This window comes from Vulpes lagopus, chromosome 11 (assembly GCF_018345385.1).
Source record: "Vulpes lagopus strain Blue_001 chromosome 11, ASM1834538v1, whole genome shotgun sequence".
Taxonomy (NCBI): domain Eukaryota; kingdom Metazoa; phylum Chordata; class Mammalia; order Carnivora; family Canidae; genus Vulpes; species Vulpes lagopus.
In genome coordinates this window covers 63,307,917-63,380,005 of record NC_054834.1, presented here as the reverse complement: position 1 = coordinate 63,380,005, position 72,089 = coordinate 63,307,917, and the positions used below count along the sequence as shown (strand labels likewise).

Genomic DNA, 72,089 nt, shown 5'->3' with positions numbered 1-72,089 from the left:
GTGATACCTACTTATTTTTGTCGAAAGAAACAGAAAAAACTAAATATCAAATATTAAAGTAATAGTTGGAACAACTTCAGAGCTAAATATGTAGAGAGGCATCTCTGTTGCCACTTGTAACTTGGTGGAAAAGTAAGAATATAAGTTTTGTGTTGTCAATATTGTTCACTTTTTACTTGTCTATATTTACTTTTTTCTGCAGTGATTGTGACGTGGTATTCTTAAAGACAAGAATAAAGAAAATAGGCATAAAAGATATTTAAAGGAAATGATACGAGGAGTTTCTTTAGTTAAAAGAATCATCCATAGCTAAGTGACCTGCTCTGTTTCCTATTTTCAATTCTGTGTTTAGGGATGGTGACCATATGTGTCATTCCAATAAATTGCACCTGGTCTGGACATATTGGTCCAGCCAGTGCCGTAGTATTAATAGCTAGATGATCCAACACTTATTAGATTTTTATCCTATTTCCAATAATAAAATTGTTTGAGGAAGCATAATTACTCTGACTCAGGACTGGGAATTTTTATCATCACACACGTGATTGAAATAGAGCTTTAAAGAAAAAATTGGCAAGGATACCATATTCCAAATTCTGCCCATTGCTTAGCATCTTCAGATGAGGAGCAGGTAGACCTTTCACATCTAGAAGGTATATATATATATATATATAGTGTATATATATTTTTTATTCCTGACAGGAATTTAACTTCTGATGCAAAACTTCCTCCTGACGATCATTCTGTGCATGGCAGCTTTCACTTCTTTATTTCTCAAGCTGTAGATGAGAGGATTCAACATGGGGATCACCGCTGTGTAGAACACTGAGACCACTTTATTGACATCCAGGGAAAAAATTGCACCTGGCCTCACGTAGATAAAGAAGAGTGTCCCGTATAAGATGGACACCGCGGTGAGATGGGAGGAACAGGTGGAAAAGGCTTTGCGCCTCCCATCGGCAGAACGGATCCTCAGGATGGCAGTAAGGATGTAAAAATAGGAGATTATAATGGTCAGGCTACTGACAACCAGTACGGCTCCAGCCACAATGAAAACTAACAATTTATTGATCCGGGTGTCAGCACATACCAAAGAAAGAAGGGGGGACATGTCACAGAAGAAATGATTGATAATGTTGGAGCCACAAAAGGGAAGTCGGAAAGCAGCCGTCGTGTGAGTCATGGTGCTCAGAAACCCAACAGTGTAGGGTCCAACCACCAGCTGTATGCAGAGTCTCTGTGACATGGCAACAGAATATAATAATGGGTTACAGATGGCAACATAGCGATCATAGGCCATGGATGCCAGCAGAAGACACTCAATGGCCACAAAGAATCCAAAGAACCATTGCTGCAAAGCACAGCCCAGGAAGGAGATGGCCTTCTTTTCAGCGAAGAAGTCGGTGAGCATCTTGGGACCCACAACTGAAGAAAAGCAGATGTCCACGAAAGACAGGTGACTGAGAAAAAAGTACATGGGTGTGTGAAGGCGGGAATCCATCTGGATGAGAATAATCATACCCAAGTTTCCTGTCATGGTAACAAAGTAAAAAAGTAGAAAGAGCAAGAAAAGGAAGACTTGCATCCGAGGATGATACTTCAAGCCTATGAAAATAAATTCTGTGATTCTTGTATGGTTTCCATCAGCCATCGATTGTGTTGGTCTTCTAGAGTGAGAAAAACAGAAAATAGATATGCATACGACTTTAAGTTCTTTAAAAGCATAACATAATACACAAGAAAAGAAACTGTAGGCCCAATTTTGGAAAAATCGATATAAGAGACTAAATTAAATGCTAGCAAATCAAACATAGTAAAGCTCTTAAAAGCAATATGGCTTAAACGTTTTAAAGAGAAAATTAGAACTAAGAATTGGGTCACCATTAGAAAACCTGTAAAATTACTCACCACATTTACATATTAAAAGAAAATGCATTATAATTATTTCAGTAAAATTCTTTAATTTGCTAAATATGGCTCTCAAAACCACAACAACAAAGAAAAAAATCCCAAACTGCAAATGAAAAGGAATTACTTAACTCAGTAAAAAGAATCTTTCTGAAACTTCCAGAGAATATATGTGTGCAGCATAATAGAAACACTCACACTATAACCAGAAACTATATATTCTCACAATTTGTACTATTTAACATTATACTGGAGAACACATTCAAAGTACTAAACCATAAAAAAAGAAAGAAGATGTAAGAATTCTAGAAAACAGAATTAAGAAAATACTGACACTGCAGGCAAAATAGTCATCCACATAGAAAAATGTACAATAGTCAACCAATAAGATAACTTTCTTAGAAAAAATGAAACAGTTCAACAAAATAGTGAAGATCAGTGTAAGAAAGTCAATAATAATTACCTATGAGTTATAATGGAAAAACTTACATTCATTCACTCAAATTGATAAAATAGCTATAAATAAGCCTAACAAGGAATATTCTAGATTCATATAAAGAAAAATATAAATTATAGAACTTTACTGTGCAAGAGAAGAAATGCCTAAATCAGTGAAAAATACATTCCGTGTATTTTTATGTGTTTATTAAGATTCATTTCTTCCTGAGAAAGCAAAAATTAGCTAAGGCTAATTTAACAGGGAGTGAGAATCAAGAACAATTCTGATGAGCTCAAAGCAAAGCCAGGCTATGTATAAAGGGGCCAGCAACATCAGAACAGGTCTAGACTGAACAGGTAGCATGGGGTCCTGTTTCCTTGAAAACCACAAAGGTAAGATAGATGTAGAAGGTTGTATCCAGACATCCTTCATGTGGAGTTTTGTACCTGGGTAGGGAATTGAGATTGTTTTGCTCTATCAGACTGATTTAGATATTCCAGACCAGAGTAGGAGGTTTTATCTTGATGATATAATGTCAAACAAAAATTTTAGAGAGCTTGTAATTTTAGAAAATAAAGTTTCTCATCGAATAACAAATAATAAATAAAAAATAATAAAGCATTTGTCATGAGCCTCCCCCCAGAATATTGTTAGGATGCATTATAGGGAGAAATATTTTTTCCTGTTCACTTCACAATTGATTTGTGTCTATTTTTCCGACCTGAAGAATGGCCATGGAGATTCTCACTCCCAAAATCCAATACTAACTCTAGATTTTCTTTGTTTAACAAAACAGCCATGGTTTTCCCAAGGTGTGTGGTCTCCTTCATTGCAACAGGTCAAAAGCTGATTGGGTCAGGCTACAAACTTAAGGCTTTTAGGCTAACCACCACATTATATGGCAAACTTAATACAATTCCAGCCAATTGGAAAAATTAAAATGAAAATAAAATTTTTAATGAAGCAATCTGATTTTTAAGGCCGTGGAAGAGAAAAATGTTCAAAGGTAGCAAAACAGTGAAATAAGTGAATCGGAGAAGGGCAAACATTATATGGTCTCATTCATTTGGGGAATATAAGAACTAGTGAAAGGGAATAAAGGGAAAGGAGAGAAAATGAATGAGACTATCAGTGAGGGTGACAAAACATGAGAGACTCCTAACTCTGGGAAATGAACAAGGGGTAGTGGAAAGGGAGGTGGGTGGGGTTGGGGTGACTGGGTGATGGGCACTGAGGGAGGCACTTGGCGGGATGAGCAATGGGTGTTATGCTATATGTTGGCTAATTGAATTCCAATAAAGAAAATAAAAAAATTAAAAAGTAGCAAAACAATTTCAAAAAAGAAAAACAAAGAAAGGGGATGTACTATTCCAGATATGAATACTTAAAGCCATTGTACTTAAACCAATAAGATGTTGTTACTAGAACAGATGGGAGATGAATAGGAGACAGAAAAACCATAGGTAGACCTAGGCATAGATGTCAGTTCTGTATGAATAAAGGTTTCCTTTCAATGAGGAAAGATTACCCCTAAAAGAGTGTTACAATATTTGGATGACCATTCAAAAAAGTAGATAATATTGAAATTCTACTTACATCACTAAACTAAAAAGAAAAATTCTAACTATAAATATATAACATAAAACCATAAAGACTAGCATTATGATGTGTTATAGGGTTGGTCTTCCATAATAGAACATAAAAATTACCTGAAGAAAATGGTGAAAAATTTTACTGCCTCATAATTTTAAGTAGATGGATGCCAAATACGCTCCAGGTAAAAACAAGACACACAGATTGAAAAAAATACAGAGGAATATGTCACAAAGAATTAAGATCAGATCACACAAAGAACTGTCACAGATTATCCACTTAAATAGCGGTACTAGTTGTGATGCTAGGCCAACCGACATGTCACAGAGGGGACACTCAAAATCCAACAAATAGGAAAAAATTTTAATATCCCAAATAATCACAGAAACCCAACTGAGACAACAATTATATACTATTTTCACCCATCAAATTGACAAGATAGTCAGAAATGAGAAAATATAAAATGCTGACAAAGCCAGGAGACAATATAGTGGTCACAGAAGATCGGTGGCTGCAGCAGGAGCATGGCCTCTGGATGGCAGTTTTTCACTGTATCTTAAAAAAAAAATTTTTTTTTTAAGTGCATATCTGGGGACACCTTGGTGGCTCAATGGCTGAGCATCTGCCTTTGGCTCAGAGCGTGATCCCGAGGTCCTGGGATCGAGTCCTGCATCAGGCTCTCCAGTGGAGAGCCTGCTTCTCCCTCTGCCTATGTCTCTGCCTCTCTCTGTGTGTCTCTCATAAGTAAATAAATAAAATCACTTTTAAACAGTGCATATCCAATGATCCAGAAATTCCATTACTTAGTATATACCCTGAGGAAACAGAATGGAAAAACAATGATGTCCGCTTCACTGTTGCTTCAAGCAATGAAAAACTGAAGTCCACATTAATATTCTCCAAAAGACATAATAGCAAACAAACCTTGGTATAGTCATTCTGTGGAATCTTGTATGGACATTTAAAAATTAAGTAGTAGATTACCAGAGGGGAGGTGAGGAAGGAGCATGAGTAAAATAGGTAAAGGGGATGAAGAAAACATGTATTGTGACAAGCACTGAGTAATGTACAGAATTGTTGAATTATTATATTGTACACCTGAAACTAGTATAACACTATATGCTAATTATACTGGTAGAAAATTAAGTAGTAGAAACATGGCTATTTTTCCAAAATATGTGAAGGAGAAGTAAGTCACAGAATGATGGGTACACTATGGTAGTAGGAGCATTGTTAATGTTTTCTTTAATTTTAATTATTTAAGTGTGTTTCCATGTGTGTATGTATAAATAAAATAAACGTCTGGAAAGATAAGTAATAAGGAGGACTCATTAACTCTGAAAACAGGGGGACAGTGAACCAGTATGTAGGTAGGGAATCAAAGGAGACTCTAGGTTTATCTGAGATTTTAAAATTCAATGCAAGGAGAAAATGCACATGCATTACCTTTGTAATTAAAAATAATCTAGGAGTGCATGCGTGGCTCAATTGATTAAGCTTCAGACTCTTGGTTTCAGCTCAGGTCATGCAATAAATCAAGCCCTGCTTTAGACGCCCCACTCAGCGGGGAGCCTGCTAGTCCCTCTGCACCACCATCCCCCGACCACTGCACATGTGGGCTCTCTCTCTCTCTCTCTCTCTCTGTCTAAAATAATAGAATAGAATAGAATAGAATAGAATAGAATAGAATAGAATAGAATAGAATAGAATAGAATCTTTGAAAAAAAATGTAAAACAAAACCAAATAAAAGCAATCTAAAGCAATTCCTTAATTGCTTTTATTTATTATTTAATTTTATCTATTTTTATATGAAATTTATTTCAGCGTTTAAAAAGAAAAAGAGAGAAGAAAAAATAGCTATGATCAAGTGGGGGAAGAGCAACAACAGGCAAGAAAGAAATGAAGCCTCGGAGCTAGAAAGTGAGAAACAACTGCAAGCTGTGCATTTGAAGTTCAAAACTTCTGAAGTTCTAATAGGTAGAGAGAACTCTAACCCCTCCCTCACACTTTATAAATAAGAAAACTGAGTTCTTCAAGATGTCTGAGCCAGGACCACAGAGCTGGTGGCAAATACATAATCACATCCTACCTGCAGTTCTAAGTGATGCTTAGCTGCATGATACAAACCTTTAGGGTTATAATAAATATGGGACAAGGAACAAGCATTTGCAGAGTATTCCAGACTTAGGCTGTGCCCCAGGTGCTTTGCAAATGTCAGCCCGATTTCCACCCAAGCCTGGATCAGAAACATTTTGTCATCCCCACTTTACAGAGCAGGCAATTAGGGCTGTTGTCAAGTGTGGTCGGTGGTGCCTAAAGTGCACCACCAGAGTTAATATCTCATAAGAGTTATCTGAAATGAAGACACAGCCCCCTCTGAATACAGAGTCTCCATCCTTTTAAAGATGTCACTCTCCCAAGAAGGAACCTTAGGTCCCTCAGAGTGTCGACCCATTCTGCGTGCTGTTTGAGCGATGCAGAATCAGGCAATATGCATATGTGAATTTATCAGTGGAAGAGCTTTGGCTACAAAGAGAGCAATGAGGCCCCAGAGAGATTGTGTGTAGAGTCCAAGTTTACTCAAGTACAAGGGCTCTCGAACAGCTGCCGTTGTGCTCTCACAGTTCCCTCATTTTACCCCATGCTATGAGTGTCATCCTCATAAATGCAGGGCAACATTCCATATGGATGGCACCACACCTGGATAGGGTGGCCAGACCGCTCTCCTGCTGGCAGCAGTCATTGGGCTTGAAGAGGGGTTTCACTTGTCTTATAACGTCTTTGTACATCTTACAGAATTTCACATTACTTCATAATAGATTTGCTGCATTTTTTACATTCTAACCAATTATGATCTGACAGTGAAGATTTCTCTGTGTACCAAAAAAGACCACATTTTAGATGTCAGTCATTTTCATTTTCCCATAAACCCACTTATTTTGAACTTCTTGAAGAGTTAACGCAAGGGACCAAAATGGATTTTTTTTAAATGTTTTAAACTTACATTCCAATGAGTTCTTCTCCTCTTCCAAGAATTAAAATTAAAATGGAGTACAAATTGTACTCTTTTTCAGCATATATTCCCTCTTCCCACCATCATCTATGCCTCCACACAGTGAAGAGGTCAGACTTTCTTGAAATCACTTGGTTTTATTCTTAGATTTCTTCCCAAGGAACTGGTAAGATTCCACTCCAAAACACATTGTCTTTTCACTTGGATCAAAGTTTCCAGAAGTAGTTACATCATTTTTTTTGTTCTGGGAGAACTTATGTCCCAAAGCATGCCATACCTTGGGATTTGGTAAGGGGGAATTAAATTAAAATGTTACAGCTATCTTTAAACTCTAAAAAAAAAAAAATCCACTGGGATGTCAAATTACTTGTTTCCTATGACTGACTGAGTAAACTCTTTATTTCTTACCTCCTTCTTACATAAGAAAATATTTAGAATAAACTTTAGTGCCATGTTGTAACAACTGCTGAGTTTTCCCCACGAGAAGTACCACAAAATTTCTGCAACTGTTCATCTAGGGATCATTACAGTAGAGGATCAGCTCCCAGGATAGCTTAATTGGCATTGTTGATAATTAATCTTTGTTTCTAATACTCAAAGAAAACTCACTGTGAATCAGAACATATGAAGAATCTCTATCATATTCACACAGGTTTTTTTATGGGATCATGAGAGAGGTTTCACTTGCAAATGCAAGCCTGATACTATATGTTTTTCAGCTTTTGTTGATGAATAACATACGAAAAAGTGCAAAAATCTTAATGTACTGCTCATTGAATTATTGCATTGTGAGTACATCTATGTAAACCACCACCCAAGTCAGGAAATAGAACATCTCCACCATCCATAATATGTTTGTGAAATCTATCTTTTGTTGAATAAATCTCTAGTTCATGTATTTTGTTGATGCTAGCATTCCATTATATTAATATTCCACAAATAATTTATCAATTACTTTGTTGTTGGGCATTTGCCAGGTTTTAACTTTTGTGATTTTTTTCTTCAATGAGCATCTAATGAATACCATGTGTTTTGGTGTTCATGAGCAAGCATTTCTCTTGGGAATATTCCTGGAGGTGAAATTTCTTTGTTATGGGGTACATATATGTTCGTATTGACTAAGAATTTAGGAAGTCTTCCCAAATTCATTGCTTATACTTCCATAAGTACTATATGAGAGTCAGTGTTTGTCATTTTAGTCATTTTGGTGAGTGTATAGTGAGTTGGTATCTCATTGTGCCTTTAGCTTCCATTTGAGGGAGATTGAGCCATTTTGCAATATTTGTAGGTCATTTCCATAACCACTTTTATGGATCGTCTATTGAAGTGTCTTGCCCACATTTCATCACTGGATTGCCTGTCTTTCTTTAAAAGTTACAATAGTTATTCATATACTTCAGATATGTCACTTATATGCCTTGTAAATATCCTTTCCCTTCCTGTGGCTCCCATGTTTATACTCCTATGGGTAAACCTAAGTCTTTAGTGTAGTTCAGAGAATCAATATTTTTTTTGATGTTTAGCATTTTTGTAGTGTACTTTCAAAAACTGCCTACCATAAAGGTTTTCCCCAGTATTATCTTCTAAATGTCTTAATTCCTTGCCTTTCACATTTCAATCTCCAAACAATTGGAATTAATTTTAATGTGTAATGTGAGATGGGAGTAAAATTCTACTTTTTTTCCCATTCAGACATCCAATGGCTCCAACACCATTTTTTTCCAATCCTTTCTTTCCCCCCACTTCCCTGCTGTGTCACCCCTGTCATAAATGAAGTGTCCTTGTATTGGGTCTGTATGTTCTTTAATAATAAAGGTATTAGTGTGTATTTATTACCTGGATACTCTGTCCCACTGGATGGACTATTAATCTATTCTTGATCTTGTCTTTTTATTTTTTTAAGAGAGAGACAATGCAAAGGGGTAAAGGGGGAAGCCAAGGGAGAAAGAGAAAGAAAATCTTAAGCAGGATCCATTCTCAGCATGGAGCCCAATGTGGGGCTAGATCTCATGACCCAAGATCATTATCTGAGCCAAAATCAAGAGTTGGACACTTAACTGACTGAGCCACCCAGACACCCCAATCCTGTCTTAATTACTATAGTTTTGTAATTTTCCTTTGCATTTACATATAAACTTCAGAATCACAGCAACATCTTGGGAAGATTTAAGTCTGGATTCACTATAACATTGCTTCTTCAGTCCTGCAAGACCTACATTGACAGCTTCCTTTCGCACTATGGGAGCATTGTAAGATTCAAATAGACTTACTCATTTGCCATTCCCACACAGACCCATATGTCCCTCCTTCCTTATAACCCTCCTGACTTTCCCTTCTCACTTACTGAAATATTGGAAGTCAAAATTCCATCTGTTCTGCAAGGTATGGCTGCATTATAACTTCATCTAAGAAGCCTTCCCTGATCCTTATAGAAATAATCACTTTCTTTGAACTTTAACAGTACCTTTTGCTTCTCTTCTGTCTCTTAGAAATGCCACCACATATCATTCTTTTAAGGCATTATGTCCTTCTCTAATAAACACTCTAGTATGTCAAGGGTCATATCCAACTGGATTGAACTGGCATTTTCAAAAGTCCTACTAACCATGTGTCTCTATTTTCTGAGTTATTGACAAAATGAGGATGCTGATTACACAGGAAGAACCTTATAGTGAAACCAATTTACTCAAAGAGTAATTTGAAATACTGGTTTCAAAATGAAAATACACTAAAATGAATAGAAAGTGTTCATCAGAATCAATGCAAATATTGCTTTTCCAAAGTGCACTGCATGATAAAAGAGAAATGATTACCTTTTGCAGCTTTACATCAAGTTCTTTTTAGTTACATCATTTTACGAAATCTATCAGAATTATCATCTTAAACAATAACTGTCTACATCAAATTGTCCTCATTTTTGTCTGGAATAAGCAAATGTGAACCTAGAAAAAAAGTAGTATGAAAAAAGAGAATAAGTCCTGTTCCACTAATGACCTTACCCTAATTGCATGAAAAGACTAGAGCTGGCAGGGCTCAGAGCAGAGTCACAGGCACCTCCTTTATTTGGAAGATGCCTGATTTGATGCATGTGGCTCAGGCTCTCTGAAGCCTCAGACTCCCAAGCTGTAAAGTAGATCAAATAACTCATATCACAAGGGGAACTGAAATATTCAATAAAATGTTTGCAAACAGTTAGTACAGTGTGATATAGCAGATCCTCCACAAATGTATGAAATAGCATTACTATTATAGAATACAAGTCAATCGGAGAAGGACAAACATTATATGGTCTCATTCATTTGGGGAATATAAGAATTAGTGAAAAAAAAGAATTAGTGAAAAGGAATAAAGGAAAAGGAGAGAAAATGAGTGAGAGTATCAGTGAGGGTGACAAAACATGAGAGACACCTAACTCTGGAAAACGAACAAGGGGTAGTGGAAAGGGAGGTGGGCGGGGGTTGGGGTGACTGGGTGATGGGCACTGAGGGGGGCACTTGGTGGGATGAGCACTGGGTGTTATGCTATATGTTGGCAATTTGAACTCCAATAAAAATTTTTTTTTAAAAATAGTCTATACTAATCAGTGCTTTAAAATTATGTTAGTATAGAAACTACCAGAAAAAAAAAAAAAAAAACATCAGAACGGCAGATCCAGGAAAAAAATACAGACACACACATATGCAAATTAACAAAGACAAACTCGAATGTCAGTTCTTCCCTTTTACATTTAGGATAGATGTTTATTCTGTGAGCATAAGTGTAGGTGGCAAAACTCCTAAAATGGTCCTGTAAAGATCCCTAATCTTTGTCCTAATCCCAGAAATCTCTGAATACGGTGAAGTGCCACTCATATCATTATGTTATATTATATGATACAGTTAGCCTTCTAAGAGACATGACTCTGGATGAGCTCGTGGGTCCCAAGCTTTGTCCAACTGAGAGCAGAAGAGTCAGAGAGGTTGATTAAAAATGTGAGGAGAGCTAGACAAGTCACTGCTCATCTGAATCTGGAGGGGCCATGACAGAAGGCAAATGAGAAACCCTAAGGAGCTGAGAGAGGCTCCAGCTGACCACCCCTGGGGAACAGGCACCAGCCATGCAACCACAACCAACTGAATTTTCTCAAACACACAAGTGAGCTCAGAAACGAGTCTTCCCAAGAGCCTTTAGAAGGGAGCTGAGCCCTGGCAACAGTTTTGTGTCAGCCTGTGAGACCCTAAGAGAATCAGGCCATGATGGATCCAGATCCAAGACCCAGGGAAACTGCAAGGCAGTAAATTTGTGTGGTTATAACTTACTGGCTTGGAGGCAATTGGTTATGCAGCCCTAGAAAGTGACTATGGGAACATGTTCGAAAAATAATACTATTAATACTATTGAGATACAGCCGGAACAGAGAACTATTTTAGGTAAAGAGGTCCAGAGGGTCTCTTGGATGACATCACATTTGAACAGAGACTCAGGTGAGGTAAACACAGACCAGCAACACTGCCCCAGGAAGAAGAAACAGAAAGTGGAAAGGCCGCATGAGACCCCAAGAATGACTGAAGAAATCCCACAGAAGAGGCCTCTGGATGGCACACACCACTGAAGGAGAATGTGGCCTAAGCAGTGTGCTGCTACTCCCCCCAAAACACATTCAGATTGCACTAAGGCTACCAAGTCAGCTCAGCTCTTTCCATGGTTCTGTTTTGATGGCACATAGAGGCCTAGAGTGAGTAGGAAATAGACCATAATTAATCCAGCATGAGGTGCCCGGAAGATCTTACAAATTCATGCAGCAAAGAGTCACCCAATGAAAGATAACAAAGATCTTAATCAATTCTTGAAAGTGATTGCTTCTATCAGCACTTACATATTATATAATAAATCCCTTCTCCTAATAAAACAATTCATTTGTCCTCCTACTATAAACCTTGCCCATTCTCCAAACATATCATATAAAGGAATGAATAAAAGTATCCTGAGGATTAGAATCAATTAGCTTGCAAACTCTAGTGCCTGCTCCCCAACCTAGAATACCCAGAAGCATCTGTTACTATTTGGGGGAGGCACATTCTCCTTTTATGCTCCAAATAATGACCTCTAGATTCCATGGAAAGATATTCTATGAAAAGAATTTTTTCATCTTTGCCAATCCCTCCTTTTTTAAAAAGGCCTTTTTTAAAAACTACCCTTCCTAGAATATACTCTTTACACTGCCCATTCATTCTTTGATTATCTTAACATTTGTCACGGAAATCACCATATATAAGTAAATATTTTTCAATCTTTTTGTCTGTCTTTCCTTTATACTAGCCTGTAACTTCCAGAAGCGTTTTCCTCTCAGTATGAATAATACCCAGTAAAAGTGTCAGGCACATAAGAGGCATACATAAAAATTTGTTTAATTATTGAGCCTAGCATTCTTTCACTCCTATTTCCTCTTAATTAAATAACATCTTGACCCACATCAGTACCCAACATAGACACAAAAACTGGCAGAAAGCATGGTGAAAAACAAGCAAGACAAGCAAACATATGCTAGGGCCTTAGAGATGGCTTATATCCTTTAAAGAAATCCTTCAAAAGAAGACAGAGTGTGGCCCTCATTGAGTTTTAGAGTTGCACAAAAACATAATTGATCCCCTCATTCCTTAGATTTGTTGCTACATTCTAGAAAATAAAACACAGAAGTATGGTTGAAAAATATTGTACCTGGAGAAAATAAAAGTGTGACCCAAGTTATGAGGCCATGGGCAATACACTAATTCTTCATGTATGCCAGATTAAACATCTTGTAAAAATAGAATTCGCATCCTGCCTATGACACAAAATTCAATAAATCACAATACCAATACACACTTTATTTAAAAATTGAAATGCATTTTGCCTTTTACATGCATGACTCATATAACTACAGTGGCAAAATCCCAACAGTTATTACTATGAGCAGAGAGTCTTGGGGATATAAAAGGCCTCTGTAAAATGTCTGCTTCCAACGTGAAGGTAGTATTAGAGAGTACTATTGTTACATACTTCCTGAAAAACCCACTTTTTTCCATTGTCTTGATATATAATTGACCTATCACATTCTGTTAGTCCAAGGTATCAACATAATGGTTTGATATAAGTATATTTCGCAAAACGATTAGACAATACATTTAGTTAAAACAAATCACCTTATATAGTTATGTATTTTTTCCAGTGAAGAGAACTTTTAAAAGCTGCTCTCTTAAAACTTATAAATGTACAGACAGTATTGTTAACTAGAGTAACCATGTTTACATTACATTCCCAAGATGTATTTAACTTTTTTTTAAAGATTTTATTTATTTATTCATGACAGACACAGAGAGAGAGAGAGAGGCAGAGACACAGGCAGAGGGAGAAGCAGGCTCCATGCAGGGAGCCTGCCGCGGGACCCGATCCCAGGTCTCCAGGATGATATCCTGGGCCAAAGGCAGCGCCAAACTGCTGGGCCATTGGGGCTGCCCAATGTATTTAACTTTTTAATTTTTTTAATTTATTTATTCATAGAGGTGGAGGGAGAGAGATACAGAGACATAGGCAGAGGGAGAAACAGGCTCCCTGTGGAGAGCCTGATGTGGGACCCAGGATCATGCCCTGAGCTGAAGACAGACGCTCAGTCACTAAGCCACCCAGGCCTCCCATATTTATCTTATAAGTAGAAGTTTTTACCCTTTGATAATAATACACTTGTTAACAGTTTATGTTTAAAGAGTCGAGTCCCAGCTTGCAGATAATTGAGGGATCTCAATACGTTGGAAACTAAACTGTCAAGTCACTAATTAAGATTCTAGCATTTAGACAGGATTTAACAGATACCTCTCCTATCCTATTCACAGGCGATGGAAATATTTTCAAAGCATTGGGGCTCAATAATCCCCTTATCTCATTTTAAAGATTTAAAACTCCTTCCTGATCAATGACAAGAAACTTGTAATCTGAAGACTTCATGTGATATTTCAATGACACAGAGTAATAAAGGGTACATCTCAACCTAAAGTAGGACTCCCATTGCTCAGCCCATGTTCTTTCTTCTTGCATATATATCAGCTCTCAATCTGTAGTATAAATGAGATCTAGTTTATCTACTCATGAGAAACTGCTTCTTCTCAAACGTCCTTCTGAATGAATCCTTGACCTCTCTGTTTCTCAGGCTGTAGATAAGGGGGTTCAACATAGGAGTCACAGATGTATAGAACACTGAAACCACTTTATTGATGTCCAGGGAGAAACTAGAACTGGGGCGTACGTAGATAAAGAAGAGTGTCCCATACAAGATGGAGACAGCTGTCAGGTGTGAAGAGCAAGTGGAAAAGGCTTTGTGCCTCCCCGCAGCAGAGCGGATCCTCAGGATAGTGATGACAATGTAAGTGTAGGAAACTAGGATGATCACACCACTGAGCACACCTAGAGCTCCAGCCAAGATGAAAAGTAGAAACTGATTGACCTGGGTGTCTGCACATGCCAAGGACAGAACAGGAAGAAGGTCACAGAAGAAGTGATTGATGATTTGGGGGCCACAATAAGGTAGGTTAAAGGCTAAAGTTGTGTGGGTCATGGTGCTCATCAGACCCATGGCATAAGGTCCTACCACTAGCTGCACACAGACACGCTGGGACATAATGAGTGTATACAACAAGGGCTTACAGATGGCCATATACCGGTCATATGCCATGGAGGCCAGGAGAAAACACTCAGTCACTACAAACTGACCAAAAAAACAGATCTGAGCAGCACAACCAAAAAAGGAGATTACTTTTTTCTCCACAAAGATATCAGTCAACATCTTAGGACCAATGGCAGAAGAAGAGCAGACATCCACAAAGGACAAGTGGCTAAGAAAAAAGTACATAGGCGTGTGGAGTCGGGGATCCAACCAAATGAGGGTGATCATTCCCACATTTCCCAGAAGAGTGACAAGATAAACCAAGAGAAATATCACAAAGAGAACAACCTGGTGCTGGAATTGATTTGTTAAGCCCACAAAAAAAAATTCAGTCACCAAAGTCTGATTTCCATAATCCATCCTCTGATTCAATCTGTAATGAGAAAGAGAAAGATTCTTCTTTGCTATCAATTTGTAATTAAATTTAAGATGAATTTAACTTCTATTTTTTTCAGTTAAAAAGGATAACCTGACACCAACTCTCTTGAATTCTATATTGGATGATCATGCAATCCATTTGCAAACTATTTGCGTAATACAGGTAAGTCACTAAACTTCACAGAGCTCTTTAGTTTCTTCCACACAAGCAGATTTTTTTAATAGAATCATAGAATTTTAACCTTAGAAGTGAAAATTGAGGATTATCTAAGGCAAGTCCTCTAACTGCACCAGATTACATTTCTAAAAATCCCTACATTGTAAGAAGTATACTTTAAGAAACATTTTATAGAAAAGAAAAATACTGTGTGAATTTGATGAATTCAGGAAAATACCTTCTCTCAGTCTAGATGAAAGGCATTAGGAATGTAACTTCTCCACCAATTCCTTTAGATTTTAGATAGTTGGTCATGTTGTCTAAAATATATTCCTGTGATGTCTAAGAAGGAAGACAAGCTCAGACAAGGGAAGATGGCTTTGACCAAGGATCAAAATCTTCCACCGAATTTCCTCAGTGACCTCTTCTCCCAAACACCTACAATCCTCTTGTCATTGGTTTATGTACCCATTGGCCTCATCAAACTCCATCAGATGTTTTAGTGCATCGAAGAAGAAACTAGTTCTTAAATATTGAGTAAGTCTTGTAACCAATAAGCATTAATAGGAGCTGCAAAAGAAAAGTAGTAATTTAAGAATGAAAAGGACACATCTGGGAATTTATCCCAGAGAAATGAAAACTTATGTCCACATAAAAGCCCGTATAATTTTGTTCACAGAAGCTTTCATCATAATGGCCACACATGTGAAACAACCAAAATGTCCTATAATATGTAAATGGTTCAACAATATTAGTATATCATACTATGGAATACTAGTCAATAAGAAAGAAGGGGGGAAATATGGTATACACAAGAGCTTAAATGGTTGGATCTCCAGGTCATTACACTGAGTACTGAGTTAAAAAAAAAAAAAAAAGCCAATCTCAAAAATTCAGAATTCTATAATCATGAAATTTTTTAACCATCTCAACATGGTAAAATTATAGAGATGGAGAATAGGTTATTGGTTACCTGGATTAGGAAAGGGAGGAAGAGTGGAGGTGTGACTATAAAAGTGTAGCCCAGAGGCATTCTATGTAGCGATGGACCAGTTCTGCAGCCTGATTGCTGTGTGGGTTAAACAAATGACATAGAACAAAACACATCACACTGATACCAATTTCCCAGATTTGATGTTGTGCTGTAGTTGGTAAGATGTAACACTGAGGGAACTTGAGGGAAGGGTATGTGAGCCTCTCTGTACTATCTTTGCAACTTCCCATGAATCTGTATTTTGGAATATTTTTTAAAGGAATAAATGAATGAAAAAATGGGAAGTGAGAGGAAGGGGAAATAAAAATTGAACCCCAAAAATGGGCAATTGAGGAAGGGAGGCACATGTTTTGGACACTTTGAGATAATCACAAGGATTCCGACAGCACAATCACATAAAAATATCAATGGGCTGTGCAGCAGCAGAAGTATCAACAGAAATCTGTCAACAGTTTCTCCTAGCAAGAAAACTTGAAAAGGGTTTTTCTTAATAGGAAAATAATGAAATGAAAATCCACTGATTTTCTGTGGTCTCAGAGGAAATGGAGCTTGGAAAGAAAAGGCCTGGAGAGGTGGAATCCAAGATTAGTCAGGAAAACTGTACCCCATGGACGCCTGGGTGCTCAGGGGTTGAGTGTCTGCCTTTGGCTCAGGTCATGATCCCTGCGTCCTGAGATCAAGTCCCACATCAGGCTCCCCACAAGGAAACTGCTTCTCTCTCTGTCTCTGCCTTTTTCTCTCTGTGTCTCTTATGAATAAATAAAAAATTTAAAAAAAGAAAAACTGTATTTCAGTATCAAGATGTTCAAGAATGTAATATTTTTTTCTTTTTTTTAAGATTTTATTTATGTATTCATGAGAGACAGAGAGAGAGAGAGAGGCAGAGACACAGGCAGAGGGAAAAGCAGGCTCCATGCAGGGAGCCCGATATGGGACTCAATCCCTGGAGTCCAGGACCACACCCTGGGCCAAAGGCAGGCGCTAAACCTATAGGCCACCCAGGGATCCCCAATATTTTCTAAATATACAAACTCATCGCAGGTCATTGATATTTATATTTGCAATTTACTCAAGAAAGATGTGTATGAAAACAATAGTTCATAACTGTCAAAATGCATATTACCTTATTTTTCCCAATCCAAAAATTCTAACACATAGAAATCATGATCCTAGATATGCATATGAGTTTTGGTGTGAGCAACATGGAATTCAGGTCAGTAGATTCTTATAAGACCCAGCATAGGGGTGCCTGGGTGATCTAGGCAGTTATGCATCTGCCTTTGGCTCAGGTCAAGATCCTGGGGTCCTGGGATCAAGGCCCAAGTTGGTTTCACTGCTCAAAGGGGAACCTTCTCTATCTGCCCCTCTCCCCACTATATTCTCTCTCACTCTCTCTCAAATAAATAAATAAATCTTAAAAAACAAACAAAAAAAAAGACCAAATGTAGGGAAAGGAAAGAAGAGACAGAAAAGCCAAAGCCTCTTAATTCTAATATCCATTATGGCTCATTTATGAGCCATAAATCCAATAGCACATTTCACTATCTCTATGCCAAACATCCAATTCAACCAACAGGTACATTCAAGTTAGTATATTTAAACCAAGTTAGTGGGGGGAGGGGCAAGATGGCGGAGGAGTAGGGTCTCCAGGTCACCTGTCCTCAGCAAATTACCTAGAAAACCATCCAATCATCCTGAAAACCTACGAATTCGGCCTGAGATTTAAAGAGAGAACAGCTGGAACGCTACAGTGAGAAGAGTTCGCGCTTCTATCAAGGTAGGAAGACGGGGAAAAAGAAATAAAGAAACAAAAGGCCTCCAAGGGGGAGGGGCCCCGAGGAGCCGGGCTGAGGCCGGGGCGAGTGTCCCCAGGACAGGAGAGCCCCGTCCCGGAGGAGCAGGAGCTGCACCGACCTTCCCCGCGGAAAGGCCTCCCGGGGAGTTGGAGCAGGATCCCCAGGAGGGCGGGGATGCCCTCGGGCTCCCTGGGACACTAACAGAGGAACTGCGCCCCGGGAGATGCGCCGAGCTCCCTAAGGGCTGCAGCGCGCGGCGGGACCCGGAGCAGCTCGGAGGGGCTCGGCGGCGGCTCCGCGGAGGGGGCTGCGGGGCTCCGGGAACAGCTCAGCGGCGGCGGCTCGGGCGGAGGAAGAAGCTCCGCGCGGAGGGGGCTGCGCGGCTCCGGGAACAGCTGGGAGGGGCTCGGGCGGCGGCTCCGCGGAGGGGGCTGCACCGCCAGGAGCGCGAATCCAGCAGCGCAGGCCCCGGAACACAGGGCGCCGGGACACAGCCCAGGATCCGGCCTCCCCGGGACAGGCAGAGGCCGGGAGGGCCCAGGACAGCAAGGACGCTCCTGCCTGGAGCTGAGCAGATCAGCTGCCCCGCCCCGGAGCCCCCAGGCCCTGCAGACAGAGAGCCCCGGAGCTACTGCGGGGGCTGACTCCAGGGTCCCAGAGCTGCCCCCGCCACTGTGGCTTCCTCCCGGGGCCTCACGGGGTAAACACCCCCCACTGAGCCCTGCACCAGGCAGGGGCAGAGCAGCTCCCCCAAGTGCTAACACCTGAGAATCAGCACAGCAGGCCCCTCCCCCAGAAGACCAGCGAGACGGACCAGTTCCAAGGGAAGTCAAGGGACTTAAAGTATACAGAATCGGAAGATACTCCCCCGTGGTTTTTTTTGTTTTTGTTTTTGTTTTGTTTTGTTTTGTGCTTTTTTTTTTCTCTCTTTCTTCTTGATTTCTGATTGCTTCCCCCACCCCCCCTTTTTTTCTTTTTTCTCCTTTCTTTTTCTTTCTTTTTCTTCTCTTTTTCCCCTATTTTTTTCTTCTTTCTCTTTTTTCTTTTTCTCTTTTTTTCCTTCTCTCTCTTTTTCTCCTTTTCCCAATACAACTTGTTTTTGGCCACTCTGCACTGAGCAAAATGACTAGAAGGAAAACCTCACCTCAAAAAAAAGAATCAGAAACAGCCCACTCTCCCACAGAGTTACAAAATATGGATTACAATTCAATGTCAGAAAGCCAATTCAGAAGCACTATTTTACAGCTACTGCTGGCTCTAGAAAAAACCATAAAGGACTCAAGAGACTTCATGACTGCAGAATTTAGATCCAATCAGGCAGAAATTAAAAATCAATTAAATGAGATGCAATCCAAGCTAGAAGTCCTAAAGACGAGGGTTAACGAGGTGGAAGAACGAGTGAGTGACATAGAAGACAAGTTGATGGCAAAGAGGGAAACTGAGGAAAAAAGAGACAGGCAATTAAAAGACCATGAGGATAGATTAAGGGAAATAAATGATAGCCTGAGGAAGAAAAACCTACATTTAATTGGGGTTCCCGAGGGCGCCGAAAGGGACAGAGGGCCAGAATATGTATTTGAACAAATCCTAGCTGAAAACTTTCCGAATCTGGGAAGGGAAACAGGCATTCAGATCCAGGAAATAGAGAGATCCCCCCCTAAAATCAACAAAAACCGTTCAACACCTCGACATTTAATAGTGAAGCTTGCAAATTCCGAAGATAAGGAGAAGATCCTTAAAGCAGCAAGAGAAAAAAAGTCCCTGACTTTTATGGGGAGGAATATTAGGGTAACAGCAGACCTCTCCACAGAGACCTGGCAGGCCAGAAAGGGCTGGCAGGATATATTCAGGGTCCTAAATGAAAAGAACATGCAACCAAGAATACTTTACCCAGCAAGGCTTTCATTCAAAATGGAAGGAGAGATAAAGAGCTTCCAAGACAGGCAGCAACTGAAAGAATATGTGACCTCCAAACCAGCTCTGCAAGAAATTTTAAGGGGGACTCTTAAAATTCCCCTTTAAGAAGAAGTTCAGTGGAACAATCCACAAAAACAAGGACTGAATAGATATGATGACACTAAACTCATATCTATCAATAGTAACTCTGAATGTGAACGGGCTTAATGACCCCATCAAAAGGCGCAGGGTTTCAGACTGGATAAAAAAGCAGGACCCATCTATTTGCTGTCTACAAGAGACTCATTTTAGACAGAAGGACACCTACAACCTGAAAATAAAAGGTTGGAGAACCATTTACCATTCAAATGGTCCTCAAAAGAAAGCAGGGGTTGCCATCCTTATATCAGATAAATTAAAATTTACCCCGAAGACTATAGTGAGAGATGAAGAGGGACACTATCTCATACTCAAAGGATCTATCCAACAAGAGGACTTAACACTCCTCAATATATATGCCCCGAATGTGGGAGCTGCCAAATATTTAAACCAATTAATAACCAAACTCAAGAAATACCTTGATAATAATACACTTATACTTGGTGACTTCAATCTAGCTCTTTCTACCCTGGATAGGTCTTCTAAGCACAACATCTCCAAAGAAACGAGAGCTTTAAATGATACACTGGACCAGATGGATTTCACAGATATCTACAGAACTTTACATCCAAACTCAACTGAATACACATTCTTCTCAAGTGCACATGGAACTTTCTCCAGAATAGACCACATACTGGGTCACAAATCGGGTCTGAACCGATACCAAAAGATCGGGATAGTCCCCTGTATATTCTCAGACCATAATGCCTTGAAATTAGAACTTAATCACAACAAGAAATATGGAAGGACCACAAACACGTGGAGGTTAAGGACCATCCTGCTAAAAGATGAAAAGGTCAACCAGGAAATTAAGGAAGAATTAAAAAGATTCATGGAAACTAATGAAAATGAAGATACAACCGTTCAAAATCTTTGGGATGCAGCAAAAGCAGTCCTGAGGGGGAAATACATCGCAATACAAGCATACATTCAAAAACTGGAAAGATCTCAAATTCAAAAGCTCACCTTACACATAAAGGAACTAGAGAAAAAGCAACAAATAGACCCCACCCCTAGCAGAAGAAGAGAGTTAATTAAAATTCGAGCAGAACTCAATGATATCGAGACCAAAAGAACTGTGGAACAGATCAACAGAACCAGGAGTTGGTTCTTTGAAAGAATTAATAAGATAGATAAACCATTAGCCAACCTTATTAAAAAGAAGAGAGAGAAGACTCAAATTAATAAAATCATGAATGAGAAAGGGGACATCACTACCAACACCAAGGAAATACAAACAATTTTAAAAATATATTATGAACAGCTGTACGCCAATAAATTAGGAAATCTAGAAGAAATGGACGCATTCCTGGAAAGCCACAAACTACCAAAACTGGAGCAGGAAGAAATAGAAAACCTGAACAGGCCAATAACCAGGGAGGAAATTGAAGCAGTCATCAAAAACCTCCCAAGACACAAGAGTCCAGGGCCAGATGGCTTCCCAGGGGAATTCTATCAAATGTTTAAAGAAGAAATCATACCTATTCTACTAAAGCTGTTTGGAAAGATAGAAAGAGATGGAGTACTTCCAAATTCGTTCTATGAGGCCAGCATCACCTTAATTCCGAAACCAGACAAAGACCCCACCAAAAAGGAGAATTACAGACCAATATCCCTGATGAACATGGATGCAAAAATTCTCAACAAGATACTAGCCAATAGGATCCAACAACACATTAAGAAAATTATTCACCATGACCAAGTAGGATTTATCCCTGGGACACAAGGCTGGTTCAACACTCGTAAAACCATCAATGTGATTCATCATATCAGCAAGAGAAAAACCAAGAACCATATGATACTCTCATTAGATGCAGAGAAAGCATTTGACAAAATACAGCATCCATTCCTGATCAAAACCCTTCAGAGTGTTGGGATAGAGGGAACTTTCCTCGACATCTTAAAAGCCATCTACGAAAAGCCCACAGCAAATATCATTCTCAATGGGGAAGCACTGGGAGCCTTTCCCCTAAGATCAGGAACAAGACAGGGATGTCCACTCTCACCACTGCTGTTCAACATAGTTCTGGAAGTCCTCGCCTCAGCAATCAGACAACAAAAAGACATTAAAGGCATTCAAATTGGCAAAGAAGAAGTCAAACTCTCCCTCTTCGCCGATGACATGATACTCTACATAGAAAACCCAAAAGCCTCCACCCCCAGATTGCTAGAACTCATACAGCAATTTGGTAGCGTGGCAGGATACAAAATCAATGCCCAGAAATCAATGGCATTTCTATACACTAACAATGAGACTGAAGAAAGAGAAATTAAGGAGTCAATCCCATTTACAATTGCACCCAAAAGCATAAGATACCTAGGAATAAACCTAACCAAAGAGGTAAAAGATCTATACCCTAAAAACTATAGAACACTTCTGAAAGAAATTGAGGAAGACACAAAGAGATGGAAAAATATTCCATGCTCATGGATTGGCAGAATTAATATTGTAAAAATGTCAATGTTACCCAGGGCAATTTATACGTTTAATGCAATCCCTATCAAAATACCATGGACTTTCTTCAGAGAGTTAGAACAAATTATTTTAAGATTTGTGTGGAATCAGAAAAGACCCCGAATAGCCAGGGGAATTTTAAAAAAGAAAACCTTAGCTGGGGGCATCACAATGCCAGATTTCAGGTTGTATTACAAAGCTGTGGTCATCAAGACAGTGTGGTACTGGCACAAAAACAGACACATAGATCAATGGAACAGAATAGAGAACCCAGAAGTGGACCCTGAAATGTACGGTCATCTAATATTCGATAAAGGAGGAAAGACTATCCATTGGAAGAAAGACAGTCTCTTCAATAAATGGTGCTGGGAAAATTGGACATCCACATGCAGAAGAATGAAACTGGACCACTCTCTTGCACCATACACAAAGATAAACTCAAAATGGATGAGAGATCTAAATGTGAGACAAGATTCCATCAAAATCCTAGAGGAGAACACAGGCAACACCCTTTTTGAACTTGGCCACAGTAACTTCTTGCAAGATACATCCACGAAGGCAAAAGAAACAAAAGCAAAAATGAACTATTGGGACTTCATCAAGATAAGAAGCTTTTGCACAGCAAAGGATACAGTCAACAAAACTAAAAGACAACCTACAGAATGGGAGAAGATATTTGCAAATGACATATCAGATAAAGGGCTAGTTTCCAAAATCTATAAAGAACTAATTAAACTCAACACCAAAGAAACAAACAATCCAATCATGAAATGGGCAAAAGACATGAAGAGAAATCTCACAGAGGAAGACATGGACATGGCCAACAAGCACATGAGAAAATGCTCTGCATCACTTGCCATCAGGGAAATACAAATCAAAACCACAATGAGATACCACCTCACACCAGTGAGAATGGGGAAAATTAACAAGGCAGGAAACAACAAATGTTGGAGAGGATGCGGAGAAAAGGGAACCCTCTTACACTGTTGGTGGGAATGTGAACTGGTGCAGCCACTCTGGAAAACTGTGTGGAGGTTCCTCAAAGAGTTAAAAATAGACCTGCCCTACGACCCAGCAATTGCACTATTGGGGATTTACCCCAAAGATTCAGATGCAATGAAACGTCGGGACACCTGCACCCCGATGTTTCTATCAGCAATGGCCACAATAGCCAAACTGTGGAAGGAGCCTCGGTGTCCATCGAAAGATGAATGGATAAAGAAGATGTGGTTTATGTATACAATGGAATATTACTCAGCAATTAGAAACGACAAATACCCACCATTTGCTTCAACGTGGATGGAACTGGAGGGTATTATGCTGAGTGAAATAAGTCAATCGGAGAAGGACAAACAGTGTATGTTCTCATTCATTGGGGGAATATGAATAATAGTGAAAGGGAATATAAAGGAAGGGAAAAGAAATGTTGGGAAATATCAGGAAGGGAGACAGAACATAAAGACTCCTAACTCGGGGAAACGAACTAGGGGTGGTGGAAGGGGAGGAGGGCGGGTGTTGGAGGGGAATGGGTGACGGGCACTGAGGTGGACACTTGACGGGATGAGCACTGGGTGTTTTTCTGTATGTTGGTAAATTAAACACCAATAAAAGTTAATTAAAAAAATAAAATAAAATAAAATAAAATAAACCAAGTTAGTTTACTTAAACTAAACATTTGACTTGTACCAAATTATTTTTCACAGGAAGCTTGAAGGTGATGCTTTTCCAGGAGCCTAAACTCATTCCTTTTATATTTAGAACCCCTGAAGGCAATTTACGAAATCACCTAATGCACCTATCTGAAGAAACATGCCCTAGACCGATTGCCTATCTATGTCACAGTAAATTATGAAAGTAGCATTCTCTGATATAAAAACCAATTACCCTACAAAGGTAGACTGATCATTCTTCTCAACTCTTCCAGGTGTCTAGGAAGACACACAATGCAGTGATACCATCTTGAAATCTGGGCCTTCCACTCACACTTCAAAAAGGCATTTATTGTCTCAATATGCCCAACACACAGCAGACGTTTTTCTAAAGAGTTGTTGTGTATGTAAGAGCCAATTCCCTTAAGGAACAAAAAGCTCAGGAGATAGGGACTATAGAGAAAATATTAAAGTTATTTCAAGAAATAAATATTGTTACTTGAATCCATTGTAATTAAAAAAAAAAACAAACCTATCTCTCCCTTTGGGACCACCCACACACACACTTCGAAATCCAGGTATATTTTGGGGTCTGTTGCTGTTGTTGTTTTAAAGATTTTATTTAGTCATTTATTTATTTTAGAGAAAGAGAGAAACAGAAAGAGCATGGGGGGAGGGGACAGAGGAGGAAGGAGAGAGAATCCCAAATGACTCTGTGCTAAGTGTGAAGCCCCACACAGGGCTCAATCTCAGACCCCAAAATCATGATCTGAGCTGAAATCAAGAGTCAGATGCTCAAATGAGCCACCCACATACCGCAAAATCCAGCTTTGAGCTTGCAACAGCTACATGATGACCACCTTTGGCAGTGTGAAAGTTGGGGAACCTAAAATAGAGCCTTGCTTCAGAGAGATTATAATCAGAAGGTGTTTGGAAACACTGCAGCATGCGAGACCCATATGATAGGACCATGAGTTACCAGGACAGCAGGATCATTGTAGCCTGAAGGTTTGAAAATAGTCTCTTGGATGTGATTAGTCTCAAAGGGAAGTAAGATATAGGCAAATAAAAATGAGATGGAGGTGCCTATGCAGCAAAGAAGAGCCATAAATTTAGACAGCATTTTTGAAAGACAAAAGTAGTCCACATTGGCTATATAAAAAATTCAAATATAAGGGTAGGAAAATGATTGGGGTCTCAAAATTCATAAAAATCTTTAACGTCAAGCAAAGGAGTTTGAATTTCTTTCTGTAAGCAATGAGGAATCTTTCAAAGTATTTCAGAAAACAGATGAGATCAATTTATTCACAAAAAAAGTTGAAACAGGGCATTAATCTTGTCACAGGAGATGTTTACTACATGCTGGGCACTCTTCAAAGTGCTTTGAGAGTATTAACCCATTCAGACATCATAAGAGCTCAGTGGAGGAGATGAAAAGAAAGGTCTGGATTCTCCTACCTCTCATCAGGACACTCAGTCCACTTTCTATTCTGGGAATGAGCAAAGCAGGATTCTACCTCAGAATCTTCCTCTCTCTTCCTTCCTTCTGCTTCTAGTGCATTTCTCTCCAGATATCTGCACAATTTTCTTCTTCACCTCATTCAGATTTCTGTTCATCATAAAGGCCATCTTCAATCATCCTTTGTAAAAGAGTAGAGCTAATCCCACCCCAACCATCACCTGCCTTCCCTCTTACACAGTTTTTTCTTCAAAACAATTACCATTACATAACACTGAATTTTTATCATATCATACCATCCTATAACAAGTATGGATTTTGTTAGTTTTTCTACACTTTACCCCCAGCTTCTGGGATAGTGCTCTAAAGAGTAAATGTTCAATAAATATTTTTAAACAAATGAGTGAATAAGTCATAATTTTAAGAATCTGACTGTAGGAAGAAAAATTGGGAGATTAATCTAACTTCTTCAAAGGGTTGGGTAATGTGAACATTCTGTAATAATGGAAAAGAATTAGGTTGTTTCTTTGAGAGATCTTCCCAGGAAAATCAAATTTGAATGGACAGAAGTTTGTTCTGGATGGGAGAGGGAAGAAGTGAACAAAGATTGAATTCTAAGTGCCAGACTTTGGACAATGCTTGTATAACTACATGACCTCCACTGCCTGGTTGGCCCTTGACTTCTTCCAATATACACCTCCTGGAATTCATTTCCGCCAAGGTCATGACTGATCCAAACGTGATCTCATCACACAGATCATTGGGCTTTAGAGATACAAATCCATTTCTACCACAATTTCTACCATCTTTAGAAAAGACACGAGGGCACTAGTATCACTAATATTAGTGGTATCTCTCTTCTCTAGACCAGATTGCAGTAGGAAACAATGTTACAGAAACATAGAGCTAGCTGATGGCCATAGTGACGGGGATCTGTGGGTGGCTCAGCAGTTTAGCACATGCCTTTGACCCAGGGTGTGACCCTGGAGTCCCAGGATTGAGTCCCACATTGGGATCCCTACATGGAGCCTGCTTCTCCTTCTGCCTATGTCTCTTATGAACAAATAAATAAAATCTTAAAAAAAAAAAAAAAGACCAAGTAGTGCAACTGCTGGGTAGTAGGTTCTATACACAGGTTTATATATTGTAATATAACTGCCATCTGTATGTCTTCTTTGGAAAAATATCTATTCAAGTCTTCTGCTCATTTCTTAACTGGATTATTTGTTTTGCATGTTGAGTTTGAGAGGTTCTTTATAGGTTTGGGATACTAACCCTTTATCAGATATGTCATTTGCAAATATCTTCTCCCATTACACAGGTTATCTTTTAGTTTTGTTGATTGTTTCCTTTGCTCTGCAGAAGTTTTTATCTGGATGAAATCCCAATACTTCATTTTTGCTTCTGTTTTCCTTGCCTCCAGCAACGTGTCTGGTAAGAGATTGCTATGGCCAATATCACAGAGGCTGCTGCCTGTTCTCTGAGACTTTGATGGTTTGCTTGAAGCAAACCTAAGAGACTGTTAACTATAGGGAACAAAAGAACAAACTGCTGGTTACTGGAGGGAAGATGGGTGGGAGATGGGCTAAGTGGGTGATGGGGATTAAGGAGAGCACTTGCTGTGATGAGTACTAGGTATTGTATGTAAGTAATGAATCACTAAATTCTACTCCCAAAATCAATACTACACAATATATTAACTAACCAGAATTCAAATAAAAACTTGAAACAAAAATAAATACAAAATAATCTATTTAAATGTTATAGGTTGGAATGTAATAAGTGTGATGAATAATAGAAAAAGGTTTGACCAGAGCAAAGGGAATATAAGTTTCCTAGTGGGGTAGCGATGATTAAAAATTCAATGTTATATAACTTAGAGTAATTCTTATTGAGAAAATTATCTCCAAGCCAAGGCAGAGAGGTGAGGCATTCCCCAGGCATATGTTGGAAGATGAGAGCTCTCAGCCAGAAAGAACATTATTGCAAAAACCAGGAAGAGATTTTAGACTTTTAGTTCTGCAGGTAAGGATATTAGAAGTCATTCTTCCTAATAAGTAAAAAGCTAAAGATACAGAAGAATCAATAACTCTTCTTGGATCTGTAAGACAAGGGAGGACACAGGGCAAACCACTACCCCCAAGACTGGAAAGAGAGGTGAAAGCAGAGAGTCACAGTTTACTCACAAGAGGAAACTGCCATTGGAACCAGTGCCTGGATAGGAAAACCTGAACAACAGAGTGAGATTCATCTCTAGGGTCTCAAAGTAGGTCCCGATAGTAAATGTAAGAGAAAAATCCCCTTGTGCTTCCATCAGGGGAGAAGAGGAAGCATCCTGAAACCCATCAGAGGCTCTGTACTCCTGCCTCAGGAGAAACTAGTTAACCACACAATCCCCTGCTCAGGTACTCTCAGAGCCTGATGAATCTGGGGAAGGGAAATGGCCAACATCAGTCTCCTCTAGCCTTCCATGTGGAGGAAGGAAATAACCCACTCCAGTCCAGTCTGATCATCCTGTCCCAACTTACAAGGGAGAGAAAAAAAAAAAAACACTGAGAAACACTTGTGAAGTTCACAATGCAGAGGCATAGCTCCACCAAAAGCTTGAGACCTAATCAGAGGACTACAGATCACTCCTCGCCCTCCATACCTTGCCACCACCTTGCTAAAGGCCTCTTTATAGCCACCCCTGTTACCTGGAGCATCACATCTGGTTACCAAGAAAAAATTACATGGCAGTTACGGAAAGGCAAATAAATGATCTGAAGAGACAATAAGCATCAGAACCAGACATGGTAGAGATGTAAGAATTATCAGGCCAGGAATTTAAATCAACTATGATTAAAATGCTGGAGATCAAAAACACTGTAACCAAAATGAAGAATGCCTTTGATGGACTCAGTAGACTGGACACAGCCAAGGAAAGAATCAATGAGCCTGAGGACAGAGCAATAGAAACTTCAAAAACTTGTAAAAGGAAAGTGAACAAAGACCAAAAAAAAAAAAAGAAGAAGAAGAAGAAGAAAAAAAAAAGGAACAGAGACAAATATCTAAGGAAGGTCTTTGGGGCAACAACTGCAAAAAGTGTAACATATACATGATGGGAATATCAAAAGATAAAAGAGGAAGGAATAGAAGAAATATTTGGAGAGTGTCTGGGTGGCTCAGTCAGTTGAGCGTTTGACTCTGGTTTTCGGCTCATGATCTCAAGGTCATGAGATTAAGCACTGCATCAGGCTCTGTGCTCAGTAGGAGTGTGCTTCAGATTCTCCCTCTCCCTCTTCCCCTTCCCCTCAACATTCTCCCTCTCTCTCAAATAAATCAATCTTAAAAAAAAATAAAAAGATTTGAAACTAATTATTTTCCCCCAATTAAACTTAGACACAAAGGATACCTGAGTGTCTCAGTGGTGTCTGAGTGTCTGCTTTCATCTCAGGGAGTGATCCTGGGGTCTTGGGATGGAGTCCCACATTGGGCTCCCTGAAGGGAGCCTGCTTCTCCCTCTGCCTCTGTCTCTGCCTCTCTGTGTCTCTCATGAATAAATACATAAAATCTTTTTTAAAAAAATTAGACACAAAACCATAGCTCCAGGGAGCTCAAAGAACACCAAGCAAATAAATGCCAGGAAAACTATACCCAGGCACAGAAAATCAAAACTAAGAAAAAAAAATCTTGGAAGATACCAGAGACAAAAATGCCTCATCTATAGAGAAACAAAGCTAAGAATTACATCCAGCTTCTCAGAAATGCCATATAAAAATCCATGGCCTTCTGCCAGGAGCTGATACTACAGTTTGGGAGATTTTGGTGAGTGGAGGCCTTAACTGACAGACAACTTCCCTCTGATATTGGGGCTAATTCACTTTTTCTTTACAAAATGAGGAGAACCACTTAAAGATTTTCAGGGTGAACAAACAAAAAAAACGCACCTACAATGAATTTCTGTCACTGCTCTGTAGGAAAAAATCTGTTGGGAACATTTCTTACCAATAAAAACAAAATAAAAATCTAGTTTAAGATGCACGGTGTTACACCTATAAAATCTAAAGGAAAAGAACATGGTGCCATAAGAACAAAATACAGAGGGTAGGCTCTAATTGGCCCTGTCTCTGAGAATCACTTCCTTAGGGTGAGTCTCTAAGGGGCAGTAACACTTACACAGTATGTGAAAAACGAGTAGCTAATCCACATGAATATGGTAGGAAGAGAATTCTAGACAGAATACATTAGATCAGAACAGCAATAACGAGAGCTAGAGGAAGACAGTTGGTTTGAATATATTTGCATATGCTTGGAAAAGGACCATAGAGCAGTTCAAGAAATTTATAATCATCACTTGCTGCCTGCTGTTCTCCTCCCAACCCCCATTCAATAGGATGTGCATCATGCATGTTTAAGAAGCCATTAAAATGGCAGAAAATACTTCAGCTCTCATACTAGGAAATTACTATCTCACAGGTGACAGATTTGAGACATGTAATGGAGATGCAGAATAGAGTCATTTTAAGACAAAGTCTGACGAGGAAGAAACTGTTGATCATTCTAGATAAAAACACATGTCCCTTTGGCACACCTAAGCCCAAGTCTCAACAACTCTGAGTAGTACGGTACTGGGAAATTTCAGAAAACTGACAATTAACAAAATTAATCATTCATAATCTTCGACCTAACTATCTTATATTTGGAAGTCTGGGTTACAGGTATATAAATACCAGACACCAATATTGGGATATCATTTGTAGGGGGAATAAAAGGAAATACGCTGAATTTGTAACGCTAGGAGAAGCATACATTCTTTCTATGAAATGTTGTGCTACAACAAGTATAAAATGGATCTATTTAACATGGATCTATTTAAGATAACATTTGGTTTACTTTTCAAAGTTCACCATTTGCACTGGGTCATTTTGATTTTAGCATTTTTTAAATCATTTTGATGCTTTTAATAAGGAGAAAACCTACCACCTTGTATAAAAATTATAGACCAGAGGGGAGGTTGGAGGGAGAAAATACTGATCCTTATAGGGAAAAACTAAGAGACTGAAGCACAGAGTTGCTAAGAATATCTCCATTTTATTTGGGGTTTTTTTTTTACATTTTTTAAATTTAAATTCAATTTGCCAACATCTAATATAATACCCAGTGCTCATCCCATCAATGGGATGGGATTCCTCAGTGCCCATCCCGGAATTACCCCATCCCCACTCCCACCTCCCCATTTTACTTAGTTTTTGATAAAGATTTCATTCACCAGTATTTAAAAGTATTTCACAAAATCAGAGTGTTAGAATGGAGAAGCAGCCGTACCAGAAGGCATTGAGTCCATTCATCCAAATTTATTTACTTACAGATGTATTCATTCATTCAGTTTTGACACAGATTATGGCTTTTCAAAAATAAATTTTAGTTACAAAATTAAACATTTGTTGTAAAACAAGTCCAACAATTCACATGAGCATGAAGCACCCTAACCCCCGCCCCCAATGCTACTTCCAACGTCGCCCTACTGAAGTAACCGAGGTTAACAGTTTGACCAGTAACTTTGCACACTTCTCTCCATGATCGTGTACATACGTATGTACCAATATATTTTACACAGTAGGTAAGTTTTACCTGCACCTTTTTTATTTTATTTTATTTTACAAAGTGTTGGGGGAGGTCATGAAGAATACCTGAGCTCTGGTTGACCTGTGAGCTGGACCCTGGCAACCTGAACTTCCTCCCCTGTCTCCTATCCTTGGAATATGCATTCTATAGACCTTTTCTGCTCCCAAAAGCTGCCCCAGTGACATAGCCTTGAGAGAGTGATGTGTTCTTGGGACTCTCTGGGTGGTGTATATGACTGAACCCCTTTATGGCTTCTATATAAACTGAAGATTTGTCAGGAGGTAGCAGAGATACACTCTGCTACCCAGCACCCAGAACAACCTCTTAAATTATGTTATGCCTGTTATGCCTGTTAAACCTGCCATCTACTATCCTGAAGTTGTCTGCTTTCTTTGGTCTCTTCTGCCCTTTGTGATGGGGGCCACTCATTTCATGGCAGCCTCCCAAGGAGGTTGCAAACCAACACAAACTGTGATCAGTTCTGCAGATTAAATTTTGACTTGGTTTTTTGCCCCATCTGTCAATGATTGTATGAGGGAGTTTCCTCCAAACCAAAGTATAAATATAAACTTCCACTTTTTATAATTAGCTGTGCAACATTTCAAAGACAGAGTGTATGTTTCTCCCAATGATACAAACTAGTTTTCTTTTATCCCCTATAAATGATGCTGTAACATTTGTGTCTGATATTTTTTTTCTGTAGCACAGATTTCCAAATGTAAGATAGCTAGGTAAAAGATTATGTGAATTTTAGTAGAAATCTTCAAATTACTTTTAAAAATGTAGCTATTCTACACTCAGCTGAAGTAGATAAGTGTAAAATTACCATCTATGTCCAGTGGTAACCTTACCAGCATTGCACATAATCATTTTAGTGTTTGATAATCAGATAAATGAAAAGAACATTCTCATTTTAATTTTATTTACTTAAACAATTGCAAAGTTGAACAGTTTTTATATATTTATATTTTTGGCCTTTTGCATTTCCAGTTGTGCCAAATGCTCCTTCAATTGGCCCATTTCTCTACTGTGTATATATATACACACATATATGTTCAGCACTTTCCGACTGGGACATTAACTCATTGTGAGTCACCTGTTTTGCAACTGTGTTCTCACTTTCCATTGTTCAACTTTTAACAAGGTCTATGACACCTTTATTAATGAACTCTCTCTTTCCATTTAATATCTTTCCCTTATAACATTTGCTATAATAAATGTCATCCCACATTTGAGAATATATAAATGTTCTGGATTTTTCTTCTGGCATACATTACATTTATACTGTTAATATCTGTAAATTATGTTGTATTCCCCATCGTTTTTGCAATGCAGAAGACTGAAGAAAAAAATATATCAAGTATAAGTAACCTGGTAACTACCCAGGATTAAAGAGAGCTTCTCATTCTCAGCCCAGTGTTATTTTTACTACACATTATGAACCAACCTCTATGGTACAACACAGCACAGTTCTATTTTACCAAAAGCATTAGAGAATTTTTCCTTTCAAACTTCCTCCTGAATACATTTTTTTACCTCCTTGTTCTTCAGACTGTAGATAAGGGGGTTCAACATGGGGATTACCACAGTATAAAATAGAGAAATCACTTTACTGATATCCAGGGATGAAATTGAGCCAGGCCAAACATAGATAAAGAAAAGAGTCCCATACAGCATGGAGACAATGGCCAGGTGAGAAGAGCAAGTGGAGAAAGCTTTCTGCCTCCCATCAGCAGTCTGGATCTTCAAGGCAGCCACCAGGATGCAAACATAGGAGATCATTATGATCAGGCCACTGAATATTTGTACAGATCCAGCCAAAAAGAAAAATACAAACTGAATCATGGAAGTGTCTGCACATGCAAGAGAAAGCAGTGGTGAAAAATCACAGAAATGATTAATGACTTTTGACCACAGAAGGGTAAGTGAAACCAACATCATATAGGTCATGCTGTATATAAGAGCCATGGCATAAGGCCCTACCACCAGCTGCACACAGACCCTCTGGGACATAATAAGTCTATACAGCAAAGGCTTACAGATGGCCATATACCGGTCATACGCCATGGAAGCCAGGAAAAAACATTCAGTTGCCACAAAAAGGCCAAAGAACCACATCTGTGCAGCACAAGCCATAAAAGAGACGCATTTTTTCTCTGCAAAGATATCACACAGCATCTTGGGGGCAATGGAAGAAGAGGAACAGAGATCTACAAAGGACAAGTGGCTGAGAAAAAGTACATAGGCGTGTGGAATATGGGATCAGTCCATATGAGAATTACCATCCCTATCTTACCCCCCAGGGTGACAAGATAGATGAAGAGAAGCATGACAAAGAGGACAATCTGTTGATGGAGATGATCTGTGAGGCTCAAGAAAAGAAATTCAGTCACTCCTGTCTGATTCTTCTCTTCCACTATGATCTGTGAGGCTCAAGAAAAGAAATTCAGTCACTCCTGTCTGATTCTTCTCTTCCACTAATCAGTTGTAACCTATGTAAGAAATTCAAAAATACATTTCATTTTTAAAATATCAATTGGAAAAAAAGTAAAATATCAATTAGCATATACAAAACAGCGTCTTAAATTTATGACAAGTGTTTTTTAATCTGTTAAGGAGGCAGTAATGGAAATAGTGTTGGACTGGTCAACAGTATTCCCAAGGACTAGTTCCTGTCCATTGTAATCCCCATGCAGACTTGAGCAATTCATACTTGATCTTTTTGGATTCAATATTCTCTGCCATCTCAAGAACAGTCTAACTATAAAATCTGAAACTCCCTCGGGCTCTAAAATTGTATTGGAAATTAAATTCAGTCTTTGTATTTCATCTTTATCACATGATAGAATAGTAATGCCTACCTAGGAACACAGTAACCAGTTATCGATATTGTGAGAAATGATGAAAAATTCAGATCCTGATAATCAACAGTTGGGGTGGGGTAAACAGAACAGAAATAAAGCCCTCTCAGTTCCTGTTTTGACGGAGTGGATAATACCATTCAGATGTCATGAAGACAATATTCATATCTGTGTATATTAATCTCTTCCTTTATAAAAGGCTTACAAAGGGAAATGTAAACAAATGTCAGTAGGGTTATTTAGAATGGGGATGATTTTATAGTAACACATAATAATCGTATTTATGTTTATAAAGGACTACCCTGCAAATGAGAGATTGGATATATTTACTCTTCGACCAGCATGAAGACAGAAGTGGCACAAGAACAGAGGATTCAAGTTGGGCGTTAAATGAAATGAAGGCTATGCCACTAACCATATAATTCAAATGAATATAACGATTTGGGAGGCATTGAGATGCTCTTTCTTTGAGATTAATTAATCTATCAAATATTGCACAACAAGTTTCCATGGAAATCTCATAGAAAAATAAGTATCCACTGGAAGCTCAACTGACTTCATCTTGAGTGGTAATTTCTACCAGTAATTTCTATGAATATATGAATATATTTTGTTCATCGAAATAAAATTATTTCCCCTAATTCCTTGTAATGTTTATAAATCTATTTAAGGCATAAATTCTGACAGCCTATTTATATTTTGTTAGCAAAAATGTGTAAAATGCTTGACATTTTTATTTAGACAAAATTTTCAGGCAAATATTTTTCTGACTCATCAACTGAGGAAGAATACAACAAGCTGTTTAAAATTATAGTAAGAAGCACAAGGTGTGGGAGTATCCATAAGAAAGATTCTAGGTTCATATGCTTACTATCAACTCAAATAATTCCTTGTATAAACAAAAACATTTCACACTTTGAAGATAGAATGATTAAGATACGGTCCTTGAAAAGCCATGGTGACAAAATAATAGTTAACACACTGTTGACGCCTCTTGAGTTTATTATTATTTGAGAAAATATCTGTGGCTTGCATTTTCCACAGATCAATTGCTTGTTAATGTCAGCCACTAATAGCAATTATTTTTAGTAATTTACACCTATTGGGAGAAAGAAGACCTAGGCATAAAAAGAAACCTACATTTCAAAGTCGTATTTGGCTAGTCCAAAACTACCTGTGCCACAGGATTTCAGAAAAAGCTTCTATCTTCACTGTGAACTGAAGTGGTTGGGGAAAACACTGCTTTAGTTTCATATTTGAAAGAGTTCAAAATCTACTTTGGAACTGTCAGTAGTTGTGAATATTTGTGGACATATGAGGTGAGTGTGTTTGCTGAGGGGAATGCGCTACCACCACCCCCCAAATGCACACAAACACGAATAAGAGACCCTGACTCTCCTATAAATAAGGGGGATGATCTCTGTGACTTTTCCATTTCTAGCATTCTATGACCCTGGAATTCTTTCAGGACATTGGAGTATCAAAATAACAAGATCAGGTTTAAAGGATCAAAAAATCAGTTATTTCATGTCCTGAAGAGCTGGACTAAACCAAAGACCACTCTCTTTGGAATACTTGGGCTGGTGAGTTTTTGTTCCCAGAAGTCAAGTTCATTTTAACATCTTTCCACTGCATTTCAAAGTTTCTTTTTTTAATCACTATGTGGGATACTCACTTCTTTAAGAGAATCCCTTGTTTCCCTATTAAGTGCTTCAAGATGAAGTTTTCTGGACTTCGTGGAAAATTTAAATCCTTCTTGGTAGTAACTTTCTGCAGCAGATATGACATCCTAAGCACTTAGTAAAAAAGATAAATCTCCATGCAGATGAGCCTGAAAGAAGCACTCCTTGTCCTCCAGCCTGATTCACATCCAGCACAAAATAAAAGGTTCATGTTCCTGATGGTTTTCAATACTTTAAGCCAGGCCTCTGAAGAACTTAAACCCTCAAAAGTTTACAGCTGAGGGGCAAAATTAAAGTGACATCATTGGCATTCATGCCAAGTATATTTACAAAATATCATTTTTCTCTCCAACAGTGGATTCCTAAAAAAAAATGGTTTTTTTATTCCTCTTTGAGATCCTCCTTGTCAAAACAAACCATATTTTCCATCTGCAGTGATGTTAACAGTAAACACATGCTAGGATGGAGTAGTGTGCTACCTGGATCCACAGTGTGTCCCTGTTGGCAAAGGGGGCTTATTGTTTGGTTTGTTCTTTACTCTCTTTTCCTCCAAATTCTCTTCTGTAGATTCTGTAGATGGGGTAAATAAAAAGAATACCCACAGTTCAACATATCACTGGCTTGGTCCAAGGCATAACAAACCACAGAATTTTAGTAGAATGGAGGATAGTTGTGAGCTGAAGTGGTTAGGAAAAATTTCATAGGCAGATTAGTGTGGAAAGATAGACAAGTTTGAGACGGAGACCTGAAATTAAGAGGAAGAGCATCACAGGTAGAAGTAAGGAGATGAACAGAGACAAGGAGGTAGGAACATCCAGCTTGGTTGGAATAAAGTTTTATAGAGGAGACAAAAAAATATCACATCTGAGGGGATAGTGTGATGAGCAGAATAATGCTCTCCAAAGATGTCCACCTCCTAATCCCAGGGACCTGCAAATATGGTACCTTCTGTGGCAGATAAGGGACTTTGCTGATGTTGTTAACCTAAAGAACTTGGGACACCTGGATGGTTCAGTCAGTTAAGCATCTGCCTTCGGCTCAGGTCATGATTCCAGGGTCCTGGGATCAAGCCCCACATTGGGCTTCCTAGTCAGCGGGGAGTCTGCTTCTCCCTCTCCCTCTGCCCCTCCCCCTGCTTGTGAGCCTGCTCTCTCTCTCTCTCTCTCTCTCTCTCTGGCTTTAAAGATAAAGGATGGGGGCCATCACCGAGGAATGTGGACAGTTTTGAAAAGCTGGAAAAAGCAAGGGAACGGGTCTCCTCTGGAGGCTCCCGGAAGCAATGTAATCCTGCCAACACCTTAATTATAGCCCAGTGAGACCCATGTAGGACTTTTTAGCCTGCAGAACTTTAAAATAATAAACTTGTGTTGTTTTAGCCACTAAGCTTGGGGTAGCTTGTTAGGACAGCATTGGGAAACCAGCACAATTTGGTTGGATGATCTCAGTCACCACTTCCCCTGGAAAACTTCCCACAATCCCCTAAAAGGGATGTGATCTCCCACTCCAGCAACCACCATAGCATTTTCTTGACTATCATCTGATTTTGCAAGTTCAAGGACATAGCTTTACAACTGTCGGCATCCTATGAAGTACCTATCTTGGAAAGTTGCAAAGAAGACATATTCTATAGGTATTTTTTGAGTGGCATGGAAAATTTAAAAAAAAAATATTGGGGATCCCTGAGTGGCAGTGGTTTAGCGCCTGCCTTTGGTCCAGGGCATAATCCTGGAGTCCCAAGATCAAGTCCTGCATCGGGCTCCCTGCATGAAGCCTGCTTCTCCCTCTGCCTGTGTCTCTGCCTCTTTGTGTGTGTGTGTGTGTGTGTCTCATGAATAAATAAAAAAATCTTTTTTAAAAGTTTTAAAAATAAAATAAAACAAAAGTATTACACAATCAATAGTTTAAATGTAGCAATTTAAATCATATCGTACACTTCAACTAACGAAGGCAAAACAAAGTCATTTTACCCTTTTCTTCTACTTGAAATCAACTAAAACTAGTAAAGAAATGGACAAAAATAACAAAAATAAATAAATAAAATGACACTTCATTAAACTTCAAGAGAAGGAAATAATATGATATGAAAAAATATGACAAAGCAAATTCTATTATAGGAAAGTGCTTCTCTTGGACATCTATGAGAAATTTTCCCTCTGGGGAATGTAAGAATTTTTTTAAAAAAGGTAAAATTGCCTAATGAGGTAACCAGTTAGCTGGCTGACTAGAAGTGGTCCTCAAGTATAAGTAACCATCCCTTGACCCTTCAGCTGGACCTAGGGGACTTGGAGTCCCCTAGCCCCTGTCCTTGGAAAGTACACACTGCCCGCCCTTCCCACAGTGGGAGCCCTTTTCAAGGATGCACCCTCAAGGGGGTAACGTGTTGCTGAGACCATCTTGATGGTGCATGTATGTGACTGAACCCATTAAGGGCCTCTATATAAACATTTAAGGGCTGCCTGGGTGGCTCAGTGGTTTAGTGCCGCCTTCAGCCCAGAGCGTGATCCTGGAGACCCAGGATCGAGTCCCATGTCAGGCTCCCTGCATGGAGCCTGCTTCTCCCTCTGCCTGTGTCTCTGCCTCTCTCTCTGTTTCTCATAAAGAAAGAAAGAAAGTCTTAAAAAAAAAGAGATTCTGGCAAAGCAGGTGTGGAGATCTACTCATCTTGCTGCTGCCTAAGACAAGCTTCATATGGTAGTTCCCTAGCTTATAAAACTTTCCACCTGCCATCTGAAGTAGCCTGACTCTTTCTTAAGTCTCTCCCTGCCCTCAGTGTATAAGGACCAGTTCTGGATTTTACCAAAAAAATTCCCTGGCATTCAAGTACTCAAACCAACAATTGGTGAGCCAGCTAGGGAACCAAAGAATGGAGTCTTGGGAGAGGGGCATCAGGAGGGAAATCCTGAGTTGGCCTACGACCACTATGTGAGGAAGGGTGGTCCATATATCAGATGCTTGTGAACTGCCACTTGAGTACAGAGATGCCCCCAAATGGTAGCTGCTTTAATGCATTTGTTTGAGGAATTGCAGCAAAGCAGAGGAAAAGTGGCTGCACAGTGGGCTGGTCTCTACTGTGGGCAGCTTGCCTGGTCACCGATGCCCAACTAGAGACTGAAGCTTGTCTTAGAGAGTAAGAAGAGCTCAGGTTAGAGAAGAAAGTGCAGGTATCCACATCTCTGCTAGTTTTAGGACTGGCGGATGAGGCGTACTTACACAACACTAAAACTTAATTTTCCTTCATCTGCTAAAAGCATGAAGTTTTCTTGAACTATTGGTCTATTCTTGATAAGATTGTGAAAAAGTTTTTCTTTCTCTTCTAAGTAATCTGCCTAGAAAACAAAAATTCTCTGTTTTATTGAAATAATTTCTGTTGCTTCATGTTGTTTTAATCAAGTCTTTGATTACTCAAGAATTCCATCTTTACTAGACTTACAAGAAAAAAAACTAAAAGGCTATCAGAAAAATACAGTCCTCAAAGTTTTATTATGTGAGAGTAAAATACATTAATATAAATATATTTCAATAATGGTATACATCTTAGGTTAAAAGAAGCTCAAGATCAAGTACACAAACTATTACAAAAATAACTGTTTGAAGCCTTTGTTTCTAAATAGTAATCATCTCTCAAAAGGAGACAATTAGCGGCAACTGTGTGTGTATGTTTTATTATTACCTCAAAGGCCCTGGAGATTAGTCAGTGTCCTCCCTGCTTATTATATGTGGTTACTTCCAGGGTAATCACCAGCTAAATCTTTATTAATTATGAGTTATCCCTCAATAAGAGATTCCATACTTTTCTGTTTTATTGCTGGTTAACAAAATAATAGAGGAAAATTGACTAAAATCTTAGACCGGTATTGGCAGGCCAATTTCACTTAAAATAATTGAGAATATTTCTTTTTCTGAAGATTTTTTTTCTTTTGAGAAGCAGTGGGAGTGGCAGGAAGGGAGGAGAAAGAATCTTAAGCAGACTCCCTTCTAAACAAGGAGCCCAATGTGCGGCTTTATCCCACTACCCTGAGATCATGACCTGAGCCGAAATCAAGCGTCCAATGATAAACTGACTGAGACCTGGGTACCCCATAAATTATTGAGAATATTTCTAGCACATGTTCCATCAGCCAAGCTTAGAGCTCTGACAAAAACCTAAAAGTAAAGGTAAGAACCAATGTAGAAAGATCATGTGAATATTTGTATTTTAAACAATTGCCTTCAATCTATTGGACTTGCTTTCCTGGATAAAACTAAGAAAGATAAGGGGGTGCAAAGAAGACATTTCAGAATCTAATAATGATACTACTTCAAGTGTTCCTTACCACTGTGGTCCCATATTTTATACTGCTTAGAGTTTAAGTGCCTCTGTGTAGCTGCTAACTACTAACTCAAGAGATATTGCAACCATCCCAAAAATCAAAACACTAAATCTTAGCTATTCTCCAAAATTCTTAACTTCCAAATGTTCCCACACTCCACTCCTTATCCCTAAATGCACTTAAGCAGCCAGTAGCTGTTACTCTGAGATTCCATCTTCCTGTTCCTACATCCTGTCCCATGATTAAGATAACCCATTTCCCCCTACTTTCCAAGAATGTGAACGGTGAATAATTCTTAGAACAAAATTAAACTTTGAATGACCCTCCTCAATCAACCTTGTAAAATCTTTCAGCTACTTGCTCCCTGCAGAACACCCCTCTTAAGCTTCTTCCATATTTTAGCATTCTTAATGCATGCTTGAGTTAATGACTTTGGATTATTGTTTCCTTTTTTTATAAGATTTATTTCTTTCTTTTAGAGAAAGAGAGAGGAGTGGGGAGGGGCAAAAGTAGAGGGAGAAAGAGAATCTCAAACAGACTTCTCTCTGAGCACGGAGCCTAGCAGATGTGAGGTGAGGCTCAATTCCAGGGCCCTGAGATCATGGCCTGAACTGAAATCAAGAGTCGGATGCTTAGCCAAATGAGCCACCCAGGCATCGTAGTTTTTTATTTTAGTGTAGTACCTACCGTACAGAGCTATAAATGTAAAATATATAGGCCGATCATCAAGTGGACTTCATAGCAGATCTTCCATAAATGGTTTTTAATACTTTTTTTAAAGATTTTTATTTATTTATTCATGAGAGACACAAAGAGAGAGAGAGAGAGAGGCAGAGACATAGGCAGAGGGAGAAGCAGGTTCCATGCAGGGAGCCCAATGTGGGACTCGATCCTGGGTCTCCAGGATCCTACCCTGGGCCTAAGGCAAGCACTCAACCGCTGAGCCACCCAGGCATCCCAAATGGTTTTTAATATTGATGCAGCCAATAAATAAAATATTGAAATGCAAACAGCAAATTATTTTGAAGATTATAAATTATTGTTTTCGTTCGTGATATCACATAGTGTTGCAGATTTCAGGCCATTGTTTCCTTACTGATACACAGCTCCAAATTGCTTGCAGATGTTTTTGAGAGAATGTTATAGTTTACTTGTGAGAGATTTCTGTCAAATCAGGTCTTTTCCTGCCATATCAGCCTCTGACGTTAGGACAGAAATAATAAAAGCATTTTTTCCCCTCAGGATAAATGGGAAGGTCTAAAAATTTGCAGTCTTACCCCTTGACACTGTGAAATATGAAATGAAATGAGGTCGCTTATTTATGTCCAGGAGTTTTTAATGGAGCCAGGATGCCATTAAGGTATGCCTTCTGTGCACCCTCATCAGAGAAACCATCAACTTTTGAACTGGGTCAAACCACAATATTCCAAGGACTCAGCCCAAATACCTGCAACTTGCTACAGTAGCATACTTTGCTTAGTGATAGCCTTAGCAACCAATTATATTCAGTTAAGATTAGTTTTCTGCCACCAACACCAATCAAAATTCAGTATAAACAAACATATGCAAACATTCCCTTTTGTCTTTAAAATCCCTAGACTTTTGTTCCCCGAGGGGACACAATTTGGGTGGCTACCCAAAGCTGTGCTTCCCAAATTTTTAATTCTGAGACCCCAAATAAATGCTTTTGTTTTATTTTAGCTTTGCCTCTTTCCTTTGTCAACACCAAGCTTTGTAGTGTTAAAGATTTCTACATCTTTGAAAAATGCTTATATTTAGAGAGCAGATTTATTTTTCAAGTGCTCACGGAAACTGTGTGAAACTTCTAACCACTAAAAAGCCAACGTTGCCTTCAGTTGTTCAGAGGAACTGCGGCAAAGCACTTGGGCAGAGTCCTGTTCTCTGCCCAGGAAATCAGGCTTGGCATATAAGAAATCAGTGGTCATGAATATTTTCATCTCTAAAGGAAGTGGCCTCTGAATTTTATTCCTAACCCACAAGGTTTGAGATCCAGATTTCTTTTTTTTTAGTTTATTGTTTCAATTTTTAAATTATCTTTTATTTCATTTATTATTAAAGTATGATTGACATATAATGTTATATTAATTTCAGGCATACAACACATTATTTCAACAATCTATATACAACTCAATGCTCACCATAATAAATGTAGTCACAATCTGTCACCATACATTATTTTTTTTAAGATCTATTTATTTGAGAGAGAGAAAGAGAAAGCACACAAGCAGGGGAAAGGGAGAAAGAATCTCCAGCAGCCCCCCCACTAAGCATGGAGCCCAATATTAGGCTTGATCTCACTCACAATTATATTACAAAAACATATCCATTCGTTCGAATGCTATACTTTCTTAAGTGAATTGACCTTTAGTCTCTTAGCCAAAGTTTTTGTAGAACTGTATACTAGGTTCAAGTTTTAGAGAGGCAGAGTCTGTTCTTAATGAAGTCATCTCTTGACTTCCAAAAAGTAGTTATAATTCCTAGGGCAAGCAGTTTCTAAAGGATATGTTTTTGCAATATAATTGTCCAAATTTTTACTGGGAATTATTTTCTATATGTCTCTGTATTATAAATTCATTGAACCCACATATAAGTAGATTGAGTTAATTCAGACACCTGCACCGTATTAAACAATAAGGTTTTTTGTTTATAATAAAGGTACTAAATTTTGTTTAGATTTTGTGATTCTAACAACTTTTGTTAGGTTACCCATAAGCATATTTAATTACTTCCTTTCTTACAAATGTGTGCTATTCCTCCACTGAAAGATTGAGGGTTTTTTTTTCCCTGTCTTTGAACGAGGCCTACCTTGGTAACTTGCTTGATCAATGAATTGAGCAGATTCTAGGATGGACTTCTTGGTGGACTTTCAGATTGCTGACTGGAGAGATGGCATTGCAATTACTAAGATTCACATCAGTGAATTGAGATGGGGTACAGGTGAAAAATATACATTGGCTTCTGTAATTATCTAGGTTGTGAGAGATAGAGGGAGCAATGGTAATTATTGCACTATGAAGTTGATTGTTGTTTAAATGCCACTAACATCCTAAAGGATGAAAATAAATAACAGACTCAGGCCAGATAATTTCCAATTTATGATATGATGTCAAAGTCAGATAGGCAGCATGTAAAAAGATCCTCATCTCCTACAGTCAGAGACCAGACTGTGTATAAACTCTACCCAACAACTTGACAGAGGGAAATAGAATAAGAAAGAAGCTGAATTCATATCCTCTGCAAGTTTCCTGTACAGAAGTCAGGACTCTGATAAGGAAGGAGTTGGACACTAAGAATTGTGATTAAGATATCTGTGTGGATGTATTTGAGATATTCCAGCTCCCACAAAGCTTGTGACCCTACAGAAGTGACCTTCTCCCCCTTGCTGGAAGAGACCAGCCTTCCTTTGCCAGAGAACATAAAGAGGGCTCTGTGAGAGAGGCTCAAGATAGTGCTTTTTTCAAAATCTTGCCCCACCTCTCTTCTCAGATTTTAAACATAAACCAGGGGCAAGGTTTAGAATGGTATGGTCTAATGACTAAGGAGAATTGGCCTATTATTTACCAAAAGAGTTCTAGGATTTGGCTAATAAGTACCAACCAGAACTGGAAAATAATGCAGTATACATCTTGAATGTGATGTGCTTAGGATAGGAGGAATATAAAGTTGAATGAGGAAGAATTTTCTGATGTAGAACTCCAGTGACTCAAAATTACCTTGTAGGCAAGACACCAGAAGCAGATCCTAATGCACTGTTGGGATGGCACCTTGAACCTTAGAAAAACTGACAGCCTACAGTAAGTGAGGTAGAGATTCCATTATTTCCATGTGAGAGTGTCAAAGAAGGGGCCCAAAGGCTCAGAGATGTGAAGATGCTTGAAAGGATTTATAAGTGAATATATATGATGATGATGATGATGCTATCAGGTATCCATCAAAGAAGATATCAGGTGACTGTGTTCCCTGAAGGGATACTTCTTCCATTGAAACAATAAAGAAAAAGCACTAGTAAGGGAGATTCCTGGGGGGACACCTGGGTGGCCCAATCCGTTAAGCACCTTACTCTTGATTTCAGCTCAGGTCATGATCTCAGGATTGTGAGATTGAGCACCCCCACCCATGGAACTCCATCCTCAGTACAGTCTTCTTGAGATTCTATCCCTTCCCCACCCCTACCCCTCCCAACTCGTGCACTCTCTCTCTCTCTCTCTCTCCCCGTCTCTTTAAATAAATAAATAAATAAATAAATAAATAAATAAATAAAATCTTTTTTAAAAGTTTTTAAAACTGGTGGTATGAGATATTGTTATGCATCTAGGCTTCCTAGAATCAAGGAGGATTGATAGGATTCCAGAACACTTGAATATAGAAATTAATGCCACCATCAAAGACATAGAGGATGCAACAGAAGTAGTTGTATTATCTTGATTTAATTCAGGAGTCTGGCCCATCCAAAAATCGAATGGTTCTTAGAGAGTGTCTGTAGACTGTTTAAAATTCAACCAAGTAGTAGCAACTCTATACTTCACATGGAAATATATACAAGGTCTCCCATACATGGTATGCAATCAATGATTTGGAAAATGTATTCTTTTCTATTCTGATAAGAATGGAGGGTGAAAAACAGTTTATGTTCATGTGAGATGAACAAAATTAACTTAAAATTTTCCCTCAAGGCTGTGCTAACACTCCTGCCCTCCTCAATATAGTCTGCAGGTATGTGGCCTCCTAAGATATATGCCCTCCCACCCACTACACTTAGTGGATCATAACTGCAATTTCTACAACTTTGGTAGCATCATACTGATAGAGCAGATCTCACAAGCAGTTGCTGGAACATTGGGGGCCTTGGTAAAACACCTGTGCTCCAGAGGGTGGGAAGCACAACACAAGCACAAACACCTATTAAGATTCAGGAACTCAATATTGGGTGAGTTTTTACAGATCCAGTGATTAGAAACATGCTACAATACACTATCCAAAGTGAAATTCATGAAGAAAAGAATCAGAGGGTCCTACTAGGCCTCTTTGGGTTTTGGAGGCAACATATTCCACACAGCTAAGAAAATTTCTCCAGCCCAGAGACCACATGGCACAGAAGGCTGGAGTCAGTAAGTGGAACGCAGAACAGGAGAGGCTCTGCAGCAGGTCCAGGTACACTATTAGCAGAAAATAAGGGTGTACATGGCCAAATAGGAGCTTCACCATCATTGTAAATTAAAAATATTCCGTCTAGGGATCCCTGGGTGGCGCAGCGGTTTAGCGCCTACCTTTGGCCCAGGGTGAGATCCTGGAGGCCCAGGGTGAGATCCTGGATACCCGGGATCGAATCCCACGTCGGGCTCCCTGCATGGAGCCTGCTTCTCTCTCTGCCTCTCTCTCTCTCTCTCTCTCTCTCTCTCTCTATCATAAATAATAAAAAAAAATGTTCCATCTACATTGAAAGGCACTGCATTGGTATTTTAATTTCCTTTCACTAACTTGACCAAAAATGATAGTGAATCTTTTTCCATACACTTTTGGCCTATGGGTCCCCGTTTCTGTGAATTATCTGTTCATTTGTTTGCCCATTTATCTATTTTCTTTTTCTTTGAATTTTAAAGAGATTTTTAATTACCAACAATTACTACCTCACTGTTTGGCACATGTACACAAGCACTTTCTTTTGTTTTATTATTCTTTTGTAATATCGTTTGTGGTACCCTGAATTTTCAATTACAGCTTTTGGTTTTCTAGTCTGGATTAAATAGTATTCAAATATCCATGATTGTACAAATATTCACCTCAGTTTTCTTCAAGTATATATCACATTTATATTCCCAACCTATATTATTTTGAAATATAATATGTTATTTTGAAACTCTCTATATTATTTTGAAACTCTTGCCATGTCACAGAAAACAAGATGGCGTAGAAAAATATTTAAGAACTATGTTATTTTTCAAGTCATCCAAGAACTAGCAGAGCATGGACAGACATGCAACTTCTGACTTTCACTTCAAAGAACTTTTTCCTACACGGTTTGTACCAACATCTATGGCACAACACAACAGTTTTATTTTGCCAAAACCATTATGGAATTTTTCATTTCAAACTTCTTCCTGAATGCATTTTTCACCTCCTTGTTCCTCAGACTGTAGATGAGGGGGTTCAACATGGGGATTACCACAGTATAAAATAGAGAAATCACTTTATTGATATCCAGGGAGGGACTGGAGCCAGGCTGAACATAGATAAAGAAAAGAGTCCCATACAGCACAGAGACAACAGCCAGGTGAGAAGAGCAGGTAGAGAAAGCTTTCTGCCTCCCATCAGCAGTCTGGATCTTCAAGATGGCCACCAGGATGCAAACATAGGAGACCATGATGATCAGGCCACTGAGCATTCCTATAGATCCTGCCATGATGAACAACACTAACTTATTGATCCAGGTGTCTGCACATGCTAGGGAAAGCAGTGGAGATATGTCACAGAAGAAGTGATTGATGACATTTGGACCACAGAAGGGTAAGCGAAATGTGAGAATTGTATGAGTCATTGTGCTTATAAAAGCCATGGAATAAGGCCCTACCACCAGCTGCACACAGACCCTCTGGGACATAATGAGTGTATACAGCAAGGGCTTACAGATGGCCATATACCGGTCATATGCCATGGAAGCCAGGAGAAAACATTCAGTTGCCACAAAAAGGCCAAAGAACCACATCTGTGCAGCACAACCCATGAAAGAGATGTCTTTTTTCTCTGCAAAGATATCACACAGCATCTTGGGGGCAATGGAAGAAGAGGAACAGAGATCAACAAAGGACAAGTGGCTGAGAAAAAAGTACATAGGCGTGTGGAATCTGGGATCAGTCCATATGAGAATGATCATCCCTATGTTACTGCCTAGGGTGACAAGATAGATGAAGAGAAGCATGACGAAGAGGACAATCTGTTGATGGAGATGATCTGTGAGGCCCAAGAAAAGAAATTCAGACACTCCTGTCTGATTCTTCTCTTCCATTGGTCAGTTTTAATCTGTTGCAAGAAGGAAAAGCAATTTATATACTTAAAAAATCAGTTGTCAACAGTTACAAATAATACTTTAAGCCAATAACGCATTATCTTAAACAGATTTGTAATAGACAAGTATTGAATTATTGTTGAACTTGAAGATAGTATGTCCATGTACTAGGTCTTGGAGTTGTGTGTAGATATTGTATAAACTTGGACAATTCACCCTTGATCTCTTTAGATTCAGTACCCTCTCCTATAAAAAGAGGAGTCCAACTAAATTGTCTGAAAGTTTTGCAAATCAGAAAATTGCATTTGAAATAGGAATTAGTCTCCACATTTCATCTTACTGTGTTATGGGATAATAAAACTCAGTTAGGAAGACCTTTACTGGGAGTACTGCAAAATCTCACCAATGTGATATTCAGATCCTTACATTAGACATCTGGGAAAGACTAAGCAGAGAAGTTCCTGTTCTCATTAAAGGATCAGTACCATTCTAATATTATAAAGACACAATCATAGATGTGTCTATCAGTCTAATCTCTACTTGCACTGATAACAGAATGTGGAAATGATAACATACACAATCAGTGAAGCAATTACTGATATAAGAGAACATGATGTTATGGAAGAAATGGAGAGGTCTTGTCAGTAAGAACAGGTGATCTGGCAAATTTTGGACAGTAAAACGGAAATGCCATGACAATTGTATAGAAAATTAAGCATCTGTTTGCACCAAAATAACATGTTATTATTTTATGTGATTCCCTAAACATTGTATAAACTTCTTTTAAGGCACTTATCCTGACACTTGTCAGGCAATATCAATTATAGAAATATGAAAAATATCAAATGCAGAATGCTTCACGCAGGAGAAAGAAAATGTTACTTTTTGTCTCATTAGTTCGGGAAGAAGAAATCAAATGGTTTCAAAGGAGACAATCACTATGGAGAAAATGTATATGAAAAAGATCTGATTTTAAATAACGTTTATTATCACTTCAATTAATGTCCTCTTTAAATAAAATAAAAGCAATTTACTACTCATACAATAATTATTTGCGGAACTTGGTGTATGATACAGTGACTGTATCTATTCGATTCTTTTATCATTATCATAACTATTTGCTCAATGCTATGTAAAGTATGTTTTCAGTAGTCACAGGGACAATTCTAGATTTATGTTAGGTGCATCAGCCATGACATAAATGAAAACATTTATGCCAGTCCAAATATACTAATATAGGTATGTGAAGGTTAGGTGGTAGCAGAGACAGGCTGCTTCTAGTTTTGGACCAACCTCCCTACTTTCTCTCTTTCTCTTTCTTTCTTTTTTCTTTCTTTCTTTCTTTCTTTTTTTCTTCTTTCTTTCTTTCTTTCTTTTCTTTCTTTCTTTTTTTCTTCTTTCTTTCTTTCTTTCTTTCTTTCTTCTTTTCTATCTTTCTTCTTTCCTTTCTTTCTCCTTTCTTTCTCTCTTGCTCTCCTCTCTCTCTTTTCTTCTTTTTTATTTGATTATAAGCCATTTTGAGTCTTCTATAAGACAGGGAGGATAATTTCTATGCCCCTTTCATATCTACATTCTGTGACCTTAGAAATCTTTATTGACATTGAGGATCTCTATATTACACAAAAATAAATAGGAAATTCAGTTTTTAAAAGTCACACCAAATCAATTGTTTTATCTCCTGAGAATGTGAACAGAATGCCCAAGTCTACTCTCTTCTGAGAGCCTGAGCTAGGAATGTTATTTTCCTGACATTTAAATTCATCCTGATATTGCTCCACCAAATTTCAAAAACTTCGTATTTTCCAAAATACAATGTACTCACTTCTTTAAGGATATCCTTCGTGTAGCATTCTCAAAGGCTTCCAAAGAAATGATCATTTTCTAGAAAAATGAAACACTCAACTTTCTTGATGGTGGTAACCTCTTCCAAGAGGCATGACCTTTAAATACTCTGTGAAGAAGACAAATCTCCATCTTGAAGAGCCCAGCAGTGAAGAAATAATGTTTGGCCTGCAAATGAATATACACATATTGGCACAGAACAAGGGGACATGTTCTCAGGAGTTTTCAATAGTTTAGAGCCAGGTCCCCAAAGAACTAAAACCTCAAGAGTTTATTCCTAAAGGGATAAAATTAAAATAATCTCAGTGGCACTCGGACCAAGTATGATTTCCTAATTGTGTCTTTTCTCAAAGAGAGGATTCCTAAGAAAACATGAGAGTTTTGCCCCCACTTTTGGGTTCCTTTTGCCAAAAAGAGCCCTCTTTTCTATCATTCGGGAGTGATCCATTGAACACCAGAACCAGTTTGGAGGAAGTAGTTTGCTACCTGGATTCTGGACACATCACCTGATGTTAATGTCAATTCCGCAGCTTTACAACTTGTGTCACTTTGAGCACATTTTCAAGTCTCTCTGTGCCTCATACTCCTCATCTCTAAACTAAAGAAGACAACAGTGTCTAGTTCACAGAGATCTTGGAAGGATCTAATGAAGTGATACTTTTAAAGTACTTAATGAGTGTCCAGCACAGAATCAGTGCTCATTAATGGTGTGTATTTTGTTAAGGATTTATAGCATAATTAGGGACACAATCCTTGGACATTAAAATAAAACAGTAGATTTTTTAATTCTCTAGGCAAAATAAAACACAGTCACTGAACTCCAGAGAAAGGACAGATCACTATAAAACTGGAATAGAGGAGAAAATACTCAAGGAAGGAATTACTCTAGAAAGATAAATAAAATTTAGATAGACTGAAGTTAAAGGAAAGGTTTTCCAGGCAGTACTAATGAAATCCACAGAAGCAGGAACAGAAGCACAGAGGTTGTTCGGGATGGGAGGGTCACACAAGAGAGAAGCAAGGGTAGCATCTGATGACATAGATTTAACTGTTGTAATCACTACCTTCTCTGAGACCTTGTTGTTGAAAAAGGAGTTGATATCCCCTTCTATTCAACCCCGATAGCGTTTTATCAGTAATTCATTTTTAATTTTCTATCTCAGAAGGTTTCAATAATTGGCATTGGGTAAGTATTTGTTGAATTACTGGAAAATAACTCCCCCAAAAATTTATAGCACATAATGATGTATATTTAGCAATTAAATTTATGTTATATACACTTGATTAAGGATGGCAGGAAAATTCTTCTTAAAGCCAATTAAAAATAATAAGAAAAACAACAAAAACAGATTTTTTGACATTTTATTAAACCTAAAAAGGGAAAGGAAAATAATGAGAAAAATCATTCTATTAACAAAAAAAATTATAGAAAACTCTTTAATACATTTTTAAATTTTAAAATATCCATTATGTGGAACAACAACATTGAAAAAAAGAAAAAAGATTATATCACATAATGGGAAGTAAACTGGCTAATCTCAGGAAAGAAATTATATGAAAGAACTTATATGAAAATTGTCAGCACATGAAACAAAACAAAATTGCTCCTTAATCATAAGATAACAAATTCATGGATAGAAACTTAGGTGCAGTAAAGTTTCAATATTCCAACAGAAGAATTAAAACATGATGAAAAGACCAAATATTGAAAGGAGGAAAGATAAGTATAAATAAACAAAAACTTAGCTTTTTTATCAGAAAGTAAAGAATGCTATCTAAATTTGATAATAAATAGATAAATCCGTTAGCTGGAGTTATGGGAATAATTGTCAAAAGATCTAAAAACAAACACAGTTAAGAATAGTGTCTTTGTAAATGTGTCTGTTCTAGGAAGTTTTCATCAAGTTTTTCTAAATTTCTGATTTTTTTAAACATATGCCTTATTGTTTAACAAAAAATTATTTAATAACAATAAGCTAATCTCAAAAAAAAATTGCTCCTTAAAGCAATCATGGAAGATGTTTGAGAAGAATAAAAAGATAAAATTTAAAAATAAACCACAACTTCAAAATGTTTATAAGAAAGATGATTACTAAAGAACAAAGGAAGATCCAACATGTAAATTGGTATCCCTGAAGAGATATGTCATATGTAAAACATTTACCAAAACATATGATCTATATTTAAGAAGTAAAAGCACACAATATGTCTTAATGAAAAAACATAAAATTCTGGTTAAGGCATTGGAGTTCTCTTTTTTGTCCTTCACTGAAGAGGGAAAGAATCTAATCATTCTCAAAATGTTCCCCAATTTCATTTCACCTTACATTCATTAAAGTGAACACTCTTATAGATGAGCCTAAGATTAGAAAGCTGTGAATATTATAGGAAATGGTGATATGACAATAGTAATATACTCAATAGTGATATTAATATGACTAATAATAATATGACTATATAATTAGCACGAACATGAAATAAAAGAAGACAATTTTACAGGTTCCCTTGTCTACCAATCTCCTCCTCTCAGAGAAGAGAGGTATTAAATACTGATCGAATGCAAAAAATACAGTATTTTATATGTAAGTATATTCTAAGACATAGAAAATTTGTTGCTAGGAGCATTAAGAATGATAACATAATCTATCAAAATCAGCTGATGAAAGGAATATAAGAAATATAAATAAAGAAAAACTCTAACATTAATTAATACTAACATCTTTTACACTGATGTAATTTTAAAGCAATAATTCAAGAAATAGTTTATTATACATAATTCTAAAGGTTAACATCAGGGATTATAAAAATAAATTATACCACTTCCAGATTATCAGAAGAAAAGCATATACGGAGGGGAGGGGCAAGATGGCGGCAGAGCAGGGTCTCCAGGTCACCTGTCCTCAGCAAATTACCTAGAAAACCATCCAATCATCCTGAAAACCTACGAATTCGGCCTGAGATTTAAAGAGAGACCAGCTGGAACGCTACAGTGAGAAGAGTTCGCGCTTCTATCAAGGTAGGAAGACGGGGAAAAAGAAATAAAGGAACAAAAGGCCTCCAAGGGGGAGGGGCCCGCGAGGAGCCGGGCTGAGGCCGGGGCGAGTGTCCCCAGGACAGGAGAGCCCCGTCCCGGAGGAGCAGGAGCTGCACCGACCTTCCCCGCGGAAAGGGGCTCGCAGGGAGGTGGAGCAGGATCCCCAGGAGGGCGGGGACGCCCTCGGGCTCCCTGGGACAGTAACAGAGGAACTGCGCCCCGGAGAGTGCGCCGAGCTCCCTAAGGGCTGCAGCGCTCGGCGGGACCCGGAGCAGCTCGGAGGGGCTCGGGCGGCGGCTCCGCGGAGGGGGCTGCGCGGCTCCGGGAACAGCTCGGCGGCGGCGGCTCGGGCGGAGGAAGAAGCTCCGCGGAGGGGGCTGCGCGGCTCCGGGAACAGCTCGGAGGGGCTCGGGCGGCGGCTCCGCGGAGGGGGCTGCGGGGCTCCGGGAACAGCTCGGCGGCGGCGGCTCGGGCGGAGGAAGAAGCTCCGCGGAGGGGGCTGCGCGGCTCCGGGAACAGCTCGGAGGGGCTCGGGCGGCGGCTCCGCGGAGGGGGCTGCGGGGCTCCGGGAACAGCTCGGCGGCGGCGGCTCGGGCGGAGGAAGAAGCTCCGCGGAGGGGGCTGCGCGGCTCCGGGAACAGCTCGGAGGGGCTCGGGCGGCGGCTCCGCGGAGGGGGCTGCGGGGCTCCGGGAACAGCTCGGCGGCGGCGGCTCGGGCGGAGGAAGAAGCTCCGCGCGGAGGGGGCTGCGGGGCTCCGGGAACAGCTCGGAGGGGCTCGGGCGGCGGCTCCGCGGAGGGGGCTGCGGGGCTCCGGGAACAGCTCGGCGGCGGCGGCTCGGGCGGAGGAAGAAGCTCCGCGCGGAGGGGGCTGCGCGGCTCCGGGAACAGCTCGGAGGGGCTCCGGCGGCGGCTCCGCGGAGGGGGCTGCACCGCCGGGAGCGCGAATCCAACAGCGCAGGCCCCGGAGCACAGGGCGCCGGGACACAGCCCAGGATCCGGCCTCCCCCGGGACAGGCAGAGGCCGGGAGGGCCCAGGACAGCAAGGACGCTCCTGCCTGGAACTGTGCAGATCAGCGGCCCCGCCCCGGAGCCCCCAGGCCCTGCAGACGGAGAGCCCCGGAGCTACTGCGGGGGCTGGATCCAGGGTCCCAGAGCTGCCCCCGCCACTGTGGCTTCCTCCCGGGGCCTCACGGGGTCAACAACCCCCACCGAGCCCTGCACCAGGCAGGGGCAGAGCAGCTCCCCCAAGTGCCAACACCTGAGAATCAGCACAGCAGGCCCCTCCCCCAGAAGACCAGCGAGACGGACCAGTTCCAAGGGAAGTCAAGGGACTTAAAGTACACAGAATCGGAAGATACTCCCCCGTGATTTTTTTTGTTTTTTGTTTTTTTGTTTTTCTTTTTGTTTTTTTTTTTTTGTTTTTTTTTGGTTTGTTTTGTTTTGTGCTTTTTTTTCTCTCTTTCTTCTTGATTTCTGTTTTGTTTTTTTTTAATTTTATTTTATTTATTTATGATAGGCACACAGTGAGAGAGAGAGAGAGGCAGAGACATAGGCAGAGGGAGAAGCAGGCTCCATGCACTGGGAGCCTGACGTGGGATTCGATCCCGAGTCTCCAGGATCGCGCCCTGGGCCAAAGGCAGGCGCCAAACCGCTGCGCCACCCAGGGATCCCTTTTTTTTTGTTTTGTTTTTTTTTAATTTTATTTTATTTATTTCTTCTTGATTTCTGATTGCTTCCCCCACCCCCCCTTTTTTCTTTTTTCTCCTTTCTTTCTTTTTCTTTCTTTTTCTCCTCTTTTTCCCCTATTTTTTTCTTCTTTCTCTTTTTTCTTTTTCTCTTTTCTTTCCTTCTCTCTCTTTTTCTCCTTTTCCCAATACAACTTGTTTTTGGCCACTCTGCACTGAGCAAAATGACTAGAAGGAAAACCCCTCAAAAAAAAGAATCAGAAACAGCCCACTCTCCCACAGAGTTACAAAATATGGATTACAATTCAATGTCAGAAAGCCAATTCAGAAGCACTATTTTACAGCTACTGGTGGCTCTAGAAAAAACCATAAAGGACTCAAGAGACTTCATGACTGCAGAATTTAGATCTAATCAGGCAGAAATTAAAAATCAATTAAATGAGATGCAATCCAAGCTAGAAGTCCTAACGACGAGGCTTGACGAGGTGGAAGAACGAGTGAGTGACATAGAAGACAAGTTGATGGCAAAGAGGGAAACTGAGGAAAAAAGAGACAGGCAATTAAAAGACCATGAGGATAGATTAAGGGAAATAAATGACAGCCTGAGGAAGAAAAACCTACGTTTAGTTGGGGTTCCCGAGGGCGCGGAAAGGGACAGAGGGCCAGAATATGTATTTGAACAAATCCTAGCTGAAAACTTTCCGAATCTGGGAAGGGAAACAGGCATTCAGATCCAGGAAATAGAGAGATCCCCCCCTAAAATCAACAAAAACCGTTCAACACCTCGACATTTAATAGTGAAGCTTGCAAATTCCAAAGATAAGGAGAAGATCCTTAAAGCAGCAAGAGAAAAAAAGTCCCTGACTTTTATGGGGAGGAATATTAGGGTAACAGCAGACCTCTCCACAGAGACCTGGCAGGCCAGAAAGGGCTGGCAGGATATATTCAGGGTCCTAAATGAAAAGAACATGCAACCAAGAATACTTTACCCCGCAAGGCTTTCATTCAAAATGGAAGGAGAGATAAAGAGCTTCCAAGACAGGCAGCAACTGAAAGAATATGTGACCTCCAAACCAGCTCTGCAAGAAATTTTAAGGGGGACTCTTAAAATTCCCCTTTAAGAAGAATTTCAGTGGAACAATCCACAAAAACAAGGACTGAATAGATATGATGACACTAAACTCATATCTATCAATAGTAACTCTGAATGTGAACGGGCTTAATGACCCCATCAAAAGGCGCAGGGTTTCAGACTGGATAAAAAAGCAGGACCCATCTATTTGCTGTCTACAAGAGACTCATTTTAGACAGAAGGACACCTACAACCTGAAAATAAAAGGTTGGAGAACCATTTACCATTCAAATGGTCCTCAAAAGAAAGCAGGGGTTGCCATCCTTATATCAGATAAATTAAAATTTACCCCGAAGACTATAGTGAGAGATGAAGAGGGACACTATCTCATACTCAAAGGATCTATCCAACAAGAGGACTTAACACTCCTCAATATATATGCCCCGAATGTGGGAGCTGCCAAATATTTAAACCAATTAATAACCAAACTCAAGAAATACCTTGATAATAATACACTTATACTTGGTGACTTCAATCTAGCTCTTTCTACCCTGGATAGGTCTTCTAAGCACAACATCTCCAAAGAAACGAGAGCTTTAAATGATACACTGGACCAGATGGATTTCACAGATATCTACAGAACTTTACATCCAAACTCAACTGAATACACATTCTTCTCAAGTGCACATGGAACTTTCTCCAGAATAGACCACATACTGGGTCACAAATCGGGTCTGAACCGATACCAAAAGATCGGGATAGTCCCCTGTATATTCTCAGACCATAATGCCTTGAAATTAGAACTTAATCACAACAAGAAATATGGAAGGACCACAAACACGTGGAGGTTAAGGACCATCCTGCTAAAAGATGAAAAGGTCAACCAGGAAATTAAGGAAGAATTAAAAAGATTCATGGAAACTAATGAAAATGAAGATACAACCGTTCAAAATCTTTGGGATGCAGCAAAAGCAGTCCTGAGGGGGAAATACATCGCAATACAAGCATCCATTCAAAAACTGGAAAGATCTCAAATTCAAAAGCTCACCTTACACATAAAGGAACTAGAGAAAAAGCAACAAATAGACCCCACCCCCAGCAGAAGAAGAGAGTTAATTAAAATTCGAGCAGAACTCAATGATATCGAGACCAAAAGAACTGTGGAACAGATCAACAGAACCAGGAGTTGGTTCTTTGAAAGAATTAATAAGATAGATAAACCATTAGCCAACCTTATTAAAAAGAAGAGAGAGAAGACTCAAATTAATAAAATCATGAATGAGAAAGGGGACATCACTACCAACACCAAGGAAATACAAACGATTTTAAAAACATATTATGAACAGCTGTATGCCAATAAATTAGGAAATCTAGAAGAAATGGACGCATTCCTGGAAAGCCACAAACTACCAAAACTGGAGCAGGAAGAAATAGAAAACCTGAACAGGCCAATAACCAGGGAGGAAATTGAAGGAGTCATCAAAAACCTCCCAAGACACAAGAGTCCAGGGCCAGATGGCTTCCCAGGGGAATTCTATCAAACGTTTAAAGAAGAAATCATACCTATTCTACTAAAGCTGTTTGGAAAGATAGAAAGAGATGGAGTACTTCCAAATTCGTTCTATGAGGCCAGCATCACCTTAATTCCGAAACCAGACAAAGACCCCACCAAAAAGGAGAATTACAGACCAATATCCCTGATGAACATGGATGCAAAAATTCTCAACAAGATACTAGCCAATAGGATCCAACAACACATTAAGAAAATTATTCACCATGACCAAGTAGGATTTATCCCTGGGACACAAGGCTGGTTCAACACTCGTAAAACCATCAATGTGATTCATCATATCAGCAAGAGAAAAACCAAGAACCATATGATACTCTCATTAGATGCAGAGAAAGCATTTGACAAAATACAGCATCCATTCCTGATCAAAACCCTTCAGAGTGTTGGGATAGAGGGAACTTTCCTCGACATCTTAAAAGCCATCTACGAAAAGCCCACAGCAAATATCATTCTCAATGGGGAAGCACTGGGAGCCTTTCCCCTAAGATCAGGAACAAGACAGGGATGTCCACTCTCACCACTGCTGTTCAACATAGTTCTGGAAGTCCTCGCCTCAGCAATCAGACAACAAAAAGACATTAAAGGCATTCAAATTGGCAAAGAAGAAGTCAAACTCTCCCTCTTCGCCGATGACATGATACTCTACATAGAAAACCCAAAAGCCTCCACCCCCAGATTGCTAGAACTCATACAGCAATTTGGTAGCGTGGCAGGATACAAAATCAATGCCCAGAAATCAATGGCATTTCTATACACTAACAATGAGACTGAAGAAAGAGAAATTAAGGAGTCAATCCCATTTACAATTGCACCCAAAAGCATAAGATACCTAGGAATAAACCTAACCAAAGAGGTAAAAGATCTATACCCTAAAAACTATAGAACACTTCTGAAAGAAATTGAGGAAGACACAAAGAGATGGAAAAATATTCCATGCTCATGGATTGGCAGAATTAATATTGTAAAAATGTCAATGTTACCCAGGGCAATTTATACGTTTAATGCAATCCCTATCAAAATACCATGGACTTTCTTCAGAGAGTTAGAACAAATTATTTTAAGATTTGTGTGGAATCAGAAAAGACCCCGAATAGCCAGGGGAATTTTAAAAAAGAAAACCTTAGCTGGGGGCATCACAATGCCAGATTTCAGGTTGTATTACAAAGCTGTGGTCATCAAGACAGTGTGGTACTGGCACAAAAACAGACACATAGATCAATGGAACAGAATAGAGAACCCAGAAGTGGACCCTGAAATGTACGGCCATCTAATATTCGATAAAGGAGGAAAGACTGTCCATTGGAAGAAAGACAGTCTCTTCAATAAATGGTGCTGGGAAAATTGGACATCCACATGCAGAAGAATGAAACTGGACCACTCTCTTGCACCATACACAAAGATAAACTCAAAATGGATCAGAGATCTAAATGTGAGACAAGATTCCATCAAAATCCTAGAGGAGAACACAGGCAACACCCTTTTTGAACTTGGCCACAGTAACTTCTTGCAAGATACATCCACGAAGGCAAAAGAAACAAAAGCAAAAATGAACTATTGGGACTTCATCAAGATAAGAAGCTTTTGCACAGCAAAGGATACAGTCAACAAAACTAAAAGACAACCTACAGAATGGGAGAAGATATTTGCAAATGACATATCAGATAAAGGGCTAGTTTCCAAAATCTATAAAGAACTTATTAAACTCAACACCAAAGAAACAAACAATCCAATCATGAAATGGGCAAAAGACATGAAGAGAAATCTCACAGAGGAAGACATGGACATGGCCAACATGCACATGAGAAAATGCTCTGCATCACTTGCCATCAGGGAAATACAAATCAAAACCACAATGAGATACCACCTCACACCAGTGAGAATGGGGAAAATTAACCAGGCAGGAAACAACAAATGTTGGAGAGGATGCGGAGAAAAGGGAACCCTCTTACACTGTTGGTGGGAATGTGAACTGGTGCAGCCACTCTGGAAAACTGTGTGGAGGTTCCTCAAAGAGTTAAAAATAGACCTGCCCTACGACCCAGCAATTGCACTGTTGGGGATTTACCCCAAAGATTCAGATGCAATGAAACGTCGGGACACCTGCACCCCGATGTTTCTATCAGCAATGGCCACAATAGCCAAACTGTGGAAGGAGCCTCGGTGTCCATCGAAAGATGAATGGATAAAGAAGATGTGGTTTATGTATACACTGGAATATTACTCAGCAATTAGAAACGACAAATACCCACCATTTGCTTCAACGTGGATGGAACTGGAGGGTATTATGCTGAGTGAAATAAGTCAATCGGAGAAGGACAAACAGTGTATGTTCTCATTCATTTGGGGAATATGAATAATAGTGAAAGGGAATATAAAGGAAGGGAAAAGAAATGTTGGGAAATATCAGGAAGGGAGACAGAACATAAAGACTCCTAACTCGGGGAAACGAACTAGGGGTGGTGGAAGGGGAGGAGGGCGGGTGTTGGAGGGGAATGGGTGACGGGCACTGAGGTGGACACTTGACGGGATGAGCACTGGGTGTTTTTCTGTATGTTGGTAAATTAAACACCAATAAAAGTTAATTAAAAAAAAAAAAGCATATACGTTACACGTGCCTCAAAACATGAAAAGTCATACGATAAAGCAAAATATTTTTAAAAGGAATATTACAAGTCGACAGCTTTAAGAATGAGATGGCACAGCTAACACAAAACCTATTTATTTTGCATCATAAGTTAAAATAGCAAAATATTGGAAATAATTTTTTATCAATATTTGACAGATTAAATGATTTTTAAGCGAGTTAGAGCTATGTGTTTTGAAGTGACACAATTACATATAAAATATTCAACTTAAAAAATATAGGAGCAAAATCACATGATAATCACAGAAAAAAAAATTCACAAAATACAACATCCTTTTAAAATAAAACTGCTTAACAGACTGGATATAGAAGGAATATACATCAACATAATGAAGCCCATAGATGAAAAACCCACAGCTAACATTATATTCAATGAAGAAATATGGAAACATTTCCTCTAAGATCAGAAACAAGACAACATTGCTCATTCCCACCGTTCTTATTCAACATAGTACTGGAAGTCTTACCTATAGCAATTAGACAAGACAAAGAAATAAAAGGCATGCAAATTGGAAGGAAGAACGAAAAAAGTCATGTCACTGATTGCTGACTAAATGCTTTTACAAATAGGAAATCTCCCAGAGTTCATCGAAAAATGGTAAGAACTAATCAACAATTCAGTAAAGTCACAGGTTACAAAAGCAATATACAGAAATCAGTTAGTTGCATTCCTTTTCACTAATGATGAAACATCTGAAAAAGAAATAAAGAAAAATATACCATTTACAATAGCACCAAAAACAATGAAATACTTAAGAATTAAACTAACCAAGAAAGTGAAAGATGTGTACAATAAAAAACACAAGACTGCTGAAAGAAATCAAAGCAAACACAAACAGAAAAACATTCTATGTTCATGGATCAAAAGAATACTGTTAACCTAATTATGGATGCAACCCAAGTGTCCATTTATAGATGAATGGATATAGATGAATCTAATGAGATAGATTATAGCTGATGATGATGATGATAGATGATAGATAGATAGATATAGATAGATGATAGATAGATAGATAGATAGATAGATAGATAGATAGAATGGAATATTATTCAGCCATTAAAAGGAATGAAATCTTGCCATTTGCAACAACATGGATGGATCTAGAGAGTATAATGTTAAGTGAAATAAGCCAGTCAAAGAAAGACAAATATCATATGATTTCATTTATATGTGTAATTTAAGAAATGAAACAAATGAACCAAGAAAAAAAGAGATAGAGACAAATTAAAAAAAAAAAAAGACTCTTAATTATAAAGAGCAAACAGATGGTTACCAGAAGGAAGCTGGGTGGAGGAATGGGTGAAATAGGAAAAGTTAATTAAAAGCACACTTATCTTGATGAGCACTGAGTAGTATGTGGAATTGTTGAATCACTACACTGTACACCTGAAAGAAGCTAACATAACACTGTATGTTAACTAAACTGGGATTAAAATAAAACCTTGATAAAAATAAATAAATAAACTTTTTAAATGGGCAGAACAACTAAATAGACATTTTTCCAGAGAGGACAACAAAATGGCCAACAGGCAAATGAAAAGATGCTCAATATCACTAATTGTCAGGAAAATAAAAATCAAAACCACACGAAAATACCACCTCACACCTGTTAGAATGACTATCATCAAGAAGACAAGAAACAAGAGGTGCTGGTAAAGATGTAGAGAAAAGGGAACCCTTATACATTGTTGGTGGGAATGTAAATTGGTCCAACTCTATGGAGGCCACTATGGAGGCTCTTCCCCAAATTAAAAATAGATCTCCCATACAATCCAGCAATTCCAATTCTGTGTATACACCTCAGTGGATGAAAACAGAGTTTTGAGATTATCTGTACTCCCTTGTTTATTGCGGAATTATTCACAATAGCTAAGATATATATAGAAACACCTAAATGCCCACCAATTGATAAATGATATAAAAAAAAAAAAAAGATGTGTGACTGAGTGGCTCATTTAGTTTAGTGGCTAACTCTTGATTTCCACTCAGGTCATGACCTCAGGATTGTAGGATCGAGCCCAGCATCAGGCTCTGTGCTCAGTAAGGAGTCTGCTTGAGGATTCTCTCTTTCTCTCTTTCTGCCCCTATCCCTGCTTACACTCCCTCTCTTTAAATAAGTAAATAAATAAATTTTTTAATGTGGTATATATACACAATGAAGTATTATTCAGCCATGAGAAAGGAGAATAGCCTGCCATTTGCAACAACGTGGATGGGCTACTATTTTACCCATGCACATGAATATAAATAACAATGCTATCTTATAATTATGTAATATGATAACGCTGCAATGACAGCCATATTACAATGTATAAATGTATCATATTAACACATTGTATATCTTAAATTCTTACAATTCAGTCAGCTTCATTCAATAAAAATAAATAAATAAATAAGCCAAGAGTAGAGATGTATATAAGGTAAGCTTTTCTTTTTTACATTATTTATAAAAGTGCATATATATATATATATATATATATATATATATAGGCATGCTTCTAAGTGCAGAAAAAAATCTCTTGATAAGAAATCTCTTCATAGGAACCTTTCTGGCATGAATGAGAAATTTATATTTATTTATATTATCATTATGCAATATAAATTTTGCAATACTTATGATCATACTTTATAAGTGGAAAATAATAAACCTTAGAAATTATATTGAGAGGAATACATAATCAAAAAAGGACACTCATATTTTTATTAATTTTTTAAATAATATGAAAGTATATATGGCATGCATGATCTGACTAAGGAATCACATGCAAAGCTACTATTTTATCCATGTCTTTATCGCTATACCTTGTAATTTCACTTTCTTCCTAAAGTTGCCCAAAAATAAACATAACATGTAAGCCACCAGCTATAAAGCAAAGAATTTACTTCTTTAGAAAAAATTTTTAAGGGATCCCTGGGTGGCGCAGCGGTTTGGCGCCTGCCTTTGGCCCAGGGCGTGATCCTGGAGACCCGGGATCGAATCCCACATCGGGCTCCCGGTGCATGGAGCCTGCTTCTCCCTCTGCCTCTGTCTTTCTCTCTCTCTCTCTCTCTCTGTGACTATCATAAATAAATAAAAATTAAACAATTAAAAAAAATTTTTTAAAAATGTACGTGTATATTCCAACATGAATAATGCAAGTGTTGGTAGAGATGGTCCTAGCTTGACATGGCTTCTCACTGTTGATGTCCTACCTTATCCCACCATCTTTTTTATGCACTACTGCTGCATAATAATCCCTTTTGTGGCCACCATTTAATCCCTGGGTTAGAGCCAAGAGGTAAAATTATAAAGCTGATACTGCTACTTTGATATATAAAATATACCTTATCCTAACATTCCCAGCTATTTACTTGAGTCATATATGTAGTTTCTCCTGATCTAGAAACAGTAATTTAAAATAAGCCTGAGCCACTTACTCATTGGGCACCCCTATCACATCATGAGACTACCTCTCCAATTACTAGCCAGCAAGAAAGAGGTTTTAAAATCATATCTTTCTGGGCCACCCGAGTGGTTCAGTGGTTGAGTGTCTGCCTTCAGCTCAGGTCATGATCCCGGGGTCCTGGGAACGAGTTCCTCATCAGGCTCCCCACATGGAGCCTGCTTCTCCCTCTGCCTCTGTCTCTGCCTCTCTGTTTCTCATGAATAAATAAATAAAATATTTTAAAATCAATCAATCAATCATATCTTCCTTAAACTTCAGGCACTTCAGAAAATGTAGTGTGTACACTGCTTCCATCTGTCACACTGTGTAGGGTGGTGGACTCTATTGTGCTCCCACTCTTACCAGCCAACTTTCACTGCCACCACTTGCATATCTTTACCTGATGATTTCTCTTTCTACTACTTTTCTACTACTCAGCAAGTGAGAAGTGCCTCCCTTCCCTTGCAAAGAATTAACATCCCCTGAGAGCAGTTTTCAACCAGACTACTACAAGTGGAAGTGACTGAGTTAAAAATACACTTGGACTTCTGAGATGTTGCCTGGCTGGTTGTTCAGGTATCTGGAGGATGCCAAGACTGGAAGCGTAGAGACAAAGAGCTCTGGGGGAAAAGCACATGGATGGAATGTGTCCAATGGATGCAGATCTGTGTGTCTTATGTCACTGCCAACAATATCACTGCAGACATCACTGACAGGTAAATAGGATGTCAACCAGGCTGTGTCTTCAGTCACCTCAGTACCAGCACAATGGACCCATGAGCAGAGCAGCCATGGTGCAGCTATATGCACAAACCCAACAGCACAAGCTCTCTCTCACGATGGCTGATGGAATAGCCATGCTGATACTGCTGAATAGCCATCTTGTCACTGAGAGACTGATTCTGGGCCATCAACTTGGTCCCATCCCTTGGGGAAACTAACCAGTCACCTGGTACTAAGTTTATTATATCAGATCCCTTCCACATTAGAGGAAAAAATACATGTTTTGATCTTACTGGAATTAAAACAAATTTCAAATACATATTTGCTCTCCAGATTATGATGCTTTGGTTATTATTAACTGACAGGTCACAGAATGTCTATATTACCATCATGGGACTCTGTCTAACAGCATCTCAGTCTAAGGGTCTTGTTTATGGTGAGAAGGGGAAATAGCATGTGACCATGAAGCCAATATGACCCTCCTTATGTCACATCATCCAGAAGTTACTGGCTGACTAAATGTTGGAATGGCCTTATGAGCAGTGTTGTAAAAACAGTTTGGAGATGATACCCAGCATGGTTAGGACGCTTTGTCATGATGCTTTATATACTTTGAACCAATGGTCATTATATGACCAGTGTCGCTGAGAGCCAGAATATTAACATTGATACTGGGATACTGGGATACTACCCAAAAGATGAAAGTATAAGTAGCCCCTATCATGATAAACATAAAGAACCACTTGGGGAATTTATGTTTCCTACCACTTCAGATTTAGGACTGATAGACCTTACATTTCATTGCCTGGGGGCATTCACTGCTGCCTTCCTGGCAGGCCCAAAGCCCTGGGGGAATTAACAATCCCCAAGAGCAGCCTTCAACTTGAGACTGATGGGACTTGGTATATAAGTACCTGAGCTCCCTGGTCCCTCAGGTGGGTCAACTCCTAGGTCTGTGTTCTATACAGGCTTCCAGAGTCTCCTCAACTAGTGCAAGCTCCAGCTACCCACAGTAGTAGCCTTTTATTAGACAATCTCCTCCTTCTGTCTCAGTTTCTCATTCCTGTATTGGTGCCTCCTTCATCTTCCAGATAAATTACTCAAACTCAAATCCTTGTTTCAGGTTCTGCTTCTAAGAAACACAAACTGAGAAAGCAACCTGACCTGAGAAGCAAGAAGATAAAAATATTAAAGTATATATGGTTAGGAAGAAACAAAACATCTCTGTTTTTGTGGAGTTTTGGGTTTTGTTTTGGTTTGGTTTGTTTTTTTGTTTTTTTGTTTTTTGTTCTTGTTTTTGTTTTTTTGGGGGGGTTGCTAGGATATTTTTTTTTTTTTGCTAGGATATTTCTTAAATCTCTTTTCACAAACAAGGACAGGTGGACTTCTTTCTCGGGACATTGAGAATAGAACTAAGCTCTGGTCTGCACATGTGCCTGTGTGTATATGTATAGGTATGATTTTAAGCATTTTAAATCTGCCTTGTAATTTGACATTATATTTTGAGGTTTTTGTTTGTTTTAGTTGAATAATTGACATAAAATATCCTATTAGTTTTAGGTGCACATCATAGTGATTTGATATTTTTATACATTATGAAATAATCCCCACAATAAATCTGGTTATAATTTGTCACCCTATAAAGTTATTAGAATAGTGTTGACTATATTCCCTCTGCTGTACATTACATCCCCATGGCTTATTTATTGTATGACTGGAAGTTTATACCTCTTTGCCTTTTTTTACAATACCCCCTCATCCCTCCCCTCTCTGGTAACCAACAGTTTGTTGATATCTGCATGTCTGTTTTCAGACATGATATGGTATTTGCCTTTCTCCATCTGACTTATTTCATTGAGCAAATATCCACAACGTCCATCCATGTTGTCACATATGGCAATATTTCATTTTTTTATGGCTGAGAAATATTCCGTTTTTCTGTATCCACTCATCTACTGTTAGACACTTAGATTTCTTCTATATCTCTGCTATTATAAATAGTGCTGCAATTAACATAGGGTATATATCTTTTCAAAATGAGGTTTTCATTCTCTTTGGATAAGTACCCAGAAGTGGAACTGCTGGATTGTACAATAGTTCTATTTTTAATTTTTGAAGACCCTCCATACTGCTTTCTATAGTGGCTGTACCAATTTACATTCCTATCAACAGTATACAGGTTTTCTCTTTTCTCCGCAGCCTTGCCAACAGTTATTTTTGTCCTTTTGATAATATTTTGAAGAAAAAAAGAGATACAGTCTAAAGTAGTAACCATAGTTATATACTTGTTTGGTGGAATCACAGATCATCTCTAGACCTGAGTATTAGGTTTTAACAGTCATATTGGTATAAGGAAAGAAGAAATTGTCAGTGCAGTTAAGAATAGGAACAGATGCTTGGGTGCAATACGTGTGCTTTGGGCGGCTTACAGGAGGCTCGATGAAGCTTATGTCCCAAGCTGCATAAAGCTGGGCTCATACCTACTCAGGGTATCAGTCCTTAGAGAGTCATTTTACTGTCATCTTTGCTAGGAAGTTTCTCCTGTGCCCAGACTGGTGTCATCTCCTGGGCACTGGACTCCTTGATACTTTAGCTGGACCCCTCTTATTGCAGACATGGCAACAAGTACACATACTAAACCATATGATATGGTACTGTTCCAGACTACATAGAAGTCTCCAGAGCTGGATCTATATTGGAGTAAGCTCTGTATTCCCTCTCTCCCTATGCTACCTAGTGCAATTAGTAGTACCAAAAAAAAAAAAAGAAAGAAAGAAAGAAATTGCTAACACATATTTTTTCAAGTGCTACCTTTAAAAGCCTTCTGGCACATTAGTGTCAGCCGAATCAGGAAGAAAAACTAAGAGTGGGCCATTGGAAAAAATTAAGGAAGTCAGGAATCAACTAATGTAAGCCTTAGTGTCCTGGCCTATAAAATAGGAATAAAAACAGTATCTGCATTATAGGATTATAACAATGATTTAATGAGAGAATTCAGGTAAAAATCTTAGCACTTTTTGTCAAGTAACAAATTGTCAATAAATGTTAGCTAGCTTGACAATTAATTAATTAAGAAAAGAAGATACTGGGGAAAAAAAGAACTGGAAGAAATCTTGTAAAAAAATAATTAGCACTGGGGACACCTGGATGGCTCTGTCCTTAAGCATCTGCCTTCAGCTCAGGTCATGATCTCAGGGTCCTGAAATGGAGCCCTACATCTGGCTCCCTGCTTAGTGAGGAGTCTGCTTCTCCCTCTGCCCCCCGCCCCATGCACCACATGTGTGCACATGAGCTCTCTCTCAAATAAATAAATAAAACCTTTAAAAATATATTTAGCATCATGATTAATGGTATATGTTCTTAAATCAGAACATCCTGAAATCAAATCCCACCTCTGTCATTTATCAAGTCATTTGCTTGCTCTCTGCCAGTTTCCTCATCTTTAAGTGGAAATAATTGTTTGGTCTTAATAACATAATACATCCAAAGTATTTAATAAATGTCATTTTCTAAGTTCAGTACATATTTGGTTATCATGTTTTTTTTGTTTTGGGGTTTTTTTTTAATTTTTATTTTATTTATTTATTTATTTATTTATTTATTTATTTATTTATTTTTGGCTGTATTGCAAATGAGGAAACCATCACAATCACCCAAAGCAACAGGGACTTGTCCAGGGTCCCAGATCAAGTTGTTGGCACTGTAATCCAATTTTCTTGACTCCAACTTTATTGGTAAAAAAAAAAAAAAATACACACATTAAAAACCTGCTAAGCTCTCAACACAAGAGTCTAGATCTGGCCATACTAAGAATCCACAGAAGCGGCCTTCTAAACCTGGCCAATGACGAGAAAAGACCAATGGGTGGCAGTATATTCACGTAAAAGAGGTTGGTTGTCTTGATTTTTACAGTCTTTTCCAATGACTTCCCTCAATCTAAACTCCACCACTGATATCCTGCCTACACCACAGTGTCTCTTTTGCCTGTGTAGTCTTCAGATATCCCCCATTATGAACTCAGCTACTGATTCAGAACAGCATTTCCTTCAGCAGTTTGCTCCTGAAATCCTTATTATTAATTAAATGTTTTGTTGAGGCAAAAACAGCCTTTAAGGAACTTAAGGAGGGGGTGGCAGGGCCTGGGTGGCGCCATTGGGTAGGCATCTGACTCTTGGCTTGGGCTCAGGTCATGATCTCAGGGTCGAGGGATCCAGCCCCAAGTCAGGCTCTGCGCTCAGCAGGGAGTCTGCTTCGGATTCTGTGCCTCTCCCTCTGCCCCTCCCAGTTTCCCCCTGCCACCTGGCACACACACTCTCTCTCTTTCTCTGTCTCTCTCTCTCTCTCAAATAAATAAATAAAATCTTTAAAAAATAAAAGACTAAATGGGAAAGTCTTTACTCAAGTGTATTACATGGGGCTAAGAAACTCTGGAGTACTGTGCTTATGGCTGCTTAGCAAGATGCCACTAAATAGTCAAATTTTAATCACAAATTCTTTACCCATTTCCACATCCACCAAGCAAGCTGCAAACTTAATGTGGCATCCCATGCACTGATATGTAGATACTCTCCAGGGAGCCTGAAGAATGAGACCCATGTGAGTTTCACTGTCTACAGAAGCTAAATACTAATGATAAAATCATAAACTGATACTCTACTTTTATCTATCATTCTCCTGTGAGCTTTGGGGGGGGGGTGCTTTTCATTATCACTCTCTTGTGATATTCTTTGCCACAAGTCAGAATTCATCAACCCAATTACCCTTGAGATCCTATACTTGAAAACCTAACTAGGGGCATCCCTGGGTGGCTCAGCGGTTTAGCGCCTGCTTTTGGTCCAGGGCACAATCCTGGAGTCCTAGGATTGAGTCCCACGTCCAGCTCCTGGCATGGAGCCTGCTTCTCCCTCTGCCTGTGTCTCTGCCTCTCTCTCTCTCTCTCTCTATGTCTATCATGAATAAATAAATAAAATATTTTTAAAAAAAGAAAACCTAACTAGATCCTGGACTAGAAGTGTCCAAAATTAATTTTTTTGTGAAATCTAGGATCAACCTCTTAGCTTCCTCTCATGACAGTTTAAGTTCATGGACTTAACTTTCAGGCATCAGCAAATCTTCCTTGATGAATATTCAGCTTGCTTACATGTCTACTTCTGTTTTTTCCTCTCCAGAGATAGAAATAAATGGTCACCTGGCTACTTCATAGACAATGAGGGCCATTAACATGCCATGTAGCCTCTTCCTCGGCCATAAGGGCAGTTGAATGACATCAGAAAAAATATTGACGTCAATTGGTGAAGTATATCCTAAAAAGGAGCAAATTTGGTGTAATAATGTTTTAAGTGAAATAAATTGACAGTTGGAAATCTGTTATAATCACACATCTATTTTCCAATTCAAAGATGACTTATGAATCCTCCAAGTCACAGCTCCTCTCTTCCATTTGCCAAAACAGTGAAAGGTGATTGATCTCATTAATTTCACCAAAGCACCGTCCTTCCTAGTCAAGTATATTTGTGTGATTGATTGATTTATTCATCCTTACATGAAATATTTAGCTGAAGGGCACTCTAGAGATTATAGAATCCAACTTATTCCACAAATAAGGAAGCAAAGGTCCCATACATACAACATGACTCATGGTCATATTGGGTGACAGAGTTCCAGACTGATCACAGGGGACACTGGTGCCACACTAGAAATGACCTCAGGAAGAATAATGTTGAGGTTTTATCTGGGGTAAAATTGATCCCAACTTAAACAAGTGAGTGTTCACTGACCTTTCCAGGTTTCAAAGTGGATTCATGGTCCCAGTAACCTGCATGATATCATTTTAAATTTCCATGAAAGTACCTGATGCCCCACTTAACGAAAATTTGCAAACACCTGATCACTTGACTCACCTACAGTCTATCAGTGTCTGATATGCCATAATTAAAACAGCATTACTCTAGTTTTACGTTTTATCCACCTGTTTGGAATGCAAATGCACCTTCAAGATATGTCACAGGTCAGTCAACCCTCAATAACTCTTTAAGTGAAAGAATTCCTTTCTCTCTAAAGAGCTATTTGTTGATTCACTGATGTCTTTGATCATGCGTTTAATGAGTACCTGCTCCTATAAGAGACTGTGCTAAGAGTTGGTGGAATTCATGGAAATGAATAAGACAGGATTGCTGTCTTCACAGATTTCACAGTCTATCAGGGGAAAAAGGATCTAATAAGATGTGACATGTTACAGGCGTTCTGTGAAAATATGCTCTTGCTGCTACAGAGGACCGAGAACTAATTTTATTTAAGGGGGGTGGGGTAGGCGAGAATTAGGAAGGCTTCTTGGAGCAATCCACAGAAGGTTTTTATGGAAGAATGTTAGAGAAAAATATGAGGGCATTCCCTGTCTAAGGGGAATGGGGGAGAAAACAGTGTGAAGGGAAGAAGAGAGAAGAAAATCAAGAATTTCAGTTACTCAAAGGCTGACTTTATCAATTGCCCATGTGACCTTGTCCATCTAAATTACCATTTGCTCTAGACATAAACTGCAAATATATATAGACTTTTTCCTGAATCATATGCCAGAGTGAATACAAAACTAATATAAAGTATCAATTGTGCATGGTTGGATAGTTACAATGACTCATGACACTCCAGTATTGCAGGAAAAAGAAGGCACAGGCAAACATCAAAGAGGTCCAAGATTTCCAGACACAGATTACAGAGTACTTCCTCAATCACATAAAATGTACTTTTGTATCTGAAGCATGAAGTACCATGATAAATGCAGGATACCTTTAGCTCAGGAGAGCCACGTCTTCTCTAATGAGTGAGTTTATACCCCTCTGATTGCATAGCAGAAAAATTAGGCTGGTGACCAAGAGCAATAGAAGAAACCAAGAGAACATAACAGAAACTAAGTATAAAACCGCCTATCTGGTTTTTTTTTTATGAGTGAAGCTAATAAACCAGTACAGATTGCCTACATCATCTCTCTTCGATCCCAGCACAGGAATATTTATCACAAGTTAGTTGATTTCATTCTGATCTGGCCAAGAGTCTGCACCTTGGCTCCAGTCATCCCTGGAAATAAGCGTAATATATAACAGGTCAGCTGCTATTAATTCTGTATTTACACATGTAACCTGCACTTCCTCAAACCAGAAGAGGACAAGTTAGTAATTCAGGTCCTGACTTCAAAAACCACTATAGCATGCCATTGTTTAACCACAAATAGAAAACTTCTTAGAAGCTCCTAAGTAAGCCAGTTGAGTTTTTGATTGAGTGAAACACAGTCAGGACTTAATTGAATAATGTTGGAAATGATCCCAATGCCAAGAACCAACTGGATTTTCCAGTTTTATTGAGAAATAATTGGCATACATTGCTGGATAAGTTTAAAGTGTAGAGTATGATAGTTTCATTTATATGTACTGTAAAAGGATTAGCACCATAGGTTTAGCTAACATCAATCTTCTCATTTAGATAAAATATATAGAAAAGAAGGAAGATAGAAGAAAAAAACTTTTCTCCTTGTGATGAGAACTCTTAGGATTAAGTCTCCTAACTGTTATATACATTGTATAGCAATGTTAGCTACAGGTCGTTAAGAGCCAACTGTCAATTGAATCTAAACTCAATTCGGGAACACAGGGAAACAAATCTCATGCCCAATAGATTGTAGACTGAGGAATGAAACTCAAGGAGGGCCCCAGAAGGCAGAGATGAGTAAATTTCATCCCTGCCCCACAGCAGCCTAGGTGCAGGCTAGAGATGCAAGTCCCTAGTTCCCTCCCAATGCAACACTGGCAGCCAGAAGGGGGATGGTCCGAATCACACAGTGATTTATACTCGCCCTCTAACAGAGAACCTCAGAGGACATGGATTAAAAATCCCAATACCATAAGGTTAGAGATGGATATCTAGTGGTTGCTTCCCTCCTTGTTCCTTTTCCTACTCATAGCAAAGAGCCTGGTCTTGGACGGAATGACTAAATTATAATTCTAATGAATTTGCTCCTGAACAAAACTATTCCCCAGCCTCAAGGTTTACGCAGGGGGAACTGTGATGCCTTCAAGCCAGGCTCCACCCAGCAACTCATCAAGGATGAATTAGCATTTCAATAAAAGGCTAGAGGAGCAAGCCAGATATTGTACACACTCTATAGGAATGCAGAGAGATTGATGAGAATGAGAGCATCCTCAGATCTAGATTCACAACCTTCCCTTCTCAACTTCTCAGTCCTGGTACAGCACTTAGCTGCAGACTAGTTAGTGGTGTGTCCTCTTTTCCTCTCTCATGCGAAGGAAAACAAAAGTCAGCAGTGATATGAACACACACTTGCAAGAAAAGCAGTCAGAGTGGAGGATGAACTCCCCTTTCTGGGGAGCTAGGACCGGGGAATATAGATGTTATGTGAGCAGTTCATCACACAGAGGGCAAGACTTGGGACAGGAGACTACAGAAGGAGAGATGGGATGGCAGAGAAAAGCAGGAAATTCCTAAAGTAGAAGAACCGAAGGGCACCTGGGTGGCTCAGTCAGTTAAGCATCCGTCTTTGGCTCAAGTCATGGTCCCACGTCTAGGATTGAGCCCTACATCAAGCTCTCTGCTCAGCGGGAAGTCTGCTTCTCCTTCTCCCATGCCTCTCCCCTGGCTTGTGCGCTCGCGCTCTCTCTCTCTCTCTCTCTCCCTCAAACAAATAAAATCTTAAAAAAAAAAAAGACAAAAGAAAAACTGAGTGGTTCCTGGAAGCGGTAAGTGCTAGATAATGACAGGACAGGACAGGTGAAGAGCACTCGCTTTGAATTTGAATTTGATAGGCTTTCAGTAAATGTTAAAAACACAGTTCCTTCCTTTGAAGAGCTAAAAAAATATTTTTTTTAAAAGAAAAAAGAAGAAAAGTGAGATGTTCACCAAAGACAAATGAATGCCTATTAACACATGAAAAAACGTGTTAAAACCAAATAAATATTCAAACAGGGAGGCAGGCTCCTGGTACCGGTAGACACCCTAAATGACAAATGTGAAATTAATCTTTACATCAGT

The 72,089-nt window shown here is 39.0% G+C and overlaps 4 protein-coding genes across 4 annotated transcripts; all 4 read right to left on the bottom strand.

The window, feature by feature from the left end:
• Positions 1-706: 706 nt before the first annotated feature.
• Positions 707-1,651, bottom strand: LOC121471592 (olfactory receptor 1009). The gene has a single exon (XM_041722384.1). It carries the CDS (start codon positions 1,649-1,651, stop codon positions 707-709), a length of 945 nt encoding a protein of 314 aa, XP_041578318.1.
• Positions 1,652-14,044: 12,393 nt separating this feature from the next.
• LOC121471591 (olfactory receptor 1002-like) lies at positions 14,045-14,989 on the bottom strand. The gene has a single exon (XM_041722383.1). The coding sequence runs from the start codon at positions 14,987-14,989 to the stop codon at positions 14,045-14,047; it is 945 nt and encodes a 314-aa protein (XP_041578317.1).
• A 17,696-nt stretch (positions 14,990-32,685) lies between these two features.
• On the bottom strand, positions 32,686-33,590 carry LOC121471590 (olfactory receptor 5G3-like). The gene is given in 2 exon segments (XM_041722382.1): positions 32,686-33,410; positions 33,413-33,590. Coding segments are annotated over 2 exon segments (822 nt in total). The 5' UTR covers positions 33,510-33,590.
• A 12,515-nt stretch (positions 33,591-46,105) lies between these two features.
• Positions 46,106-47,056, bottom strand: LOC121471589 (olfactory receptor 5G3-like). Its single transcript, XM_041722381.1, has one exon. It carries the CDS (start codon positions 47,054-47,056, stop codon positions 46,106-46,108), a length of 951 nt encoding a protein of 316 aa, XP_041578315.1.
• Between the last annotated feature and the right edge of the window lie 25,033 nt (positions 47,057-72,089).

Excerpts from the sequence above, each read along its gene's own strand:
- LOC121471591 (XM_041722383.1), bottom strand. The coding sequence starts at position 14,989 with ATGGATTATGGAAATCAGACTTTGGTGACTGAATTTTTTTTTGTGGGC.
- LOC121471592 (XM_041722384.1), bottom strand. The coding sequence starts at position 1,651 with ATGGCTGATGGAAACCATACAAGAATCACAGAATTTATTTTCATAGGC.
- LOC121471589 (XM_041722381.1), bottom strand. The coding sequence starts at position 47,056 with ATGGAAGAGAAGAATCAGACAGGAGTGTCTGAATTTCTTTTCTTGGGC.